Source organism: Macrosteles quadrilineatus, unplaced genomic scaffold (assembly GCF_028750875.1).
Source record: "Macrosteles quadrilineatus isolate MER2022 unplaced genomic scaffold, UCM_ALF_1.0 Scaffold_1__1_contigs__length_201487025, whole genome shotgun sequence".
NCBI classification, from domain to species: domain Eukaryota; kingdom Metazoa; phylum Arthropoda; class Insecta; order Hemiptera; family Cicadellidae; genus Macrosteles; species Macrosteles quadrilineatus.
Genome location: NW_026542594.1, coordinates 196127149 through 196199237, shown reverse-complemented (window position 1 = coordinate 196199237; position 72089 = coordinate 196127149). Strand labels below are relative to the sequence as shown.

Genomic DNA, 72089 nt, shown 5'->3' with positions numbered 1-72089 from the left:
AGTTGAAAATAAAAAGGTTTTTATTTTTTTCAAAAAATATATTACTTAGAGTTACATGCGAGACACAGTGTTCAGGCCGAGGATATTGAAACATTGCTTCATAACTCGAGCAGTGGCTTCCGTTAGCAGCAGCCTGTCCATGTGTACTTTCTTGACTTCACCTGTAACATAAATAAAATAAAAGATTCAATAAATTCAGTATAGGTATCAAATCGGTAAATCAGTAAAATTTTCAATGTGTGCACGGTTTACAATATGGCACCATTTTGTTTCTATATTTGTAAGGAAGCTGAAACTTATCCAAAATATTTTCAAAATATATTTAATAGCTATTTTCAAAATATATTTAATATATTTTATAGTTAAACATTTTCTTCACATAAACGGCCAAGAATATTAAATCAAACATCTAAACCTATTTAAGGGACACCCTGTAAGGTACATACCGTTACGGTTCAACAAATGAATATCTCTGCTGAACAACGTTGCTGGTGACAAAAGTGAATATTTCCAGAACCAACAGAAACGTTCTTACCATGCTAATACCAACCCAGCCTGTTTCCCGCACATCAAATCTCTTGTAAGAGCTACCAACCTATGTATGTTTAAAATCAAAATATCCCACGCAGTAAAGAATGTAATTTGCTCTTACATTGTTTATCAAAAATCTCAATTTCACAGAACATGTTGTTTCACAAATATGTTCGGCGGAGATGTTCTAACGTATTTTCCTATCTACGACACTCACCAGTATTAGTATCCTTCTCTATGCAGTAACAGCAGTCGTAGAATTCCGTAAACGTGCAGGCGATCTCGTAAAGATACTCGCACAGTGTGTGTACATACAATTCCCTCGTGATCTTGGTAAGTACCTCTGGGAACCTGAGTAAAACCTGATAACAGATAAACAAAGAAGTTTTTAAAAACTATTGCGTTAAACGTTTTTAATATGAACGCATAAATACATAGGACTGCTAGATATTATCAATGACATTACAATTGGGGATGGGTTGGTTGTCAATTGTAGATTTTACCAGTTTTTTTAGCAAAAGCAGCAGAACCAAGAATTGACATGTAAAGTCGGTTTCGGTTTATCATTTTTGCAATAACTTTGCGGTGATAGTGATCGGTATTTGGTTACGAGCACAAAAAAGGTTTATCAGATGTTTATTTACGACTTCCATAATTTATTACTAGAATAAAGAATAAACAATTACAATCCTATTAATATATTCTATCACATACCTTTGCCAATTTCCACTCTTTCTCGTGAGTGATGGCTACGGGGATCGTGTTGGCAGCCTGCTCCAGCTCACTCACTGTTATGTTGGCATTCCTGGCTATAGAACATATCCTGGTGTAAGCATACAACAGATAAACAGCTGTATTGCCCTTGTCTTCCAACATCTGAAACATAACCAGACTTTTACCAGGAGCCTTATCAATAAAAACAACTTATCAATAATTTCTTGTCAGACTGTGAGTTCCAGACCAACTATTTAAGAGACTGTGAACCACGGTTAGCAAGCAGTTTTCCCAGTACTGACTATATAATATTGGCAGTAGAATTGACACAACTTTACAAGCATTTAAAACAGTATATGTTTTAAAATATCCAACCCCATCTAATATTCTTGGGCATTCAAATGACACAATAAGGAATAATGTATTTATCAAACTATAGTATATTCAAAATAAGTTAAACTGTCTTTACAATACTACTAGGGATGGACCAGATTGGATTTTTAGTTCGAGACGAGACGAGACGAGATTTTTTATTCCTCATAAAATTTCGAGACGAGATCGAGACGGGATTTCACTTCTCATACACAACGGGAAATGCACGTTCAGAATTTTTACCTGATTTTGTAACATTGTTAGATGACTGTTTAAATACAAAAATAATGATAATAGGCAAGAATATTTACAATCTTTTATTAAAAAACATCAGCATACCATTTTTTTATTAATCACGCCTAAATTATTAAAAATGCCTGCGATTAGGAAACATAGTGATATCAGTTAGGATAGAGTTCAACTTATCCTAAAATAAAATAAATCATAAAATAAAATATTAATTTTTATAAAATAGTTACTTGTTTTGACTTTTTTATAGTAATAAAACATCCCTCACACTGCTAACACTTAACGAAACTTCTCAAATGTTATTAAAATAATTAAAGTAATATTTACATTTGAAGAATTAATTAAATAAGAACGCCTTCGCAAAGGAAACGCAACTACAACACGCTCCTGTATTGCGGGTATTGCATTGACTTTCTGCAGGCGTTTTTAATTTTTTTTTTTTTAATTCTTGTCTCGATAAAAATCTCGGCCAAAAAGAAATCTCGTCTCGTGTAACGAGATTTAAAATTTCCCGAAATTTCGAGACTTGACCATCCCTAAATACTACTTAGGTTCTGTAGGCTAGTTATTTAGACTAACCGCTGACGGCTGTATACTAACCTTATCAAAAGAGAAGACATAGTCGTTAACTCTATTGTGACTTAGGTCCGCATACTTGATGCAGCCGTAAGCCACAGCCTCCTGCGCCTCTTGTAGCTCAGTGGCTGACAACACCTGGTCCCTTCCCTTGGCCTTCAGTGTATCCAGGGCCTTCTTCAGACCTACAGTAATGAAAAGGTTAACAAACAAGAACAACTATTTTATCACTGCATAAAAGGTTAACGAAATGAAATGAAAATGCTTCTTTATTGAGGCAAACTTTGGACCTCATGAAAAGGAAAAGGAAACGGAAAAAAAGAGAAAGGAAGGTGAAAGGGTGGAAGGAAAAGGTTAACTTATATATAACAAATTCAACTTAATATATTTTTTAACTGATATAATTATAACATTGAAAATGCAATGCAACACCTCATAATAAAATGGAACACTAACAACAAAATAAAACGCTAATAAAATAATGCAAAACCAACCTTCATCCAACAGTTCGACCAGTCTCACAGATTCGCCAGAACGTGTCTTAAACTTCTTCTTGTCTTCTCCCAACACAACTCCAAAGCCTACAAAGTCCACTCGGACCTTGGACGGGTTGAGCCAGCCAGCCTTCTCAGCACAACTGTTGAGGACAACAAAATGGGTAGCCTGGACACATGAAAACACTTGCTTCAATACAGAATCCAGCTTTTAAATTCCCTTGTAAAATGAATACATATTAATCTAAGAGACAATATGACAATATGTGGGGAGCGAGCTGGCGTAGCGGGACTTCAGTCCCTGGTTCGATCCCCTCCAAGTCACCAATAGATTTTATCTAAGTGATAATGCCGCAACCCCTAGGTCTAGCCTGAAGTTTTGTGAAAAACAATTCCAGGCTCGTACCTAGCGTCCTAGGACAAAAAAAAGAGATAGTCAAAATCGCAATGTTTCCAAAGCTGCATCACAGTGGCAAGTTCGCGAAGTTCAGTTTTTTGAGTCATCTCTTGTGTTTTGTTATCTGTAATTTTTTGCAGTCTTCTAGCAATAAATGCTTGGCTTAAAATATTATTAATTTGTACTGTATATGTTCTTAGTTTGCTTGTACCATAGACAAAAAGAATTAAATATAGACCGTCAGCCATGCTGCGTTACCATAGGTTCTGGTGCACACCGCTGGGAGTGCCATGTAGTTACAGCGTACGCGCAGCAAGGCTGACGAATTCTTTTTGTCTATGCTTGTAGGCTGCAACAAGGCTTCTCGCTGCTTAGTATCGAAGTGTACACGTCAGTTACAGAGCTGCAAATGGCGCCGTTCTGTTCACAAACGTCTTGTTGCGGCGTACAAGCGAACAAAAAGCTATACACACAAACGGCCCTTACTTAAAAAATGACTCTTGTATATATTAACACTGTTTCATTACACCACAAACACATCCCTTAGAACAAGAGTATGTCATCTCTTGTGTTTTGAAATCACAGTCACCCTAGAAGGGTTAAACGTTTTAATCGTTGTTTTACTAAATTTGGATTAAATTTACAATTACCTGTCCCATGTCCACAACGTAGATAATCCAGTCGGCCTTACTCTCCTCTATCCTGTATCTGATGGTGGCCATGTCAGAAGTGTCGTAAGTGAAGCCTCCGTCAGACTTTACGATGGTGAAAGGGATCAAGTCCTTGTTCTTGCCCCACATTATGAACCTTTTGTCATCCTCTTCTAACAATCCTGGAGATTGACAATTAATACAGTTAGTATCATTGACTTTGCAAGAAGAAATGCAATGAGACGTTCATGGAGTGTTCTACTGTTCAAGATACTGTACTATTTTAATTTTCATTTATAGTCTTTTCCTACGCTACATGTTTTTACTACCGTACACTACATTATGGGAGGTAAAAAAACTCCCCTTTGTTTTCAAGTGACTATTAATTTACATTTACCTAACTACCCTATCCAACCCATCAATGTAGGCTATTTAGTCTTAACTGGATAACGCTCTGCTGGTAATTGAAAATGGCCTGCCACCTAGTGGTAGACGTTGTTTAACGTAATAGGATAAATAACACTATTACTGAATATTAACCTATTAAATTGGAAACAGGTTACTAAAAATACCCTGCTACTTTTGTTATCTTTTCTGAACCGCTAGTGAAATAACGCTGATTGTGTCGTCCTATCAATTAATAGCAAGCCCTAGGTAATAAGTTACCGTGTACTGACAATTGTATTTTTTTTAACGTCATCTGAACTGGTAGGTCGAACAAGTGAAATAAGGCTGACCGTGTTATCTTATTAATTAATAGTAAACGCTTGGTAATAGTTTAATAAGAAACTTATTATTTTTGTAACCTCATGGTAACAAGCGAAATAAAGCTGACCATATAATCCTATTAATTAATAGCAAGCGCTAGGTAAGTGTTTACTGAGAATCGTAATTTTTTTGTAGCGTCGTAGTGAACAAGTGAAATAATGCTGGAAGGGGAAATAATAGGTGACAAAAATAATAGTGTTATACAAAAAAACTAAGAACATTCCTGACTATTGCTGAAAAGTAATGTTATTTCCCACTTCTAAATTCCCCCCCCCCCCCCACAAACATTGGTGGGGCTTGGAGCGGCCCACAGCATTGAAGTAAACATTGGCACTATTTAAGGTAAATGCACCAGTAGCTGACAGTGCTCCAGAAGCTGACAGTTTGAGTTTCTTTACATTATAATGTGGTCTCTTAAAAATATTTACACATGATTGCATTGTTAGAAGAACATATGTTTATTCTTGATTTGTTTACAAAAAAATCAGTGAAATTTAGCCCATACTCGCTGAATGGTGGTGGTTTGAAAGCGACCCTGTCTGTACACATCACATTTAGTCGATTCCCTTAATGAAATTGTTAAGAAGGTAAGTTTGGTTTTTAGTCATTTCGCTAAATTTCTTAAATAGTATTAATGATTAGGCTCATTATTTTTATCAATTATACCTTTGTTGACAATTTCATGATAAAATTGGGGTGTTAGGGGTTTTGGATTAAAAATTATATCAATGTCAGGCTTTGGTACACAAAAACCATACAAGTTCCAATAGCTGACAGGGGATATTTGCTACTTGCACAATATTAAATTGGTTTTACCCATCGAAATTTGCATGCTATTTATAATTTATGTGATCTCACATTTTTATAAAATGATTTTAATTTTTTAATTAATCAGCCAAATTATCTTAAAAAATGTATATATGTTTTAAAATAAATAAAAAATATATATATTTTTTTAATGTAAATATTTTTTATTTTAAAATTTGTAAAATAAATTTTCTTAATAACGTTTTACATGATTTTATAATTTAATTATTAAGTTAGATTTTATTCGTCTTATAAATTATAAAACCCTTAGGTTTAGCTGCTAGTACATGTATAGTTCCAGTGTCAGCTACTGGGACAACTGACTGTCAGCTACTGGTACAAGCACTTTTTTCACTGTCAGCCACTGGAACACGTACAAAGGTTGAATTAAGTTTAAAAATGTTATAAAATATATTTAAAAAACCCTTTTTGTATGACAAATTTGAAAACTACACTAAATTTAGAATCACATAAAATCCGTAATATCTCTTTAGTTCCTATTTATTCAAAACCACGGATTATTAAGTGCGTATAGTTTCTTATACTGTCAGCTACTGGTGCGTTTACCTTATTGGGGGAAAAAATCAATATTAAAGTTTAAACAATAACTCATACCTCTTTCCTTCAGTTCCTTCACAAGAACCTCCATCCTGGATTGGTAGAAGGATTCGCCTCTCTCTGTTAACCTGACACCCAGCCTGTCATAGACCATCTGATTTTCTGAAATTAAGAAAACATTACTCTATTTTATATATCAATATTTCTAGGTTTAAATTTTCCCTACTTTCAGAAATGAAAAAAAGAGAAGTGCTTGGATTACTCTAACCTCATTTAAGTCAGATCCATTGGATTTTGTCATATAACTGACGGTGACAAAAGAAATAAAGGCATTAGTACCCTACGCTACAAAGCTGGGAAGCAGCTGGATGTATATGTGTATATGGTACGAGAGTACCGTTATTACATCACCGGATGAGTTGCGTGCGATACTTTTCACCACACTACCATGAACACTATAAGTAAAACATCATACAGACAATCACATCACTGTTTAATATACAAAACACTATTTGAAAACAAAATGATTAACTGTTTTTCAAAAAGATACGTTCTTACATATTTCCAACATTTATTTGCAAAAGCTCAATATGCCTGGCCAAATCTGACTATATTTATTGTGTAGCTTTGTAGCCTACCGAATCAACTTTTTGAAAATAGTGTTCCATAAGAGGGTTAAAGGATAGATTTAGCCTACCACACTTCAGCTGGTTTTACTGGTCCCTTTCTGTAAATGATGACTGTCTAGTCTATAAAGAGTATACAGAAAGCAACAACTTATTGTGTACTAACTATAATTGTGGGAAAAACAATCTTTAGGCCTACCTTTACGAGAAACGTCGCAAATAAGTTGCCACGCTTGTGTATACTCAGGGTCCCCGGCTTGCAGTTTGACGACGCTTTCGTAAGCTCGCTTTTTGAAAACCTCGTCAGTGTCAAACCTAACTTTCGCCTCTTTGTAGAAGTGCATCAACGTAGAGAGCGGGGGAGATTCTGTCTTATAGTTGGGGTACTTATCCTGTAAAAGAAATCAACTCAAAACACCACAGTAGAGTACGCCAATCAGAATTTATTGAGATTAAAGCCTGTTTGGATTAGGAGGATTTTTTTCATATACGGTCACATATTAGCTCAAATTCAGTTTAGAAAACATAATAAGGAAGGTTAAAGCGACAACTTGCATAAGTTGAGTTTGATAAAAGTCAAAATCAAAAAAATTGAAGGGTATGGTTTTCTTGCATGGTTACAAAGCACTTTCGATGCACAACATTAATTAAAGATTTCAACTGCAGGTGTTTATAAGGAAATGTCCCAGTGAGTGGTTTCATTGTTTTCTCGGGTTCAGCTTGGTATGGTTTTATACTATTCTTGTCGGAAATATCTGTTTTGGGTCCCCCTGAATCTAAAAAGTGGTTTTTCAAGTGATATGTGGATGTGTACAGAGCTAAGACCGCACCTGTGTTCTGAATTTTATGAAACTTTGCATGTGGGTTGTGGTTTACTTATCCATGGTCCATGGTTCCAGGCGATGTTATCAAACAAAACATTTCAAACAATTTTGTAAAAAAAAAAAAAAAATAGTATAATATAGTCATTTTAATTTAAAACCTATTTTGTGAGTCAGTGGCTCAGTCGGCAGCGTCGCGGACTTCGGGCCCAAGGCAGCGATGTCGTTGGTTCGGATCCTGGTCACTGCCACTAAAATTTATCAGTACAGTTCACCTTTGTACTGTACCGGCTCACTCCTTGCTTTGCTGTAAACGATCCACGCACGGGCGCTTAGTCTATGTGGACGGGCAAATGCAAGGTTAAAAGAGGCCGCCAACCTCTTTAAAAAAAAAAAATCTTATACCCCTCATTGGTGTAAAAATTATGGTTCAAAAGATAATTTCTCCATAAAATATCATCGTTTCTCCCACCACTTTTAAGGGTTATTGACCATGTGTCAAATGGCTAATACCGTTTATTTCAATTTTTACTAATTATGATTGAAAAAGTATAATTTGACTAAACATACCTGAAGATGAGCTATTAGCATTCCAAATTGAGTTCCCCAATCACCAATATGGTTTACTCTTTCTACATCATGTCCTAGATATTCCAGTAGCCTGGCTATGCTCTCCCCAATGATCGTTGACCTGAAAAAATAACTTTGTTAACCATCTCGAGTTTAAATTTAATTTTGATTTTAATATTTCCAGTATTTGTAATGATATCCTTGCCAAAAAATTAACAAATCCGGATGATTGGTGTTTGGATAGTTTTATTGAATTGGAAAACTTATAGAAACCCTAAATGAGAATATTGTAAAAAAAATCACTGAATAAAGATTTAACCCAGAACTCTCCATGAAATATGTTGTCTTTGAATCTGCTAGTGAACACCAGAATCTAGAAGCGCAGCTGCAGCTCTGGTAGATGAGAAACAACGTCACTACAATGTTGCTATCCGCTGATATTCAAGAAAATTTACATTTTCTACTACAGCACTTTTAGGTTCATATGTAGACTGTAACAGATTAAAGGTTGTAATTGGCTCAGTGAGACTCCTAGGTGAGGTTTAATTAAGTATAGTAAAATCAACTAAAAACATACAAGTTCCAACGAACCTTAAATGGCCTACGTGCATTTCCTTGGCGATGTTGGGTGACGAGAAATCAATGACGATTTTGAGTTTGCGAGGTTGAGGGGGAGGTAGAACACCTTTGGTGAGTATTTTCGTGAGTAAACTCTGACAGTGTTTTCGGCTGATCCATACGTTCAGGAACCCTGGGCCGGCGATCTCTATTTTTTCTATCAGTCCTGAATTGTCGAGATTCTCCTTGATCCGAGTGGCGACATCTCTCGGAGAGACTTTGATGCCTGAAAGAGTAGATTGAATTATTAACAGAACTAAATAATAATGTTTAGTATTTAACTAGGCCTAACATCTTTCAAAAATGTGGGCTAATCTTGTCGATTAAAATAATTTGTATTTAATTCATGTCTCTCAATCCTATAATTAAAAATATCAACTGTAACATTTTGATCTTGAAACATGAATAGGCCTACTTTGTAGATTAATTGTAGAGTAATATACACACAAAGTTGAATTTTCTCACTGATTGAAATAACTGTGTAAAATAAAATGATTTGCAATCACATTTTAAAATTAACTTGGAAATATCTGTAAGTTTCCTGCATTAAAATTACGTTTTGTGACTTTCCAGTGTGATTCATAACAGAAGTAGACCTGCACTCACACTGAAACCATCCAGTTTTTAAATTTAGGTCGAATAAACTGACCTTAATTTTTTTCTGTTCAAATAGAGGTGGTTAATTTATGCCAGTTCATACAGGGTTGGTTAAAAGTGGGTGTACTGTACAGCACAATGAAGTTACCTAACCTAACTTTAACAACATTTAGATTAGGCCTACTGAACCAATATCCTTTTTTTGTAGAGCCTATCCTAAAAAATAGAAATACCCACCCAAACCCAACTCTAACGGAGTAAAACATCTACAAACTTTGAGCTTCCACCACATCATCTCATCCTGAATGAAAAGTTAAGCTATCTTACAAAAACCCTTCCAAATCAGCCAGACCGCAATAAAAAGAAACTCAACAAGACTCTCAATACATCAATGACCTTCACGGACATCACTGGCTTTTTATCGACCGACTCTACTAATCAATTTTAACACAAACTTTGTAGTATTGCTCTTAAAGAGTATTAGATAAGAGCAATGTCTATTGTCTATTGTTTTTATTGTCTAGTGTCTATAGTCTTTATTATGGAGGGTTTATTGTCCTTACTGTCCAAAGTGTATTGTCTTTATTTGCTAGCGTCTATTGTCTAGTGTCTATTATCTAGTGTCTATTGTCTTTATTGTCTTTTGTATTAAATGTCTAGCGTCGATTGTCCTAATTGATTTTCTAATGTCTACGGTCTATTGTCTAGAGTCAAATGTCTACGGTCTATTGTCTAGTGTTTATTGTACCTTGAGCCTTAAGCAGCTGAGTTATCGGCATTGCCGCGTTACACTGGTAGTCCCCGAACTGTGGCGCGCTGGACGTTGTGAGAGGCACGGGAGGGTCTGGTATGTCGGGGTAGGCCCTCGCCACCGCACTGATAAACAGTTGAGACAGCGAGTCCAGGATATTCTCCATCGTATCCCCAGCACTCTTCTCCTTCTCTTCTAGAAGTGCCTAAAAATTAATTGTAGGTCAAGAAATAAAATACTTTCGTAAAGGTTAACAGTCAAAATTATTTTTTCGACTTACAAGCCTATATTCTTCCTATAAGGTTTCTTAAAAAGGTACTTAAAAACCAGACATAACAATTGAACTTGAACTACGCCTCTACCCTCTATGCGTTTTATTACACTTTGTTTAAACAATGTAACTGGAAACAACTAAAGTCTTCAGCTATAAGGTTTTTCAGTGTGATTCTCAAACAAAAATTATATCAATCATAAAAATAATCCAAACCAAAGGTGTAGTCTGTAGCTCTGTAGGCCTACATATCCACACATAAGGACATCACTTTGAAAACCACTCTTTTGGGTCCAGGAGAACCCAAAACGGATATATCCACTCAAAACTCAAACTCGAAAATTTTGACGAAAACAATACTTTCTCCATATATGGTATAGGGAGAGAAAGTAAAAACATAAGGTTTCTTCACAAGATATTGGATCAAAAACAAAATGTATGTAAATAATAAATATAAACCTAAATAAATAAAATTCACATTTTACCAGCCTATGCTAGTGTTTAAAATTATTATTTATATTTCATAAGAAATTGCTTGCCTTGACAAGGTACCTTATAATACTTTATAAAGTCGCATATAGGACCTGGAGATAATATTGTTCTAGATTTTTTGTGATCCGTAAATCCAGGTGTTTTTTGTTCAACCTCTTCAGATCCACTTTGTTTGGTTACACAAAAATGCACCAATAAAACAAAACACAAAAAACAACCAATTGTCATATCACTGTAAGAAGTGCCGTCAATAACTGTCGGACAATCTGATGAAAACTTAATGAACAACTGATTATAAGCCGTGTTATTATTAGAGTGAACAACATTTTATTGGTCTTTAATATTTCCTCTCATTAGTTTCATAGACATACAATGTTTACAATATAGAAGTTAGGTTATGTTGCTATTCACTTCTAAAATGTTTTAGGAATATTATGTATGGAATTTAAATAAATTTGATTTATTTATCAGCTCAGAGTTTTATCATAATTTTTTTACATTTTGTGTACTGTTCAATTTTGTTACTTCCTATATTTAAGTAGGTTTTTAGCTTAAAACTAGCTGTGTACCCGTTCTACGCACGGGGATCTTATAATATTCAGTTGAAACCTTCTTATATAAAGAACAGCAGTTGGTTTGCATATTTTAAGATATGCTGGCCAAACTATTATACATAGCTTCATTTTATGTTGTTTTTTGTTGTTCCGGATCGGTATGACAATCAATAAAAGGTTAAATTACCTCTGTGTCTGCCGGTCGATCCTATAACGGTAGGCTTACTTTTATTTTTACTATCTGATCTCGTTTGCATGGCTCAATCACGTCCTGGTTGAAGTTCGTTCGCTACGCTCACTCACCTGTATGTTGGAGCTCGTTCGCTGCGCTCACTTTCCTTCAGGTTAGCTCGTTCGCTACGCTCACTTGCCTTCAGGTTAGCTCGTTCGCTACGCTCACTCGCCTCCAGGTTGCAAATTAGCTGTTGTCATAAATGTAAAAGAAATAATAGTGCTAGTGCTGCACCCTGTTGGTAATCCTTGTAACTTTAATGCTATTGAACATCACAGAACAGAACCAACTTGTTTAATTGAAACAGCTGTTAAGATTCAATAATTTCATTTCTCATAAGGTTAACATGGGCTTCCAGAAATTCCACGTCAAAAATCGACAAAAACTTGATTTTCAAGGGTTTACTGTTAAATATCTAACTGTCTCATATTCGATGAAATACGTCTAAAACCATCTCATATATGTATAGTATTTGGAAAATAAGTTTCAGGCGGGACAGTGCTATAGTTATTGAGGAGTAGTTGTAATAAAGTGCGTATTTTAGCGTTACCAAGAGAATGACAGATAGACAGACAGACAGACAGACAGACAGACAGACAGAAATTGAGATAAGGTTTGATTCGGTTTCTCTGACCTATGAAATGTAAAAATAACCAAAAAGTTCATTATTCTAAGCAATGTACAGACAAAACTCTAATTTTATTTATATAGATAGGATTATATCCGACTATGGAAACAAGGTTTTACTAAGACAACATTTGTTTTTTCTTGTGTTGACTCCCAAAACATAAACCTTTGCAGTTTCTCTTCAAAAATATTTTGTAGAGCTTAAAAAACAAATAATTTAGTATGCGGGAACGTTGTTGTACAGCTAGTGGTTATGAAGAAAAGTCCAACAAACTATTTTGAAATTTCCATTTTTTTATGGAAAACTAATAAACTGTAATACTATTAAGTTTGCTTGTACAGTAGGCTAATGCAAATATTTTGATTAAATTTGGCAAATGCCTTTGTTTTATACAACAATATTGGCATAACAATAAAATACCTACATTATTACCTTCCCTGTAGCAGAAAACCTAAGAACACTGCAGTATTCATTAAAATTAATGTTTTAAAAAAATAAATCTCATGATTTTAACAGTAAATTTGAGTGAAAATCAAACCACGTAAATGGAAATTCACTTAGTCTGCAGGTTTGCTGCGGCGAGGGTATTTTATTTGTTTTTTTACATTAGCTGCAAATAACCTCCAGGTGCTCTTCTGTTAAATCAAAAAGGAAAACATTCAAATCATAAATAGTTTAACTACCGTATTTAAAATAAACCTCCCTAGGTTGGATATGGTTAATATTGAGGTTTCATAAATAAATGGAGGTTTTTATAAATGTTGAGGGCCTGCCATTTCTAATTTATGGATTGGAAAATGTTGTTTGTTTATTTCCACTCTGCTACCTATAAAAATAATCTTAAGAGAATATTACCTATACAAAATATTCTTACCCTTTTCAGAATAGCCAGACGATGTTTCAACTTTGTATTCAAGGTGATAAGATCCGTAAATTCATCAGATGCATTTTCCATACACACTTCTGCTCCATTGCCGTTCGAAACTGAAGACTTCAATTTGTTGAATAGCTCTGTAAGCAATTTTACTTCATCTTCCTACAAAATAAAATCTAAATCAATGTCATGAAATTTCTTTGGAGGTAGGCCTACTAATCTAATTTTTTTAACAACCCTGTTTGAAAGCCTGTCCTTTGTAGACTTCTTTTAACCTTATTCTAGACAGACTTTGTCCAGACTAACTAGTCAAGTCAGAATAGTGTAAAAATTATGCCTTACTGAAACAGAATTCATTCCAAAGATGATTGTCCTTGTTCTTTTAAAACTTATCCCTCAGAATCAGAAAGTAATTGGGATTAATTTAAACAGGGGTTTTGTGCAGGACTTATTCGAGTTAAGTAAAGTTACCGTTTTCTCTTCTATTTCAAACGGTTCAGAGATCTAGATACACCACTGTTTCCAACAATAATCTAAAAACCTTTTTTTTATTTTATTAGTTTAAGTTACCAGTTAAAAGTATTTATAACGATCCACACAAACAAAAGTCAAAGTCAAAGTATTTATTTGCACATAACATTTATGGGTTACAGCAGGTAACATCAAACTGGTGCATCGTCATTACATTTCTAAAAAGAAACAATACAACTAACTATGACACAAATAAACATCTAAATATTTAACAAATTCTTCAACACTATATACACTTAATTCTAGGAGGAGTCGCTTCAAATAAGACTTATATCTAATTAAATCTAGCTGCTTTACATGGTTCGTTAATTTATTGTACATTCTTTTACCCAGCTCAAAAGTTGAATTAATTGTCCTTTGATAGTTACATTGGTCAGTTCTTAAATAATTGTTTTGCCTAGTAAAGTAGTTATGAACAGAGCTATTCTTTCAGAGAAAGCGGCCCAAACTCTTTCAATTTGAATGGTTTTCATACCGGTATTCTTGAATTGTTTGCAGGGGTGTTAGAGAGAAAATAAAGTTATAGTTAAAATGTAACAACAAATTTAAGGTTTAGAACAAGCAAATGTTCTTATTAATATTTATAAAATTGGATCAATAAAACAGACAGCTTATAATAATAACGTAAACTTAAGCTCATACAGTAGGCCTATAATATAAACATACGTATATTATCTGTGATATGACTAAGTTTAGGCTTAAGTATAACAAATAACGGTTAATCAAAGGCAGGTATTTTCAATCAAGAATCAAACAACAGAAGTTGCTGAGGTAGGCCTAACACTGTTCTTAAACTAAAACCTCGTTCACACAAGGCCAATATAGAATGCGCTTTGCATGTTTTGTATTGATTGAGATCCTGCATGTTTTTTTCAGCTTTTAATTTAATTTTGTTAGTCAAGAATGCTAGAAGAAGCTTGGCATGTTATTTATTATTTATTGTATTGTTGACGTAGCCTATTGTCCTGTATGCACTGAATGGCCTAATAAATCATTTGAATCATTTGAATCATTTTATTTGAATGCAGGGCAGGTTACTTGCCTCTAATATGCTCTAATGTAGCCTACTTTAAGTTAGGCTACCTGGGGGAAAATTGCTAGCCTAATTGGGTGTGTTGCTAGCCTAGTGGTTAGCGTCTCGGACTTTGGTGCGGGAGGGACGGGTTCAATCCCCGGCACATCCACAAAACTTTAATGGGTTTGGGCTGCTTTCCCTTAAAAGTGTTTGACTTCATTAAAAAAAATGCCATTGGCGTTGATTAGAGCAAAAAAAAAAAATAATAATCTGCCCGCCGACTAGCCTCCTGTAAACATGGCTTAAGATAATGCTTTTTTTTTAAAATAAATTAGCTGCCATTAACAGATCAATACCTCTTGAAGTTAACACTTTACCTGACCAAAGACAGGATTTGAATAATTCATCTGAGGTAACTTAGGCCTAAGCCTATCTAAAAAAATAAATATAATTTGTTATATTTAAATAAATCCATTTTAAATAATATGCCTCTAAAAATAAATAAATAAACCTACAATAGCCTAGTAGGCCTAGGTAAGTTAACTCAACTGTGTCCTGGCTGGGGACAAGATCACTTTGATGACTAGGCTAATCATTGTACAAAAATGTGAACACTTTAGGCATTTTATGAAAGAATGAAACTAAAGCTTGGATTTATTCTAGCAATTCAAATTAGCTTAGCCTATATGTACATTAACTAAGTTATTAGTTGGCCTAGCATTATTCGGATGGAAACTCAACTCACAGCTTTGTCAGTTCTTCTTTTAATATTTTCAATGTCCATGATATTATTAACTTCTAAACACAAATCAATTATATAGTTCTGTTAACCACAGAGAAGTAAAGCTATAGCCCAGGCACTTTAGGTAAAAAAATAGAACAAATTAATAACTAGCTGATTTTTGGTGTGGTGTTAGTATGTCATTAGGTAAGTATTTTCTGAAAATTCCCCTCACTTCCTCCGCTTGCTTCACCCAGTAAAGGGCTAGAAAGGGTCTAAGTGACGTAAAAATACAAAAATATTTATTGAGTGACACCAGTGTCACCGATTTTAGTGGTTTTAGTCTTGAATCATCCAGAATGAAAGTGGTCATGCTAAAGAATTGCCGCAACAATAATTCGTAGCACTTTAAGGCCTTTTATTTGATACCTATATTTTATTTTTTGTAAAAAAAAAATATATACAAAAATAAATAAAACTCTTGCATCATTTGTAAGATATGTTATATTGGAATTTCTTTACCTTTTTTTTTATCTTATATACAACTAATACTCACATATCAACAAATAAAAAAAATAGCTAAGATAAGTTAATAATTTTTCCTGCACATTTCAGAAAAGTACGGATCAGTTTCTTGGGGTGGATTTCAATCCGTCCAAAATAAAGCATATTCTTTACCTACATTCAATATTTCTTGTAACTACAATCCCGCATCAACATCTTCATCATCCTACAGAGATGTGGGAGGTCCATTGGCGCAGCCTCCAAAACAGCGGCTACCCATTGCAGAACAAGTTGAGTTTAGATGCCTCATCTCTTCCCTAATAATCTGGGCAGACTCTTCAACTATTTTCTTCTATTTTTGGTATCCAAATCCGTCATTCTATCAGCGTTCCATGACGCCCGTAATAATTTGTGAGAAGTATCACTCAACGTTACAACTGTTACCGAAAATGTAATTTTCTCTCCAAAATGCTCGGACAGCTTCCTAACTAAGTATTATGAACTGTAAATTTCCTTTCCTGGTAAAAATTCTTCCATTTTTTCTAGGTAGCTCATCAGTGACGCTAAACTGGGATTCGTCGTTATTTTCAATGTAACCACATAATTTTAAAAATGCATCTCTTGTAGTGACGTTTTTCAGTCTACCTACACCTTTTTCTGATGGGTTTCAAAAAAATGTTGAATAACAGTCACGGCAATACTTTGCTTGGGCGGCTACTAAGTCTCCAACACCGGCTATTCGGGGTAAGACGGAGTTAAATATTGGTAGGGTAAAACCTTTCTATATTTTTGTGGGAGTTTTGTATTGGCACAGTTCAAGGCATATTTGCCACAAAACAAACAGTGAACTTTAATGTCAAACACCGAATCAATGCTTGAACGAGAGAGAGAGAGAGACGACTAGGGCCCTCCTCTAGGTCCAAACAGGACGAATCAGATGACTGACGCTGTGACGCAATTAGCTGCAGCAATGGACGATGGTCGTGTATACTAAGTTTGACACTTTTCATGGACCTTTAAGGATGTTTTACCTTCCTAAATATGTCGAACGTTGTCCCCACGCTCTTCACTGGCATGTAAAATAGCAGAAATACCTTGGGTGACGACATTTTGTCAGGTTCCCTGCTTCAGGAAGGCTCTCTCCACACTCCAGCTTTCCATGACACCAAGCGAAAAATGCGTAGCTTCAAAACTGTATTTTAATTCAAGTCCATTTATTATGAAGTTTGTGTGAAAAAATAGACTTAAGTGATGATTTACGCCATTTTCCACTTGTCAACAATCACAACACCTATATAAAACAAAATTGTTCTATTACTTATTCACATCACATATTGTAAATGAACAATTCTACCACGAGTCTTCTAAAACAACTTCAAACATAATTACGTTTTTAGCGAATTTCCCCTATAGGGAATAAGCTATTACCGTAGTACTCATGGTAAGCAACTCGGTTTTCCCATTTTGACCCTAAAAACTTAAAATTTAGCATTTTTCTTTCTAAAACATTTTGTAGAGCTTAAAATAACAAATAATTTAGTATATTGAAGCGTTATTATGCGCCTAATGGTTACGGAGAAAATTCTAAAAAACTATAAATTTAAAATTCCCATGTTATTCTTATGGAGAATAAGTAAACTGTGTTAGTTTGCTTGTTTATGAATATATTTGATCAAATTTAGAAAATGGATTCATTTCATACTAAACTATTAACTTTTTACAAAAAAACACCTTTTTACCCTCCCTGATGCAGCAAACCTAAGTACCATTTAATTTAAATAAGGAATAATTGTGATATTTTTAAGGACACATTTTAGTGTAAATCCAAATCAGGCAAATGGAAATTTGCTTAGTCTGCAGGTTTGCTTCGGCCGGGGTATTATACGTATAAAGCTGTGTACGTACATTATAACAGGTGTGAAAGCATTGTTGGGCAAACATTTTTTTTTTCAGAGCTGCCAACCTAAAATATCCAAACTTAAATTTCTCAACACCCTGTAGTTTTTATGATTTATTTTTTCGTATCCATGGATATGAGGGGTTTTAATATTATTATTTACTAGCATTCTTTATGTGAGTTTATTTATTAATTAGACCATTTTGAGTTAATAAATGAGAAATTAAATGGTAAAAAATGTGCGAAGGATTCATACGCTGCGGTTCGGTGCTCTTAACTTTATATCTATATTTCGGTCTAACTTTGCCAATCCAAAATCACGAATGATTTATATAATTGTTTCATTGATTTTAAAATTTTCTTGGATATATTTTTGGACAAAAATAACAAATAATAAGTTGGGGGTAGTAGCTGTCAAAAACTGAAATTCTCAGCAAAAACGCTTTAAATAACCTAAAATTTACTATAAAAATTTAAATATATAAAATAAAACGCCCTAAAGTGCTATGAAGTATTGTTGTGATGATTATTTAGCATGACTACTTTCATTCTGAATGATTTAAGACTAAAACCACTAAAATCGGTGACACTGGTGTCACTCAATAAGTATTTATGTATTTTTACATCACTTAGACCCTTTCTAGCCCTTTACTGGGTGAAGCAAGCGGAGGAAGTGAGGGGAACTTTCAGAAAATACTTACCTAATGACATACTAACACCACACCAAAAATCAGCTAGTTATTAATTTGTTCTATTTTAGGGCATTATTTTGTCTAAAATTCCTGGGCGAAAGCTAACCTAAATAAATGCTCAGATTTATTTATAGGTTAAGTCGTCCTTTCATCAAATCGAATTCAATTTTCAAGATCAACAAAAACATCAACATGCTGCTGACGCACGGGTACGTGTAAAATCCATAGAGTAAGGCGGGAACCGGGAAGGCATTAAACTATGATTGATTATAGGATCTATTGACTTTGGATGCATTTTTTCAGAACTTTGATGTCCGATTCAATCTTACCATAGACGACCATTATTAGACTAAGACTAACTAATGGATAAAGATAAAACATACTTACCTTGTGTTGGTTGTTGGTTGGTCTCTGCTTCAACTGGTCCATAAGGAAAACAAATCTTTAGGTACATAAAACCATCCTAGGTAACTTAGGTAGTTTGTTTTTAGCGAATTTCCCATATAGGGAATAAGCTATATTACCGTAGTATGGTAGTACCATAGATAAAACATATGGTAGTACTCATGAATCAGAATCAGAATCTTTACTGTCTTTAAACATATATACAGAGTGAATAAAAAGTCAAGACCCCCCCATCTAATATTTTTCCAAGTAAATATACAGAGATATCCTTTTGGTGGTCGAGCAATCTTAGCAGAAAGTTTCATTTTATCATTTTGAAATTTTTGAGTGTCCCCCCAAAAGGGGGGATTTGGGGGGCAACTCAAATATTTTAAATGTAAACCCCCTTCAAGTGACACCTCATTTTGAAGTGTTTACAAAAACTTAAAGAATTGTGAAAACCAGAGCTCGCTATCTCATCTCTATCCAAAATGGCAGCCAATATTAACAATTTTACCGTTGATTTTCCACAACATTTGACGGGCTACCATTTTGGATAGAGAAGAGATAGCGACCTCTAGTTTTCATCATTCTTTAAGTTTTTGTAAACACTTCAAAATGAGGTGTCATTTTAAGGGGGTTTGCATTTAAAATATTTGAGTTGCCCCCCAAATCCCCCCTTTTGGGGGGACACTCAAAAGTTTCAAAATGATAAAATGAAACTTCCTGCTAAGATTGCTCGACCACCAAAAGGATATCTCTGCATATTTACTCGGAAAAATATTAGATGGGGGGGGTCTTGACTTTTTATTCACCCTGTACAATGTAATGGACAACGTCAATGATCAATATGATCGCTACAAATGATCAATACAAAGTTAAAAACACAATACTATTTGTCAATCAGAACATCAAAAGTGTACAGACTTAATAGAAAAATATTCTGACAAGTCATAGAAAGTATTTAGGCTTAGCCAGTCAGTCATACAGTCTAAGTTTGAATAACTTAAATTCTAAAGATTTACTTTCAGTGTGCAACCTATTAAACTTTTTAAATAATCGCAAAACTGTTTTTACACTTACTTAGCCCACTGTGTATGGTATATCTAACATGGACTGGTTTCTGGTTTTACATTGCTGAATGTCTGATCTGTGTACATAAGCCTACATTTAAATTATTTTTTTACATACAACAAACACAAAAATAATACAGGTTTATCACAGTCAGGATCTTTCTTTCTAATGAATAAAGGTTTGCAGTGTGCTCTGAATCGAGCCTTTTTTTCGTAATCAAAGTAAATTCCCATATCAATGGCGTGGTGTTTATCATTGACTAAATTACTCGATTTTTTCCCAGGATAATAAAACATGTATGTTAAATGTGACCGACGTGTGATATGTGATGTGTGATCGTCGACGGTATGATTAAGTAAACACCAAGTAATAAAAATGTCCAGGGGGCGTCATTTGGGGGGGGGCAGGGGGGCATTTGCCCCCCCTGGTTGCTGGGCTAGAGAAAAAATGCTGTACTAGCTAATATACGAAGATTTTCTCCTGTCAAATCTACTTTTGTGTCAAATTATTTTATTGATAATAAAATTTGATTTGCGTTTAAGTATACTTGCGTTTTATTTAAAAACCAAAATAAACTGTTATAAAGTATAGGCTATGAACACAACCGTATTCATTGCTATAGGACTAAATGTTGTACAGGAGAAATTGATTCATTCCAGTATGTTTTTTTGGTTTGTTGGCTACTCATCACTAAAATGAATTAATCACAATTTACTAAAAAAATGTGGAGGCATATTTAGAGTTTTCATCAAAACCCATCTTCAGCCTCTGGTTACAACATAACTATTCCATATTTTGTTAGTAAATTGTGATTAATTTATTTTAGTGATGAGTAGCCAAGAAACCAAGAATAACAGGAGAAATTGGTCATGAATATAATAACAAACATAATGTTAATACACCATGGAAGTATTGATCACGTTTTTTAGATGACTAACTTACCAACATATTATTATGTTTCTGTCTGCTGTCAATAACGGTTCGTTTCATTAATTTTCTGCCTAAATTTGAATAAATTTTACTCATAATTTTGTTCTTATTCGAAGTGCTTTTGACAATTAAAATAAGCTTAAACCCTCTTTTTTGTTTCAAAACTGCTAAATTTTCCAGGGGAGGACCTCCGGACCCCCCCCCACCGTTTGATAATCTATATATATAAAAGGCAAAGCCCTCACTGACTGACTGACTGACTCACTCACTCACTCACTCACTCATCACTAATTATCCCACTTCCCATTTACCTAGGAGGCTAAAATTTGGTACACTGATTCTTTAGGCATTAAATAGGAAAACTAAGTTGTTTTTATTCTGATCGGACTCTCGGGCTCCGCCCCAGTGGCTCTGGAGTTTCCCATGTTAACCTTATGAGTACTCATATTTAAATGGAATTAATGAATCTTAACAGCTGTTTCAATTCAGTTAAACAAGTTGGTTCTGTTCTATGATGTGCAATAGCATTAAAGTTACAAGGATTACCAACAGGGTGCAGCACTATTTTTTTTTTTTTAACTTATGACAACAGCTAATTTGCAACCAAAAGGTGAGTGAGCGTAGCGAACGAACTTCAACCTGGATGCGAGTTAGCTTAGCAAACGAGCTAACTTGAAGGCAAGTGAGCGCAGCGAACGAGCTGCAACCTAAAGGTGAGTGAGCGTAGCGAACGAACTTCAAAAAGGACGTGATTGAGCCATGCGAACGAGCTCACTCATGAAGTAAAACGGGGCAAAGCCCGCGGGTACAGCTAGTAAGATAATATTTAAGTTTATGAATTACTGATTCATAAACTTAAATATTATCTTTGTTTATCGCTTTCGTCATAGTTTCTCATACAAAAGATTTATTTTTGTTACCATGGATATTGAAAATTACATTTATATTAATTCAATCAATGCACGCAGCAATTTAACCGAAATCTAGTTTAGTAAATATACTTTATATTAGGTAACTTCTTGGTATAAACAAGTGGATCTGTCATCTCCTAAGAAGATACTTCAACCCGGAAGACATGGAATCCAAAAAACGCCGACACTTAACCTCTCAAGGCTCAAAAGTAACAGATTGTAACGACACGTCAAATTAAACGGAACGGCTACGTTGTACTATGGTTGTACTGAGTAAGTACACGTCTATGGAGTGTTAATATAAGAGCAATAGCCTACATATAGAATGTTCAATTAATGTTAATAGAACTAAATCTAAAGCAATGTAAATCGCTTGAAATGTGTACAGTAATTTGTAGTTAAAAAAAAAAACACTTAGCACACAACATCTACAAAAGGAAGTAAAACGTTAGGAAGCAATACATTATTTTGAGACTTTGAAGCTGGACGACAAAGATATCAATTTGGTAAATTTGATGCGTAATAATAACGTAATCTATTTGATTAGTAATATCAATAAGGTCGTAATACTATGTGTTGGGCATCACCCTACACTAGATCCAAACATCTACAGTATCTAGAAAGAAAACAAAACAAGGATAGATATATTAGACGATAAATTATTCCTAGATATTGGATACTTAAGTCCCTCCATAATGATTATGTTGATTAAATTAAATCAAATATTTTGTTATCCAATTTGTAAACTCAAATCTCTCTAGATTTTGAAATTTGGATTACTTTACCACGTCGTATTGTCATCAGATTTCATGTTAAATATTATCTATTTTTTTATTGAGAGAAAATTTCCGGTTAAACGTTTGCATTATAAAAATAATTGTTGTAGTTCTAAGTTATTGTTAAAGGATATCTCATTGAGACATAAGAGGTCGACTAATGTGTGTGATATGTTTACTTCCGAATCTTTCAAATTACCTTCAGTTGTAATATGTTACGAGTTGGGAAAATTATGCTTTATAAATGTAAACTGTGACTTCTAAAGGAAATATTGTTGAAAAAGATTACTAAATTTAAATGCTGAAATAAACGTCAGAAATTAAAATAAAAGACGATTTGTCTCAGATTTAACGCAGGAGTGGGATTGGACTAGAGACTGGAGGAGACAGTATACACGTACGGTATATTATGTTATTTTCTCTAAATTATCATTATCATTATGAATTTTTAAGCCGCTCCTCGACCCGAAAGAGTCAAGTCACAGCTTGTCAGAGAATCAGAGAATGGAGATATGATACCACGATCACATCAATGGAATGGACACAGCAATGTAATCCATACTCTCATATGGATGTATTAATTCACTTACATCCCTGCGAGAGGCAAATGCAATTATTTACATTTTATGTATTTTAGTAAAAAAAACTTCTTATGAGTTTAATAAATATAGTAGTAAAAAGTTAAGTAGCTTTTAAAATTTATATATACGATAGCAGAAGTTTGTTTAAATTGTATAACTTGTATAAAACAGAGCTCTCGCAATGCAAAATATTGCTTTGTTTACATTGGGCCTGCAATAGTTCAGGGGTTTACCACCAGATGGCATTGGGGTATATCTCTGGCGGCCAGTTTAGGAATTAGCTGCCCTTAAAATTTACATTCTAAAGAGTGATGTGGTCAATAAAGGATTCAATTAACTAGTTTAAAACTGACAAATACGTAGATATATATGTGAAATATTTTTTTTTAAATTTAAGTAGCCTTTAAGTTATCCTAATATTTTTTTATTTATTTCATGTTTGTGTACGTCATGAGAGTTTATATGAATATTCACATCAAAACATTAGCATCGATGGAAGTGTTGAAAACTTGACTAATGATGCAAATTTGATGACACATTTATGAAAAAACCCATTAGGTGAGTTACAACTTCAATTCTCAGCTTTACTGCAGATAATACAAACTAACATAATTATTGTGTTAAATGAATTTACATTCACAAAACTTTCAAAATTCAAATTTACGCACTTCAATTTACTTTTAAAATTCATAACCATTCATGCGTAGCCTAAAGATGCAATGCTGAATGTTATCACAGACAATAGACCATTAGACTATGCCATAATAGTCTGTGATGATATATATTTACAGCATTTATATTAAGTTTACAAGACCTGCATTTCATCAGTTCAAACTGTAACAAAATTGTGTTACTTAATAGAATGACATTTCCAAACACCACCTTCCAGTGCATGTTAATAACACTTGAGTTTCTTTGTTTATGGTTTAATTACTCATTACAACACACATTGAACACGACAAATGCAACAACATGTTTAATAGTGGTGATATTATTGTCATTTCATGAAAAACAGAACAGACAAACAACCACAACCGGGTAGTTACGATTGGTTAGTTAGAACTACCAACAGGTACTGAATCCGTATAAGTTTAATTCTTAATATTTTAAAACGCAGTAGCATTGACATTATACTATCTCACATAGTGTGTCCCTAGACAAAAACTGTATTAAATTGGAAGACTAAACCGTAGTTAGCTAAACACTTTTGAGTACTTCTTACACTAAAGGCAGAGTAATTACACCAAGAAGTTTCGTAATCGGGCATTGCAATTCCATTGACTGATCCTCAATTTCAACAGAAACTCCAAAATGAACCAGAGAAGAAATATTTCTTGAGCCATCTCAGTTTAGTCTACTAGGTGGATCGACAACTGGGCCTGTACATACTTTCTTTGCCATACAACGGATTGTTGTGAATTAAGTTTGCCTAACTATACATTTATTGTGTGTATAGCGACTACAGAAAGCTTCAAGAACTTTGAAAATCCTGTAATCTTTTCAGAAAATTCAAGTTGAACCTTAATTTGTATTCGAGAAATGAAATATATGCTTTTCAATGTATTATCGAGGTATTGTTTTAGTCGACCACAATACAAATATCATACTCTTAAAATAAATTGAGATTATCAAATTAAATTGAATCAAACCGACAATTAATTCAGCCTGAGAGTGCGCTGCTGTCCATAGTTTGATATGTGACATTTAACTACATTACTTTTTAACCGTAAACTGTAAATTTAAAATTCCCACGTTATTCTTACGGAAATAAACTTAAACTGTTGTAGTTTGCTTGTTTATAGATAATATCTATAAACAAGCAAACTACAACAGTTTGAAGTAAATAAACCAAATTTACAAATTTAGTTAAAATATATATTTTAACTAAATTTGTAAATTTGGTTTATTTCATACTAAGTTATCAACATTGCAATAAATTAACCTCATCTCAATATCTTCCCTGTAGCAGCAAACCTTTAGCACTTACTAAAATTAATGTTATTTAAATAGGAAATAAATCTGACAATTTTTTAGGGAATGTATTTGGAGAAATCCAGCCAGGTAAATAGAAATTCGCTTAGTCTGCAGGTTTGCTGCGGTGGGGGTATTTTTATATCAAGTTTCAATTTATATGTAAATGGGGTGTTTACTTGAGTATCAAAAAACCAATACTAAAACTCTATCATTTATCTCCGGCCAAGGACAAAACCAGACGTCTGATTTTGTCCGTTTTTGTATTATAAATGTTTTCGTATGTGTTTATGTGTATATGTGAAGTAATTTTGACGATGGCTTGCAAGAGAATATATTTGACATATGACGACCGGAGAGAAGATTTGAAAATGGAGTTTTAACCCCGAAACTATAGTCATCAACGGGACTAATTGACGACAGGTTAGTAACCTCATTTTAAGAAAAATATAGGCTTTCCATTCTTCAGACAATGTTTGAATCAGAATTGTGTTCAGCATCGGAATCTGAGGCGGAGGCAAATACACCTGGAAAAGGACTGATAGACCTACAGTTGTTGTCATTCCCCATCAAAACATTTGTTGGGTGCCCATTAATAGAAACACAGAAGGAGGTTGGATAATTTAAAAAAATATATGTTATGACAAAACGAAACTTTTATCGCCTGTCTAAAATTATTGACAATGCAATTGTCTAAAATTTGGCTTGTTAAATTGGCAAGCAGTTACGATTATTGTTTTAAAAGTAATATTAGTAATAACAGGAAATCTGATAAAATTATTAAAAACATAAAAAGATGAGAGTATCCATGGTCTGGCTTGGAACTGCTGCAACTCACAATTCAGATCAGAGCCGCAGTGCGCACGACAGCAGCGTGATGTAGAAATTATCACAGGGAGTATATACAACACTCCGAGTGTTGTATATCGGAGGTTGCAACACCCTGCGTGATCGATCAAAGCAGAAAATACATCACGAGCTTGCGGCTCTTGAGCTGCGATTGAATAGTTACAACGAGCATGCCCAGGCAGACTAGGAACCAAACACCCGGCCTCCAAGTAGCTGGATTACAGGACTACGCCACGAGTCCCGCCGACAGTCTGATTAGTTAGGTTATCAGTTGAAGAGATAGTTGCAGTGATGGCCACACCAGAGCGTACTAATCGGCGAGGAACAGTTCCACTCGAGACTGTTCCATTATGATAATCGTCTCAGATACCTGTTCCATGGAACTGTTTGATACAACCTGGTGGTGTTCAGAGTTTCGAAAACTTAATTTGCATTTTAATTTTAAAGTGAAGTTGCATGGTTTATTAATATACAGTGTTAGGTTCGAGCGTTATGACATTGACTATATATTCAAAGGTTATGATCATAAACTCAATGTCAGTGTTGTTGTTTTGTTTCTGTTTGAAACATGCAGTTGCAGTCATCGATGTCATCATGATTGAAATCACCATACATCGATGGTTGGTTGCAGCATATGTTTAATCTATGGTTGCAGTATACCCATAATGTTATAGGCCTAGTATGGAACGAAACCTGTTTCTGACACTGCTATTTTACTCACAAGTCTGAGGATGTAGTTTCAGCTTTCGCCACCAGGAGAACAGAACGAGACAACAATGACTGTCATCACACAGTTCCAATGGTTACCACCAGGAGCGCATGGTATCTTAACTGTTCCGTCCGACAGAGGTTATCATGGATGAACTTTCGAGACATGCATTCTCCATTTTGTACTGGTTCTATCTTTTTTCGAATACAACTTTCAGATCGTATCAGTGGATCGCTGATCTTTCATGGTGAAAAATACTATTTTAGTGGGAGGTGAAATAGGTCGTTTTTTTTATTTGATCAAATATGTCTTATTTTTCCCGGCGTCATGGAGTAGATACTACAGTACACCTTTCATTACCTTTAATTTGAGCAATCTCCTTTCTACGACTTTTCGGACCCCCTCTTTGCGCCTCAGTTTTGGTGCAAAGAATCGCCTTACGTAATTAAATAGATTTACTGAACGGAAACTGTTGTGAACTCGTTCAAATATATTTTATTGTTATTTATATAAGTCCCTGCCTACAGTATAACAATGATAGCCAATCAACTCTTTGGGTCAACAAAAAGTGTTGTATTTGAGTGACTTTTTAGTAAATTGTAATCACAATTCATATAAATCCTATATAACAGAATTATAACAATATACAAATTAAAAATTAAACATCTCTACAATTTTCCGTTATTTACATAAGGTTTTAGTTTGTTATTGTTTCTCTAAAATAAAACTAAAGCAAATGAACTAACTAATAATAAAATGATTTGATAAATACAAATGTACCGTATTTTATTACCGCAAAGATATTTCTGTATCAACTAGGAAATACAAAAAGTAGGCTATTATAGCTTAATTATAATAATATCAAGTTATACTGTAATAGTAACGAGTATTTTACTGGTAATTGCAATAATATTTGATTAAGATGTATACAGAAAATCTTCCGTGTGTGTATTAGTGGAATCACTTTAGTGTTGAGCCCCAACAAAATTGCAACATGGAGTGATTATTTTTTTTAAACGATAGCTAAGAGTGACCTTTATAACCCCTCAAAAATCGCCACCAATCGTACCTGTGTAAAAAAATTCCTATGCCCAAAAATTCAAAATGGCGATTTTGTTGGGGCTAGATCATATTTTTAACCGTCTTCCCCACTACCAACAAAAGGAGGAGGTTCTAAATTTGTCTGTGGCAATGTTTTTATCATAAAATGATTCCACTATATGAGTAGAAATCCTCAAATTGCACAAAGCATTTGAATTGTGAGTTCTAAAAAATTGCATAGGAAATTGGCTTGACCCCCTGAAAAAATCCCAAAGGAAAAAATACTAAACCATAATGCATAAAACAACTTGCGCTCAAAATAATTCTGAATGATCAATTTTTGGTCATAGTTGAAGTACGTGTTACGAAATTGTGTAAATAAAAGGAACACATGAATCAATAAGTTAACATAGACTAAAATAATCAGTACTTTTAGAAAGATCACCTGATATTATCATTATCAATTTAAGATGATGATGCCACTTAGAAATATGTCAAAAGGGTAGACCGGGGTTGCGCCAGTTATGAGACAGTTAAAAGGGTGGCACGCACCCCATGCTACCACAGGTAGCCGAGTACAGTATTCGGGCGGAAGATGGAATGTAACCTAACCTAACCCAGTAATGAAGGGAGAAACAAAAGTTTAACTTGAAGTATTTGATGAACTAGAAATGCTGCATGGTGCAATGCAATGACGGTGTGTTTGGGGGTGGAGGGAATTTGGCTGTGGTGCTTTACCGTTGCTACCTGGCCCTAGGGGCGCAATCCCGGTGGACCGTGTCAAACGACCCTTTTACCAACTAATGCACGAGTACGAGTAACTAGTATACTGTATTGATTTTAAATACAATTATTTTTAATAAATAATTATTTCATGTAGATCAGACATTTTTACCCAAAAAATTTATTGGTGTGCTTTCTATTTTTACCCTAGAATCAATTTTCACGTTGTTTCAATAATTCAGAATTACAAATAATTTATTTAAGGAGACATTTAAGTGGAAATACTGTATGATCATGCAAATGGTATTCGCTTATTCTGAAGGTTCACTGTGGCGGGGGTATTTATGTATTACTTATAACTGTTCAACATATTTTTATCTGACATTTTGTGACTTAAAAATTTATAACTGCTGATGGTTTTGGGTATGTGACTTCATAATAATTAACATGCTTTATTATTTACTGTCAATTTTTAGGAAAGCATTTTCATCACTCCGTTCAGGAAATTGCTATTTTTGGAAACAGCTGATATAAAAACGATTGCCCTAAGTTCTAATTTAGAGCTAACAATCAGCTGATTTCCCTTTCTCTTAATTTACTTACCCTCTCGAGCAGTTCTCCATCTGTCCAATACGCTAGTCTTTGTTTACAAATTCTACAAATCAGCAGTTTAACAATACCAAATGTAATCAGAAATATGCTTAAAATAGTTTTGCTGTTTTTAGCTTGTAGTGCAAGTTTATTGCATAATGAACATAGCTCTGAACTTCTACGTTGTTATTTCGGTTTACTACAGCCCTGTAGCTTTTATTTTTATACTGAAATAATGTTAATTTATTAGGAAATAAAGGATTTAATTGCACTGAAGTCTGTTTTTCTGTATGTTAGTATTTTAGCGATGTAACAAAAATCACACTGATCGAAAGTGATTTTTTAGCACTTGCTCTAATATTATTAGTGTCCTCGGCTTCGCCTAGTATGCAAAATTTGTTGTTTCTGTGTTCAGTGTTGCCTTAGACTCGCACATGAAATGAGAGCGCCCCGGAAAATGCCACTTTTCCGCACTACTGTGGCAATGAAATAGAATATTACAATTATTGACAACATGTTTCACAGAAAAAAGAGAAAACAAGAAGGTTTATGCTTCTTTTATACAATTGTAGATGTTGGTAAAAATAACAGATTAAAAATACAGTTTAGTTCATATTCAACTTTATTTATCTTAAGGATACAAAACATACAACACTTATAATATTTAAATCTTATAGTCTAGTATAGTTACCTGATTACTTTTAGACTATTATTAAGTGTGGCAAAATATTTGCTTAAAATTCACAACTCAAAATGCAGTATGTAGGCTAGTTACTGTATTCATCTTCTTACAAAGGCCTTATTGATGTTTATAAACCTTTAAAACACAAATTTTGACTCATTCTGATAACATATTTCTATCACGAATGCAAACCTATTGTTTAGAGCTAATCCCTATGTTGGAGGATTATCCAGGGAACTCAACAAATTTAATAAGTGAGCAAGACTCTCTTCAGCATCAGTCTTCCATGAAGGGGGCTTAACTGGACGATTGTAGTAGACGATATATTCAATCAAAAACTCATTATCACAATACTTAACATACACCTTCCTATTGTTTGAGATTGTAGTGTCCACATTATTCGGAGGAATCTTTATAGAGGGATGTCCCCAGACTTCTCTTGATACCAGCACTTTTGCTATGATAAACGCTCTTTGTTCACCTATACAACATATTTGCTTGCTTCAGATTATGAAAATTGTTCATATTTTAAGATCTAATAAACTAGACATTAACTGATATAGTTAAAACCTATCAACTCGCCAGCGGCTCGTGCATAAGGTTTCTCGAGTGCAGCAGAGACTTTGTGTTACATATTATTTTTCCTATGGTTACAATAAAAAATAAAACATTATGGTAATAATAAATTCAGGCAAATTTTTACTATGTTTTTGAAGTGATGTCTGTGTGAATGTGGACAGAGCTACAGACCATACCTGTAGTCCGATTTTGATGAAAATTTGTTATGTAGGTACTAATCCATGTTATCTCCAGGCGATTTCTTTTTTTCAACATTTTGATTTTTTAATGGTGATCTTCCCGTAAATTCCCTTAAAATAACGGAAAAATAAAATTTTCTCAAAAATTGCCCAAACTATTTTGATAAATTAAGTATGTTACTGTCCTTTACATTCTTACAAAATGGTACCAATTCCATTTCCGTAAATATTACGGTTCAAAGGTTATTGTAATTTATGTTATTTTCCGCGTTAAAACCTCTCAAAACCATAAAAAAAATCATATTTTAGGAAAAAAGCCGATTTTGATTAAAGTTATGTTATGGTACTTTTAATTCTGAACAAAATGGTACAAAAACCATTTCCAAAAAAATTATGGTTCAAAAGTTATTTATAACTATAGTAGTTTATAACTTATGTTATTTTTCCATAATAACCCCACAAAAAAAAAAAAAAAAAAAAAATTGGATTTTAGGAAAAAATCCTGATTTGATTAAAATTATTGTGTTATGGTCCTCTTAGTAAAAAAAAAATAGTGCAACCCCCCATAGCTGAAAGTTGTTGCAACTTTTGACATTTTCCCAATAAAATATCATAGTTACTCTATAGTTACTCCCAGGGCCGGTTTAACCCATACGCCAACTACGCGACCGCATATGGCGCCACGAAAAAGTGGCGCCGTGGCACCAACGGAACAAATTTTTTTAAACGTGAACAACGTAATTTTGTTTATTTTTGCTCAGAGTTCAAGTATTCAAAGCACCATAATAAAGGCATTTATTCTGTTTGTACCAACAGCACTTGAAAAATGCGTATATTTGTACAGCACTACAACTCAAGGACTCAATTCCATTTGCAGTTTCGATTTGTAGTGAGCTGACGCTCGGTAGTCGGCAGCGTACAGCGCGGCACCTGTGGGTTTCATTTCACGACTCACTCACTAGCTCAAGATAAGCAAGCGCGCAACGCCACTTGTCACAACAATAAACTCTCCCCTCCCTTCTAACTCTGATCCTAGAGAAGAACATTACGTTGTAATGCACTCTTTTAGTGTCGTATACCGTATCGGTATCGTATTGGCTGTTTTGATGATTCATGATTGTTGATAAGTGAATGATTACGAGTGTTTTAAGTTTAATTTATAATTAGCGCATTAAATAAGAAGAACCCAGATAGCAAGGACCCTTGATTCAAGGTAAACTTTTCCCTACAATTTGCATTCACAATTCAAGGTTGCAAATATTAGGAACATTGTGGCTGGATTCAAGGACAACAAAATACTGCCCTTTTTGAGTTCATAGATTCCGCCCTGAAACAGAGTCAACAAAACAACAGCGCGAATTCCCATGATGCAGTTCGATCAAGCGACGCCAGACGCCAGGATCCAGTCCACCGATCCACCCCTAAACAATCCTAACCTCTTTGTCTTTGTCTTTGTGTGTCTTGTCAGTTTGTCTTTTTGCGACGTTTGTTTCTCGCGTTATTACTATATCAGAGTTTTTAGACATAAAGTATTCATATTGAAGTTAGTTTTTGTCAATTTTCAATTTCTTTGTTCATAGTTAATTCCATAGTGTTCGATTGTAGAAGACTAACTGCAACAAAAGTGCTTGTGAGCCAACGAAACATAAAGGTGAGTCAGCTAATCTTTTCATTGTATCCATAATATTTTTTCCATTCTTATGATAAGATATGTGTGTTAGAATGCTAATCATACTGACATTAGAACCTCAAGTTACAAATGCTCTGAAAATTATCTTACAACAATAAACTGCCAAATTTGGACTAGGATCCAGAATAATTCTAGGCCTGTGCTTGCCCTAGGCCTCATGACTGGTGAATTGTTTTATAGTTGGCCTAGAAAGTATTGTGATCCGTTGGAATATTGTATCTGGAATTGTTCAAGACCTAGTTACTTATTTTTGCCAAATCCGGTGGGCTACAATATTATGAACACACAAGCCAATATGTAACTTAATGATGCAGTTTTTTATCAGCGTAGATTGTCTTAAGTTATCATAGGCCGAAGTTATGAAGTTTCATTTAAGAATGAAGAAATGATTTTCGATGGATTGGATAAATAGACCTAGGCCTATAGAAAAATATTTTAATTTAGCTTAGGCCTATGTCTTAAGTTATAGACTTGGTACTGTAGCCTAGGTCTAAGGGCTTATCCTAGTCCTATGTCCTGATGCTAGGGTTTTTCGGCAAACGTTTAGATGGGTTAAGATTAGCATCTCTCAAAGATTTTAAGTTTTGTACGCCATACCCATTGATTAAACTAAGTAAAGGTACCGTAATGAACTAATTTAAAACAACCTACAAAATGTCACTTGACTGGAGACCTGCCATTTTGGTTTTATGTAGCTGGTAACTTAAAATCATATCCTGGTAACTTGTGCCTATTTAAGTTACTAAAGATGTATATTGCCCATGCTGTAAGTTGTAAAGTTATTGTAACAAGGTTACCTAGGCTGCTGTGTTATTTTTCAAATTAACTAATTAGCTTCAGCGAACACAGATTTAAAACAAGTGGCTTGCCGTTTGAACAAACGTTACAAGATGAGTTGCCATCTTGCTTTGCATCAAAATTTGCAGAATTTAGAACTGTAATTTAGACATTATTATGAATAACTTGGCCTGTGTGCTGCAATTTAACTTACGGTACCGGTATTAACAATTTTGGTAAAATTCTGAAATTTTCTGCTTTAAATAAACCTTACCATTTGTAGGCCTATAGTTTTTAAATTTTATTGATGATTTGTAATTTAAAACAAAAAATATTAATAGCCTAAATCATAACTTAATATTATTAAAACCTTAGAGTAAGAAAGTAAGTAGGTTAAACTTACTAAAACTTTCGTTTGTTGGTCAAACAAAAATTCACTTGGAAGAAAGTTGTTTAAAAAAAAATTAATGCCAGACTTATGGTTTACTTCTTTTTCCATCTTGCTTAATTTAGCCAGAATTTCAGGTTGAACAGAGAGGCAAGACCATTGAACGAGTCTAAACTAAATTTTTTGTACTTGATTCATTTGGTAAATCCCACTGTACACCCCTGAAAACACACACTGACCAATTATGTCTATTCTGTACTTTACTACAGAAGTGAGATTGTCAAAGCTAGTTTGTTAAATACAAATACATGGCATATTCTCTCTAAAAGCTGATTGTTTTGTATTTTTCTTCCAATACTAGCTGTAACCCGCGGGCTTTGCCCCGTTTAACTTCTTAATTTTCAAGATGATCTCGTTCGCATGGCTCAATCACGTCCTGGTTGAAGTTCGTTCGCTACGCTCACTCACCTTTAGATTGGAGCTCGTTCGCTACGCTCACTCACCTTTAGGTTAGAGCTTGTTCGCTGCGCTCACTTGCCTTCAGGTTAGCTCGTTCGCTACGCTAACTCGCCTCCAGGTTGAAGTTCGTTCGCTACGCTCACTCACCTTTTGGTTGCAAATTAGCTGTTTTCATAAATGTAAAAGAAATAATAGTGCTGCACCCTGTTGGTAATCCTTGTAACTTTAATGCTATTAAACATCATAGAACAGAACCAACTTGTTTAATTGAAACAGCTGTTAAGATTCATTAATTCCATTTCTCATAAGGTTAACATGGGAAACTCCAGAGCCACTGGGGCGGAGCCCAGAGGTCAGAGGGTAAAATCCTTTCTTAGTGATCGTCTACTACCCAAAAGGATGATGCCTGCCAAGTTTCAGGTTCCTAGGTCTTATGGTTTCTGAGATTTCGTGATGAGTGAGTGAATGAATGAGTCAGTGGTATTTGAGCTTTATATATATAGATTTGCATAACAAATTCTTTTGTTATTGTTATCTATTATGAGGCGTTTCACTTAAACTGTTTCAGTTGTAGCCAAGAGACTGTTGGCTGAAGCCACTGAATTGAAAGTAAAAAAAACTGCATCCGTGCATGGCTGTGACAAGCCAAATTTAGGGCCAGTACCTAAAAGGTTTGTAGAGCATATTAGTTATAGAACTGTTTATTTCATAAGGTTTACTTTTGTTGTTACAGTAGAACCTCGATAGTTCGACACTCCCTGTAGTTCGACACAGGCCGTGATGACAAGACATGGCATCAGTGGCCGATGACGGGTTCACCAAGGTTAAAAACTAGAGCATTCTTAGTGTTTTCGTGCATGCAAAAACTCAATAGGTAGCCTACTTAAAATATCCCATTAACTTACATTTTTTCTAAGATCCAAAGTGTAAAAAGCATGTGACGTAAATTATGAGGGGCGAATAAGATTGTATTTACTGAGCAGCCTACCCCTAGTACCAGCCACGCTCAAATTTCTTCCCCGGGGTGCTGAGAAGGATTCACGGTTTTGACTGATTAATTATTTTAATTTAATCTAAGGTTCAGAGCTCTAGAAGCGCTCAAAAGATCCTGCAGACGCCCAGGAGGAGAGCAATATCATCCTCGCCTTTGTTAAAATGTTATTGCAAATTTTGCCTAACTTTTAGAATAACTGTAGGACAGACGAGTACTCTACCCTGGCCAATTCGATAAAACTACCTACTTGTTTAAACTGTTGCAACAACAGGTTTTAGAATTCTAATAACAAGTCTCGGGTTTGTTAATTTGGTTTATTAGTATAAGGAACATACAAGGGTGGTTTTTCAAGTAAGAGCCAGTTTCTGCGTATAATTCCATAATTCGCTTAAGTACGCTGCAGCAAGGCTCCTCGCCACTTGCTGGTATCATTTGTGAACAGAATGACACAATTTGCAGCTCTGTAGCTGACATGTACCTACATTTCGCTGTGTGTTTCAACAATTTTTTAGACTTTTTGTCCCCGTACGCTAGGCTGGAGCCCGGAATTGTTTTTCACGTTACTTCAGGCTAGACCTAGGGGTTACGGCATTATCACTTAGTTAAAATCCATTGGTGATTTGGCGGGATTTGAACCCTGGACCCCAGGAACCGGAATGACCGCACTCTAACCACTAGACCTGCTCGCTCCCCAATTTTTTAGACTATTGATAATGTCAATGATAATCAGGGCCGGAGAGAGCCATCATGGGCCCCTGGGCTCAGCGATCCCGGGCCCCCTATTTACTTGATTTAGTGTCCAGCCGTCTCCGTGCCGTTTTGTCACACAAATAACTATATTAATAAATGTTTGCTCACATTTTCAGCTTTAATCACAGTCAAAACAATTCAAGTCAAAAATTACTTAGTGAACTGGAAAACCATGCTGAAATGTTTAACTCAAGCAGATTACATGTACAGAAAAAAATAAAAAAAATTAGATAAAACATACTCCCTTAGTCGATACTTTATGATTTTTTTTTGTTGCAGGAAAAGAGGAGTTATTGGTGCACAGAATAGGAACATCAGGCTGAGGTTATGCGACAGTAAATAATGTATAAGTAAAATGTCACTTAATTTAACTCATGTTCTAATTTTCAAGTTTGTTTTATACTTTATATTTTCATAAAATAAATTTACTATAACCAATGTCACTTGCTACATTTTATTTATACCCCCACAAATAGTGATATTTTGGCTATGTTTGAAGAACTGTTTTGAACTTTTAAACTTTTTGTTGATCACTGAGATGTCTTTTCTAAAGCAGGGTCTGGTGTAATTTGATGAGGCCTTATTAAAAATTAAATGCTCTCACCCTTCACTCACAAGCTTGGCAGAATAGGCTTATTATTTTTAACCTAACTCAGTTATCCTATACAACATTTAAATAAAGTGTTATAGCATCATTTATAGGTTTCTAGCTGCCCCTCCCCTTGGGCTTCACAACAGAATTGAAAAATTTTCTTTGCTACAAACAGTTGTTTTGCATTGGTTTTGCTTAGAATTTTCCTAACAGCGGTTTGGTAGCTAATACAATTAAACAAAAGTTCTGTCAAAAGAAAAATATGTTAACATTGTAATTTTAAAGCCAGTGAGCCAGAGCCCTGATGGAATCTCTCAAAGCTACTTCTTGTACATATTAAGTTAAACCTATTATGGAGGTTAAGTGAAACCTCCATGCCACCAAGTTCTGAGTACATATGCATGGTAGTTTTTGAGGAATAGTGATCAATGAGTGAGTGAGTGGTAACTGTACTATAATATAGATTATAAGGTCAAATTATGTATCCACCCAAAGTTTTCTGCGTAGATTAAAGCTTAAGGTAATGTACCTTGCGTTTAATATTTTAAGGCTTAACTTACTGCCATAAAGCAACCAATATTTTGATGTCCTAATAGATAGCTGTCCCCGCGCTTAGTAGGCATCATTAAAGTTCTTGAGTTCACAAAGACAAAACACCTAGGCTGCTAGGCTATCCACTAGGACATTAAAATATTGGACTACTTTAAGACCGTAAGAATGCCGTAAGTCAAGTAAAATTCCTTGTCAGTCAATCACTTGTTACTGTATGTACTGAGTTGATCATGATTATGCTTTTATTTAACCCGAATTCAACAATATATTTTGATTTCAGCCAAAAGTCTTTACCTTGAATTAACCTTAAATTTTCAGGTTATGAGTCCTGAATTGACCATGATTTTACCTTAATTTAAACATACTTATACCTTAATTCAACCTCAATTCAGCCTTGATTATGCATTACTGCCAGAAACGTTTACCTTGAATCAACCTAAAATTTTCAGGGTTGATTCAGGTTTCACAAGTGTTCAGTAGGACCCTTGAATTAGCCCTGAATTAGGCTTGATGGCTTGATATTTTAAGATTAATTCAGGCTTGCATCTTTGAAAGTTTAACCTTGATTTAATACTGAATCAGGAAAAAATTGCTATCTGGGAAAGTATAAACTGAATGAATGAGTAAAACATCTTGCAAGCGGATACTAAGAAAAAAAATGGCAGAAAAAAATTAACCGTCTGGCACTTATAGAAAGCTTAAGGCGAATTTGGAAGAGGAAGATAAAAAACAAACCAAATCAGTGAGTTGATTTTTGTTGAAATCATCTGGTGGCGAGTCCAGTCAGCCCAAAGAAGTCACGATAGAAGACGGCATTCTAAGTGGCACTGATTCGGGTGTTTGCTTAACTCTGAATAATTCCTAGAAACGGCCCTGGTTACTCCCACTGCTTACCCATGATAAAGGTTGTTCACAAGGTAATGGGAGAAGGATGTGTCAGATTGCTAATACCGTTTATCTGTTATTACCTTAACTGCTATAATCAACCTGATCTACTACGGTAAAAAGAAAAGCATATTATATGTACCAATGTGAAATCTTGGTCTTCTGGTGTTGAATTAGTTAAACTAGAGGCCGACGTAGCAGCTATCCATCTTTGGGGTGAACTACTATTCAACTGAACTACTATTCAGTTGAATTGCTTTTGGGGTCAGTTGAATAGAAGTTCGCCCCGAAGATGGATAGCTGCTACGCATCCGAAACGTCGGCCTCTAGTTTAACTAGTTTAACGACGTGGTCAACACCCGAAGACCAAGATTTGACAATCTGCAGTGACCGTGGAAGCATATCATCTAGATTATACGTACCATTGGAGCGCTTGGAATAGTGGTTGGCGTATTCAGCATTCCCAGAGAAGCTAACTCCTTTCCCAAATCTGTTTCTCTTAACACGTCGCCAGTCTAAGTTGTTTTTAATGATTGAAGGTACATTTAGAGCACTGGTTGAGTGGACAAGGGTCAACTCTTGAACAGAACCATATCTGGATTCGTACTCCATTTTTTTTAGCTCATACATTCCCTTGAGGCAATTGTTATGAACAGTTGTTACTCTGGTTATACAAACCTGAAAAATAATGTCGGATCAAATAACGTTTCAATCTGAAGGTAATTAACATCATAATATAAAATTTTGCTCAAATTAGTAATATTACAAAAATTAATTCACCATAGACCTATTGATAGATGATAGCTCACATAACTAGGTAATCAAATTGGTACAGCCCCATGCAATAAAAAAAACTACTACTAGATTTTATTTAGCCATCTGATAAACCAATATAATAACGAAAGCTGGGCGCAGTGATAGCATTGAAACAAGACCCCGCTGTTGTAATGGGGTCTGGATTGAAAGAGTCAATGCTAAAATGTAAATTATGAAGACCCAATTTTACTTACTTCTGGTAAAGTAGGTAAGATGCTCGATTTTGCAGTTTCTTCTTCATTTGAGCTAGCTTCCTCTTCATACTCGCCATTTGTGTTATTGTTCTTTTTAGATAAATATTCCATCAAAGGATGCATTATGCCTGAAAAGTGTGTAATTAAATACAAATATTTTGAAAAAAGCTTAATTTGTCTATTATTTCCTAACTGTGAGGGTATGGGAATCTAAATTAGTACCATTTTATCATCAATAAGTAGTTTAACACATACCATTTTTAATATTAACTTCGTTCCACTTCTATTTTACTTGATAAGGATTCTATTTTACTTGATTAAAAATTTGTTTTTTTTCTAAGGGTAACAATAATCAACTTTGTTGCAACTTTTTACAAGTTAATTCAATGGTACACTTAAGTGGTGTCCAGAACAAAGTGTCGTCCCTGTCCGCTCTTCTTTACCCCCTCAGCATTACGTACTAGGAAGACCCGTGGGCTGCTGCTGTGGTACTGCTGTACCAAAATGCTACCTGGGCATTCGACATTCAGGCTCTTCCTTGTTCGTTACAAGTACATTTCCGCCCCACCATTACCAGAGCTAAAAGTGCACGATTGTCCCATAAGCTTGTATCCTTTGTATAACTTATTACTTCTATGGTTCTATGTAAGGTACCAGTATGATAAAAAAATCTTGTGGAATCTTTATTTGCGAACATGATTACAATTTCAATTTTAATGATAAATTGGCAGATTTCTTGGGTCATATAAATAAAACCGCTGTGGGAATTGTCCAACGTACAGTATCCCACGATATGTGTCTTTAAGGTTTTTTGTGCATGAATGAATCTTAGAGAGATTTTAATAAAACAAGTAGTTGATTTGGATGTTAACTTATTTAAATAGACTAGCAGTTATTCAACCTGTTTTTGAATTTTTTGTATGAATTAACTTAATATTGAAATTTGGGCACTTCTGCACCCTTGCGGCAGTAAACCCTAGTATAAACTACAGCAATTTTTCTAATTTGACATAACAATTAATTACAAAATAATTAATTTTAGAATTACAAAATTTCAATTGCATGACATATTGATTAAATGGATTTCAAAAAGGCCAACTGGATGGGTTTTAGGGAGATCATTGACAGAAAAATCGCCAATATCCCTCCACAACCTGATATGTATGACTCCTTCGTCAAGCTTGTCTAGCAGGTTTAGAGAAAAATGATACCTAGAGGCTGTCGAACCCATTACATCGCAGGACTCTCTGAAGAGGTAAAGCCACTGCTACAACGATACCAAGGTCTCTTTGACAATGATCCCTTTGCTGAGGACACACTTCTAGCAGGTGAAGAGCTTATGTCAGTCATTGCCGAAAATCGCAAAACTAAGTGGTGTGATCTTGTGGAGAGTTTAGATATGCAGGTGAACAGCAGACGGGCCTGGAAGTTCCTCAAGAACATAAATGGAGATGTTACAAAACCAAAAGACAACTTTACAACAGTTACTGCCGATCAAGTCGCTACCAACCTTCTTTTAAATGGCAAAACTTATGGAAGGAATACCGGAGCCTGTTGTGCGTGATGTGGCAAGTGAGAATCACTTACTGGAAGAACCATTCACCATGTCCGAGCTAACTGCAGTCATTACCAGCCAGGTATGACTTGCTAACTTTCGACCTGTTTCTCTCTTATGCCACACATATAAAATCTTAGAACGTCTGATACTCAATCGATTCAATGTTCTGGAACAAAAGATCATTCCACAACATTCAAGTTTTCAATCAGGCAAGTCTTGTTGTGGCCAAGTTTTAAACCTGACCCAGCACATTGAGGATGGGTTTGAGAGAAAAAAGCTCACGGGTGTAGTTTTTTTTTATTTAACAGCTGCCTACGATACCGTTAACCATCAAAGACTCTTGAGAAAAGTGTACAGCATTACCAAAGACTATCAGCTGACTTCAATGATTGGCACTTTTCTTCATAACAGGCGGTTTTTTGTGTCTCTTCAAGGCAAGAAAAGTAGGTGGAGGTATCAAAGAAATGGATTGCCTCAGCGTAGCGTCTTAGCCCCAGCTCTTTATAAAATATACACTAACAACCAACCATTGCCAAATGTTACATGTCAGTATATATATGCCGATGATACGGCGGTGGCGGCACAAGGTAGGAGTTTTGAAGAGTTGGAACAGAAGCTGACTATTCGACTCTAAATGAGCTTTTCCAGTACTATGACGCAAATCACCTCAAGCCAAACCCTGCTAAGACCCAAGTTTGTGCCTTTCACCTAAACAATAGAGAAGCAGGCCGTGAGTTGAATGTGACGTGGCGGGGAGACCGTCTTGAGCATTTTGTCCTACACCCAAATATCTTGGTGTCATACTGGACCGCACACTGACATTTGTGAACTGTATTGCGACAAGGGGTAAAGTGTCAGTGAGGAATAATATCATCAGGAAGCTCACCAGCAGATGCTGGGGTGCTAACCCTAATGTCCTCAGAACCTCAGCTTTAGCGCTCAGTGTGTCGGCTGCGGAGTAGGCCTACGCTGCACAAGTATGCAATGCATCGTCACATGCAAAAAAGGTTGACATTGCAGTCAATGACATAACTCGGATTGTAACTGGGTGTTTGAAGCCAACCCCAGTGCACAAACTCTATTCTATCATAGGGATCGCCCCTCCATCAATCCGACGTGATGTCGCTGCTGACGTAGAAAGGACTAAGCAAGAGACTGACCCTCGTCACCCATTACACAGCCACCAACCTGCAGAGTGACGGCTTCGGTCCAGAAAGAGCTTTTTATCAAGGACACAAGTCATGGATGGATCACTCTCAAGCAATCGGGTGGCAAGATGGGAGGTCACGTTGACTAACCCTCCCATACCAGCCAGGGAGGAACTGGCTCCTGGTGGAGGCCTGCATTACACGGTGTGGAAGACCCTAAATCGAATCAGGGTCGAGGTACCAAAATGCAAGAGAAATGGAGTCTCTTACCAGATGAAGAAAACATCTTGTGTGCGTGTGGTGCTGTTCAAGATCCTGGCCATCTGCTGATCTGTACATGCCTAGACCAGTCTTGCACATTAGATGATCTTTTACAAGCGAATGACAAAGCCATATCGGTAGCTAATTTTTGGAAAAGCGAATAAGTCTGATTTGGACACGGAAAGTAAGTAAGTAATGGATTTAGCCTAAAGCAAGTCAAATAATAGGTGGAAAAAATTTACAAAACCCAAAACTTACCCTAAACACAATTTCTGAAGTGTTAATTAGGCCTAAAAAAACTAAATCCTTACTTATACCGCTAATGGCTATAAATTATCTTTAAATCTGAACACTTAAAATCATTGTGGTATTGTCACATAATGGCACTAACTTGTAGGCTACTTTATGGCCATATGCTAATGTCTATCTTAAGTTTAATATTAAAGGTGAAAAGTGTCCTAGCTAAAATACAAATAGGCCTAGGCCTAGCTGTAGAACTATGAAAATATCTCAAATAAAATGTTGAGATTTTGAAGTAATATTTTGGTGAAAACTGTGACTTCTCTGTTCTGTAATTTTAATATGCCTTATCAGGACCCCTTTGCCTGATATATGTCCAAGTTGAAAGTATGGAAAGTACTTAATAGAAGCTAATTCAATAGTGCTATGGTTAAGAATATTGATTAATAGATACCGGTAGTCTAAAAATTAACCCTTGACAAATAATAGAAACGTTTTGAGATTCCTGCAGCAGGTAACTATCAATAGGCTATACCTAGATCATAGACTGTAGAACCTACTTTAATTCTACAAATTAACAACCTAACTTACAAGTTACAACTAGGATTTACTTTATATTCAAGTAGAACAAATCAAACCAAAGGGAAGTCAGGCCAACAAACAGGAAACTATTATAATTTTATTCACGTAGGCCTAATGCACAAATGAGTGCTTCCGATTCCCCTTATCGTACGGTGTCAAAACCCTGTTTCACTTGTCAGTCGATCGTAGAAAATTTCAAACAATTAGGCACCGCAATCGCTATACCGGGGCGCCGTCTTCTCCCTCCCTCACCACGCTGACTAGCGATAGCGACTGAGTGAGAGTGAGTGAGACTGACTGAGAGAGAGAGACTGAGACTACGGACTGACTGACTAACTAAACACAAACACTACGCAGCAGAACGACAGAATTGTAAGCAGAAGAAGAGAAAAAGAACACTCTAGCATAGATTAAATAAACACCAAATAATTGGTGTTTTTTTATTCTATGATTCTACCTTCGTAGTGTCAACAGCTATAGACTCAATTCTCATAAAACAATAAATATTGTGCCAATGTGTAGTGATGCATTCCACTATCATTGACTACGGACTATGACTATTTGACTATGGATACTATATGTGGAATTTTCATCTGTTTTCAAACAAAAGCATAATATTGAGCATACTCACTCATAGCAATTAAGCTGTTGAGATGAACTAAAAACAATTCAATGATTTTATGTTCATTTTGTTTTATGTAGCGGCAAGCGGCAAAAATGGCTTATAGCACTGATTAGTGATTACAAACCAAATACATTTGGATACTAAAAAAACATAATCATGTAGAGTTCATAGATTAAACATACTGAGACATATGTAAACAAGTTGTGTCAAATGTTTTATCTAAATAGATAATAGATGGGCCACGCTGACTGACGCATAGTCCATTAATTGTTAAAAAAAACATTGTCTAAATATAAAAATATATAATTTATTTGGTCTCTGTGATAGTTTATGTGACATAATTATAATAGATGTTATAGAAAGTACATTTCAGTTTGGCCCGATTATAAGGCAGGAGTATTTGACTGAAATCAGTAATTAACCTCATCAAACTCTCTCGAAGACTCAATTCAACTGCTTGATAATTTTCATTATATAACTAGAGTACAAATAGCTACAACCATGACAGATTAGACATAGCCTACTCTCCCACTTCGCAGTCAATTCTTCATTGAACAGTGAAATTGAATGTCTATAGTTATATACTTTATAGTTAAAGGTACCGGTACTGGTACGCTACTACAACCTTTGGTTTTTTATTCAAATTTAAAACTATTTTTCATCCAAACATATAGTCATTCATTTATCCTTGTCCTCTTATTATCCGCGTTTACATCTAAGAGTAAAAGCACCTCATGTAAAAGTTGTAGTTAAAGATGTTAAGTGTAAAATGTTTGTCGATATCAGTGCACTCAAACTTAGCCAACACAAATACACGTTGAAATAGATTTCTGATTTACAATAGTATAAAAATTCAATTTGCTCAGTTCAAAGTCGGTTGATTGTATCTGTGCTTATCCAACCAAGTATTCATCGTTATGTAAGATAATTAAATGTTACGGAAGATATGTAATCAATTGTCATATTTGAAATAATGTTTCATGAGTTCATGACCATTGATAGACTTCCGTAATGGAAACATTTGAAGCCAAGAAAATACATGAAGTTCAGGACCATACTAGCATAGATAAAACATAGTTGCTAAGGGACTATGTTTTATCTATGATACTAGGTATATAATCAATGACTTACTCCAAAAAAAGGAGTTTGTTCACGACAATCCATCTTTAACGTTTTATAGTGTTGCATGGCAATCTGGAGCAGCCTTGTTTGTAAACAATCTCCTTCCAAGGGGGTTGATTGCCGATTGGACGAAAATTTAAAACTGGCTGGACCGCGAATCATGACGTTTTAAACCACTTTACGTCAAGCAACTACGACTTAAGTTTGAAGGTTATGAAACTATGAAAACAATATTATATTGCACTTACCTAAAACTGGAGGTAATTTGTGTACTTGTGTGGAAACCTGTGAACGGAAATATACTGTAACGGTATATGTGATAGGTGAGTGCGATGCAAATCGGTCCTTCTCTCACAAGGTTGACTAAAACGAATGAAAGTAAGCTAGGTTAGCCTAGGTTATTGTTTGCATGTCCCTCTTAAGAGTCTTAAATTCTTTGCCAGTTCAATTGAACTGGCTTTAAGGCCTGATAACAATATTTTATTTTTTCAGGTCGAGTAGATCTCAACAAGACACACAATGGCTGACGATGAGGTAAGATGAGTATCACGTATCACAAATTAAACTATAGGCTAGTTTATGTGAGGATTTGTTTCTAGAGGAAGATAGGTAAGTTCTTGTTCTCCTCGTCCTCTACTTTTTTGAGTAAATGCAAAAAATGTCCATGCTAATGCTTTACTCTCATTGTATTAATTTGTTGATGATGTATAAAGTTAAAATGTTGATTAGGCTAGATAATATTACCTATTCTTTTAAACATATCAGGTTTGGATAGCTACCTAGGAACGCTGCAATACTATCTATACCAGAAGATATCAATATTTTTATTTCGATACCTAACAGGCCTTAAACTTGAAACTTTATAATTTTAATATAACTTGAGCTGTAATTTTTGAAGAAAATATTGATTTCTTGAGTGGTGGATTTTGGATTGATTATGAGTTATCTGAAAGTAAGCTAGCCTAGGCTTAAGTTATCAGTAGGTCCACCATCATGTATAAAATTAAGTTATGTCGGTAGCCTATATACAAATCATTATGTTAGGTACCAAACCGACCATCTGATCCCCACAATTCTGTAGACATTGTTATATGTAGGCCTAAATGGGAAAGTCCCTGCTCTTCCCGTTTTCCAATAAAGTTACCTAGAGGCCCCAGGCTTTCAAGTCACTAAGCTTCGTTTCAATTTTTAATATTATTTTTTGCTTTACCGGTATATTATTACACGGGTGATTAACACAAATTAAGAAGAACTCATAAAACAGTGTGGATATGTATTCTATTTATTAACTTAATTTAATTCAGAAAAAATATGACAAATTCTACTACTGTACTAGGCCTATTGGTGATACAAGCCATTTTTGTGCCACTTTAAGGAGTTATTTTGGTGTAGTTTTAGGCTCATAATCCAAACATGGGTAGCCTAATTCTGCTGGCTCTTTTTTAGTGTTATCCCCATTAAATTGAAAAAGATGTTTTATTTGTATCAATAAATTCTTTTCTCTCTTTAACTAAGCCGTTTCACCAGCCATTAAGTTTTTGAACAATTTGTTAAGCCTATTATAAACTAATTTTTAATAGGCCCTACCTCTTAGTAACCTACATAAGTTCCAATAGGCTATATATTTTTAATTTTCTTCATATAATTTATCTACTTGCTTTCATTTTTCATAATTAGTCTATCTAAATATTTTTTCAATTACAAGAAACAAGATTATATTTGTTATACACTTACCTCTATTTGTACTGTGATAGAAGTCAAGCACTGTATAATGACTAATGAGTCAGTCGTATATTGAGTCTAGGTGGTTCTAGACCTTGCTAATCTGGTGAAGGTCACGAGTCACTTAAGTTGCAGGCACTCTTTATTAAATGATCATACGACACCTATCACCTATCTATTTAACACTTTTATCACCAAGTTTACTAAGCACTAAGTCTGGAATCTTAAATACAGTACGTTAAAAAAAGTTGTTTTTAATTTTATCTGATATAAGATTGGGCATGTTTCTACATGAAAAGTTGGTTACTGTTTTATGCATCACTCAATAGTATAAACAGTCTTTTTTAAGGAAACAAATCTGTTATTGCCTTTACTTTGAAACATTTGGGTTACTAATAGTGAAGAAGTGGGTGGGAGGGGGTACGCATGCTAGTGTTCCGGTAGGAACCGTACATTAAATTCAATGTCAACATTAAATCACAGACAATATAATACTTTAATGTTTCCATTGTACTTTTTTTAATGGTTTCCATTGTCTGTGATTAAATATTATCAGAGTAGGAACTCTGTGTTTAAAACAAGAGTACAGTACATTGATAAGAACTTTTTTTGCAAACCAATAATGAGCATTCTTGCACTGGGAAGCTGACAAACTTTGGCCACTAAATGATTTTACCTATAAAGAGTTAAAAAATATTAAATTTAAGCTTAGAATTTACCATTTTCTATACTTGGGAAGTTTGGTATAAGTGTACTACAAAATTGTACACAAAAATGTATAGCAAAGATTTATTGTCATTTCCATCGGTGTTTCACAAAAACCCTTCAAATAATAAAAGAAACCCCTGAAACTATGGTGAATAATAAATTTGAAAGCAAAATCATCTCTGTTATCGTCCTACAATGTGTCCAGATTGTCATAAAATTCATAAAATATTATGTTCTATGGTGTTGTAAACTATTTAAATCAGATAAACTTTTAGGCTTCAATTTGGATTCAAAATTAAATTGGTCATCAGATATACAATCTGTTTTTAAAACAGTACCGGTATTAAAAAAAAAAATAAACTGTATGACTGGATGGTTAAAAATCCTTTTTACAAAATTTATGATTTTATAGACCTAAGTTGTGAAATAAATATTTGATTTTGAAGAGTAAGTTAAAATAAAGCTTTGGTTTTCATGTAAGTGGCTATTTAAATTTTAGATATATATTGTACTGTAAACACTGAATCACCTTGTAACTATGTACCTATAACAAATGACGTACGTCCTATTTCTTTTATAAAGATCAATGAAAATAAATATTTTTTTACTCTTACTCTTTTCTCTGTTGAAATCCAATACCCTTACACACAAAAAACTTGCTAAAATTAAAATAATCCCAGACTGAATTTTCAACATGGGCATTTAGCTTCTTATCAGGTTTTTATTCATTGATGAAACCGATCACTCTATGATTGTTAGACGACCAGACTACAACCACTCAGAGATCCAGCTATGCCACTTTCTGCAACAAATATTTCAAATTACCAGTTTTTGTCACCTTAATACTGTACATATATAATTGCATTGTTTTTGTCAGCATGAGGGATGTGGGTAGGATTATTTCGTTCAAATTCTTCATCAGATTTTTGTCTGTACAGTTGCTGCTGAGAAAGAAAGTCGCTGAGGAATTGAAGAAGAACAGGAAAGCAAGGCTGCTGAGAGGAGAAGAATCATCGAGGAACCGAATAGTGGCAGACCGAAGAACTTGGACGACGCCAATGAAGGTATAAGACGAGAAATATAACTTTGGAATTCCCACTAGACTAGTCAAGTTGTGTTATGACTATTTGGTTTTACAGACATGATAGATAAAACTTAGTGGATTTAAATAATTCTACACGAGATTGACACACATAATTAAGGTTTGTTGATCGTAATGTTGGATCATCGTATGGACTGCAAAATTAGATTTGAACTATATTAATTTCATAATAAGCAAATTGTGGTAGGATTAATCTATATATTAATTTGAAACTGTTTTTCTTTGTGACAGCTAATTTGAGAGAACGGCTGGGCGTAGAAACTCGGTGGGGGTCTCTAACGAAAGGTCTTGGTCTGTAGATGAGCCATCAAAAGAGAAACGTGGTAAATTCCCTTGGGGCTCTGCCCCAGTGGCCTTTAAATTCCCATCCCATGTTATTCTTATGGAGGAAAAACGGGTTTTTGTCACAACTAATTTCAGAGAACGGCTGGGCGTAGAAACTTGGTAGGGGTCTCTAAAGAAAGGTCATGGTCTGTAGATGAGCCATCAAAAGATAAACGAGGTAAATTCCCTTGGGGCTCTGCCCTAGAGGCCTTTAAAGTCCCCTCAGCAGATTTGTTAATAATATGACCACGAGTATAATTTTACACTACTTTTAATGAACCAGCTGTTAATTTGAAAATTGTATTTCAAAAGTCAAGTGTTATGAGCATTTACTGAAACTGTCAAAATTACTGTAAATGTTTACATTATTATTTATGATTTTAAATTTGATTCTTCACTGCATCGCAAGCTTTTTATAGTTTGAACAAAATGATGAATTTATGATATGTTTTAAATTTTTTGTTCAAAAATCTATGCTTTAATGCACTTTAAAAAAATTATTATAAAATCATTTGGATTTAACAATTTCAAAGGAACAGATAACTATTCCTTCGGGTTAGCTTATATTTATTGTAGGGGTTTGCACTTGCCTTTTTGGTCTACTTTCAATAATCATTGGTAGATGAGTATATTGAGGATGTGACCTGTGTTCCAGTTTTGGAATAGATTAAGCAGGGAGTAGGTTTAATCTATGGTTTGGTGCAGTAGGTGAGTTAATTCATGTATTAAAAAAGGGGGGAAGGGTTTTTACTTTGATGTACATATAGCTAGGTCGAACAATGTAAACAATCTAAACCTCACTACATTCAAAACATTTGGAAATACAACAGTGCCATCACATCTCATCTCATTTGCATAATTTGTTGCCAACCAAGGCAGACTAGGTTATGGATGTGTTTCAGCAAATGTTCCAAGATTTGTGGTCAAATTCACTACAATTATGGTCTCATCCCATCCCATCCTTAAAATGCACAACTTTATATGATTGATACGGCCAAGGCAAAACTACGCCAGAAGTTAATCAATTAGCAAATAAGTACAGGATGATTAAATACATTGGTCGAGGTGGCAGGAGAAGGAAACAAAATTGCTTGGATCGAAGTAGGAATGTTTATGCCTTCTGGAGAATCAGATATTTTTATCAAATACAAAAAACTGATTTAATATGCTGATGAAATTCTGTATTTTATGACCAAAGATGGTGATTCACTTATGCAATCCAAATACGGTCTGAATGATTTTCCTAAAGCAGATGTAACCAGTTATTAGTAATATAGACTCTTTCCGTAAGATGACAGGCCAATTATTTGAAATCCTTTTCCCATATAGTAAAAGTGGCTTTAACATGAACAAAACTTATGAACAAGAAACAATTATAAGACTCCTAAAAAACCTTTTGGGCCTTTGGGCAACCTAAAGCCAACCATGTTTTTGAAGGTACTTACACAATCTCATATTCATTATTATGCTTATCCTATCTTAATTTAATTAACTAAGATTTTCACTCTATTATCGCAGATAGCTAAATTTACTTAAAACCTCAAGAGTAACCGTCGATTTCGACGGGTTTCCCCTAGTGTAGTTTATTTTGTATAAACTTACTTTAGGTTTCTTAAAATATATTTTAATTTAGTATGCCCAGAAAAGATTCATGTAGAAAACTTGGTGTAAAAAAGATTAACTGATGGGTATATAAAGCTACAGTCCCAATTAGCCTATTTATTTGATAAAAATTTTTATTAAAGGGAGAATAATCTCGTGTTTGAATGCTGGAGTAGAACTATAACCCAGTCAGTAGCAAGAGATTCTTTGATACCACAGTGACAACGTGGGAGGTTCACTTCCCTGTTGTACCATAAACTTTTCTCAGATATGTTCATTTTTTTCTTTACATAATTTGTTTAATAAGCTGTACATTGGCTCATAGCCGTGTGTGCAGGCAACTGCAAAGTTCAAAGGAGTCCTATTTCGGATAAAAGAAAACAAGTTTAAGACTGCATCTATTCATACACTTAAGTCATACAGATTTGATGTTACAAACCAATGTTACCAATATTACAAAAAACACTTATGACTGCTTGCTAATAGTGGGGCTGAAGACAATCTGCCAAGAGTACTACCTACAATACGATGGTCCTTCTGGAACCCACCAAAATATATATTGAGTTCAAGGTGAAGCGCCGAGACTTAGAGGTGCGGTTGTAGACGCTGGAGCACACTTGTACATAACTCGACAGCGTACGCTTGATTGAGAGCTTCTGTATTCTGTCGTAATAATGTAACTTCACTCAGATTTACAGGGAAATAATGTTGACGGTGAAGTAAACAGCACATTTATGGATCAGCTGTGGCCATTTTTTAAGAACATAGTTGAATAAAAAAGTGTGCTACATTTTGAAATTCCATTTTCTTTACTGAGTTAGTTGAAATTACTTAAAAGATACTTTAGTTTATCAAGCGGTCCTTTCAATTTGACTTGTATGAAAAGTTTACGTATTCTACAATCAGTAATTTGCAAGCAAACTCTGTCAGTGGCCCAATTTAACTACTGTACAGTAACAGTACAATAAATAAGTTTACAGAAACTCAATAAATTATAATGATCGGTCCTTTTAGAAATACCGTTTGAATAAGTGTGTCAAAACAATCCTTTTATTAACTTAAGTTCGAGTCACTAGTAGGCTATACTGTCTTTATTTTAAATAAAAAAATTAATTTTTTCCATATTACAGTAGAGTATCGACATTTGCACTTGAAAATTTCATTAATTAATATTTTACCGTATAAACATATTTACGAAGATTATAGAGACAAATAAATGCTAGCGTATTTTGTTGTATATTTCATCGATAAAGCGACTCTTTTCGACCCGAGCTCAAGTTTTATATGATCGAGGCGAAGCTGAGGTCGGAAAATGAGCGAGGGCTGAAAAGACACACTTTACCCGTGTGATGAACTATATTTTCGTAATTATTGCACCATTATTTTTATGTTATAAAGTAAAATAGGTTTCATTTAAAGAGGTGCTCTCTCAAATCCACTTCTAATCTTTTTTCTTTTTAATTTGCTAATGGAAACAAGCAGCAGTTGTAAGTGATTCAATCGTTTTGTCTATTACGATTGTGTTAGTGTAGCCTACATTATACCATAGACTAATTTTATCTATGATTATACATACTATCAATATGTCAAACAATTAACAATAAGGCAACAATAAGATATAATCAAATTAACAATCGATATATACTTTCGATACATGCGATTTTTTACAATCGAAATTCACAACTGAGTTAACAACAGCTGATTTTTTCTCCCTAGAAAGTAAAACTGTTGGATATTATTAAAAAATATATGTTATGACTAAACGAAAGGTTCGACTGTCTAAAATGATTGACAATGCAACTGTCTAAAATTTAGCTTGGTAAATTGGTAAGCAGTTACGATTATTGTTTTAAAAGGAATATTGGTAATACATTAACAAGAAAATATGATATAATTATTAAAAACATAAAAAGGTGAGAGTATCCAGGGTCTGGCTTGGAACTGCTGCGACTCACAATTCAGTCAAGAGCCACATGTGAACGAGCAGCGTGATGCTGCGGAATTATTACGGAGGGAGACCGGGCGCATCTCCCTGAGTAATCGCCTAAGCAGAAAATACATCACGAGCTTGCGGCTCTTAAGCTGTAATTGAATTCAGTTGTAATTGAACACAACGAGTATGCCCAGGCAGACTAGGAACCAAACACCCGGCCTCCAAGTAGCTGGATTACAGGACTACGCCACGAGTCCCGGCCGGCAGTCAGTTAAGTTGGGTTATCAGTTGAGTTGAGTAGTTGCAGCGATGGCTACCCAGAGCGTACTAGTCGGCGAGGAACAGTTCCACTCGAGACTGTTCCATATTATGATAATAGTCTCAGATACCTGTTCCATTGAACTGTTTGTTACAACCTGGTGGTGTTCAGGGTATCGAAAACTGAAAACTTCGTTTGCATTTTAATTTTAAAGTAAAGTTGCATGGTTTATTAACATACAGCGTTAGGTTCGAGCGTTATGACATTGACTATGGTATATTCAATGGTTATGATCATAAACTCAATGTCAGTGTTGTAGTCATCGATGTATACTATGACTATGAATGCATGAATCAACCTACGATGAATACATCGATGGTTGCAGTATAGACACAACACAATATGTTATAGTATGGAACTAAACCTTTTTCTGACACTGTTCTGTTATTTCTTTTTTATACTCACAACTCTGTAGTTTCAGCTTTCGCTACCAGGAGGACAGAGCGAGACAACAAATGACTGTCATCAGACAGTTCCAATTGTAACCACCAGGAGCGCATGGTATCAAAACAATTCCGGGATTAATTCATTTACGATACTTGCACTCTTCAGTACTGGTTCTATCTTATTTTAGAAACAAATTTCAAGTCGTATTTGTACAGTATCAGTGGATCGCCATCTTTGATGGTGAAAAATACATAAATTTTAAGTGGGAGGTAGATTAAATGAGTTTTTCTCATTTGAAAAAGTATATCTTATTTTCCCTCCGTCACGAATTCCTATCTCTCTAACGACTTTTCAGACGCCCTTAGTTTTGACGCAAAGAATCGCCTTACGTAATTAAATATACATGCTTGCCTATTAATATAGATAGATAGATATGGAAACTGCTGTTAATTCGTTCAAATATACTTTGTTATTTTTATAGGTCCCTACCTGCAATGCCACTCAATTACTTCTTGAGCCAACAAAGAAATGTATTTTTGTTACTTTTTACCAAATTGTACACAATTCATATAAATATGTCAGAATCACAATATACAAATTAAAAATTAAACTTCTTTACAATGTTTCATTATTTACATAAGGTTTTGAGTTTGTTATTGTATGCGACAATGTATCTCACATTGAAGGCGTTCAAATATCTGCCGTCTAATACAATAATAATATTAATACAATTTTTGTTTTAAACATGCCGACTTTCTATGTTTTAAACGTTAAAGACATGTTTTGTAGTATTCAAACCACTAAAGCGTACAAAAGGAGACTTAAAGTTCAATAGTGTATCATACGGTTGGAAATCTTATTAATTAACAGTTTTTATCGCATTTGGCAACCTTAATATACAGTGTGTATAGAAATTCAGTGGACCAACGTGTTTTAAATGTTTATCATACACCTTAATTTTTATTGTTGTACCTATTTACAATGGAGTGTTTACTATTGATCCTCCATCGTTGTCTATAATTCTTAATCAAAAGTTTAAAATAGAACATGAAAATTACATTAATTAGCCTTCTCATGTTGGGGCAAGGTCATATTTTATCATAAAATGATTCCACTATATTAATAGAAATCCTCAAATTGCACAAAGCATTTGAATTGTGAGTCCTAAAAAATTGCATAGGAAATTGGCTTGACCCCCTGAAAAAATCCTAAAGGAAAAATCACTAAACCATAATGCATAAATCAACTTGCCCTCAAAATAATTCTGAATGATTAATTTTTTATCATAGTTGAAGTACCTGTTACGAAATAGTGTAAATAAATTAATCAATAAGTCAACATGGACTAAAATAATCAGTACTTTAAGAAAGATTACCTGATATTATCGAGGACGCCACTTAGAAAGGTGTCAAAAGGGTAGACCGGGATTGCGCCAGATATGAGATGGTTAAAAAGGATGGCACGCACCGGGGTTGGCGTACGGTGGGGGGGGGGGGGTTATTCGGGCGTATACCATTATGTCAATAATTCAAAATTACAAAAAATTACAACGACTATAGAGACAACGATACAAATAAGCTTATTGCAAGTGCATTTTTAAAGAGATTTTTATCATTCAGGGGCGTCGCACGAAAAAAATATTGGGGGGGGGGGAAACACTTTATTTATTTTTCCATATTTTATACGGATTTCTCAATAATATTGCTTGAATTTCCCAGACATATTACTCAGATTTCCCAACTAATAAATATTCAGCTTTAACAATGAGAAGAATATTTTACCTTTACCATGGCTCAGAAACTTTTTTAAAATCCTTAAATTTACTGTTTACTACGGATACGTTACGTAACGTACCATAGTTATACAATTTATGAAAATTCCAACACTTTTTACATTAACTATTAGTTTATACATAAGGGTCGATGTCTGTTTAGTTTGAAAATAAACAGTTAATTAAAATAATCAGTTTATTTAATATTTGAAAATCGACGGTTTCAATCTTCTCAAAATCCCAACTCATGCCTTCCAATACCCTAATATCCCCAACGTTGACACTTTTCAAATATAATTGTGGAGGGAGGGTGGCTCCCCTCCTACCCACCCCCTTGGGCACAAGTGGAGACATGTTTGAATCAGAATTGAATTGTTAGGGGATGAGGTAAGAAAAATACACCTAGAAAAAGATACTGATCAATCCTCGAAGAAACTTTGTGGGGCAAAAACATTGAAGAAAATATGATATAATTAAAAGCATTTCATGAAAAAAGAAAGGTGAAAATATCGAATGTTTGGCTTGTGAACACTTTGTAAGTTACGGAGTGTTGTTCTCAAAGGATAAGTAAATAGGGTAAAATTAAAGAATATAAAAAGGTGAGAGTATCCAGGGTTTGGCTTGGAAACGTTGGAAATCGCAATTTCGCTTAAGCTCCTCACGCCACGAGATAAGCAGGACCACCTATCCGAGGTATGCGGTTCATAAGCTGTAATTGAAATGTTACAACGAGCATGCCCAGGCAGACCAGGAACCAAACACCCGGCCTCCAAGTAGCTGGATTACAGGACTACGCCACGAGTCCCGGCCGGTAGTCAAACGTTAGGTAAAAACTTTGAGTTGAAGAGAGAAGAGTTGCAGAAATGGCCACCCAGAGCGTACTAGTCAGTGAGGAACACTATGATCTCAGATAGTTTTAGTGTATACTATTTAGGTTCGAGCGTCATGACATTTACTATATAGTCAATAGTTATGATCACGAACTCTATGTTGTTTAGGAGGTTGTTTGTACAGAAGGCAGTATCGCTAGACTGTATTTAGTGTATTATTATGGAACGAAACCGGTTTCTGAGACTGTTCTGTTTCACATCTCCGACGATTTAGTTTCAGCTTTCGCTACCAGGAGAACAGAACGAGACAACAATGACTGTCATCACACAGTTCCAATGCTTACCACCAGGAGCGCATGGTATCACAACAGTTCGGACAAAGGTGATTATCATTATCGTAGATCAAACTACAGTCTTGTCATAGGTTTGCTGTGGCGGGGGTATCATCGTATTAGTTAGTTTAAACGGTTTTAAAATAAGTAAATAACCAAAAAGAAAATAAAAACGCCCTCTACATAGACTCTAGGTGGAACTTAAAATAGTAGTAGGCCCTGTAATTGTAGACCTGTACAACCGTATCGACAATAAATCTACAAGGAAATTTGTTTTACTTTCAGATTTTAAAATAAAATAAAAAATCTATTTTTACTTCCCAAATCCGTTACCTAGAACGGACGACTTGATTTCCGTTACTGATAGACAACCGATCATTTACTTTTCATTTTTGATTTTACTAAGACGTCACTTTTTTGCACCATTTCAAGAAATTTTAAGGGGGAACCGGAGTTTTGCCAACGGGTGTCAGGTAGATGGGGGGGATGCCTTCGGCCACCTCTTGGTGCGGAGATTTGCCAACGGTGGTGGTGGGAGAAAGAGTGTGACGGAGGGAGGGAGAGCGATTGTCACTTGTCAGGGTTGTCTACGCTTGGCAGTTAAGTTATGCGCTTGTCGCAGTGGGTTAGGTTAGGTTAGGTTAGGTTAGGTTAGGTTAAAAATTCAATACATTTCCTTTCACAGTCAGAGATGCATAACTCCATTACTTTGAATACAGTCAGCATCCTGCCTGGTTTGTCCACCCCTAGCGGAAGCCACTCTCACGGTCACGTGTAATCGCTCTCGCTCAACCCACAACCGTTGGCAAAACTCCGCAGTATGTGGAATTCATGGATGGGGACCCTTTCTACCTGATACCCGTTGGCAAAACTCCTACACTCATTTTAAGGCAATTAAAATAAAACACATACAAGTCCATTATTATTTAGTTTCCACAATCTTCAAAACAAATTGGTCCTTCGGGCCAACCCTAATTAGCTAATTCATGTTATACTTTATACTTTATACTTTCTTATGAAATGGCGACCATACTATGTAGGTATTTTAAGCCAAGTATGAATGGAGATGAGTGTAGGATGAGTGGCGCGATCTTGTAGTCTTGTTAGTGACTAAGGCCGACATTCCTTAGACACAGCTGTTAATTAATAGCCCAAACAGCTAATGGCAACTAAGGGACCTACAGTTTAAAGTGGAATCCGAACCACATTTTTTCCTTGGTATATACGAATTGGTCTAATTATCAGGATAGTACTGCGGATAGTAGTAGTACTCACTAGTGCGGACGTTAATCCACACCAGGGAGTATCCCATCCACAGTGCATGCCTATAAATATCCACAATCCGTGACCTCCAAGTAGCTGGATTACAGGACGACGCCACCCGTCCCAGTCAGTGTTTGAGTTTATTGGTGATCGAAATATCTGGCATACCTGTACTTATACTGAATTATTGTGGTATGTCGAGGAACATTGTTTTAGGTATGATTCGCTTTCTTTGCCCCGTGTTAAACCTATTTCTATGGTCAAAAGTTTGATTGCACCCATTGGAATTTAATCACGAATTATAAACTTAGTGACATGGACTTCCATCTAAGTGTTTAATAAGGGGCCCCCCCAGGTGGTGTTGTGTTGGGGGGGGCTGTCTTGGGGGTATGAAATAGCCCCCAGTGAGGAGGGGGCTGGATAATGTTAAACGCATTTTGTACCTTAACTTGCTTGGTAAATTTATTGATTTTTGCACTTTTTTAAATTTAAAAACAAGGAATCTCATAAAAAGTCTGGGTATGGCTAGGTTAAGATTTTCTGATTCAAATCATTTTACAAAAATGTTAGGCGAACTAATTCTAGTGCTTGCTAATGTAAGGGAATCTAACAAATAATTTGACGAACAATCTGGTTGACGAATGCCTTGTGATATACTCGATTTGATTTATGATGATCTTGAAGCGTTTATGAGATAGTTTTTACATCAGAGGAGTAAAATAAATTTTGTTATTATTTAACTTAACTTATTTGCATTCTTCTAGTAGCCTATGTTGCATGCATGTAGGAACTGTCAACAGCATTCGACTTAGGCCTACTGCTTTTTGCAGTTGTAACTTTTTGTGTTTTTGAAAACAAATGATAAATATATATTTTCAAAGTACCTATTAAATATTATTTCTTCTCACAATCTGAGACAAAAACTCAAATGTTTTTATTGAGATTCATGTCGAAAATTGATTGTTTGTGGAGATACAGTACTGCCGCTACGTTTACCTGAATGCTGAGATTTAATCAATGAACCAAAGCTGTAATGAATGGCCGTACTACAGGCCCCAATGAATGGTTCGCCCCCATCGCCTATATTGATCACCTGCGAGTGCGTGTGCGTGTGCTAGCGATCAGCCCGGCGGCTCTTGCCACTTCTGTTCCCCTGGTAGAAAACGAATCAAACGGAATCGGCTGTTCGGTTATCGACGGAATTACCTTTCAAACCGATTGGTTCTATCGGCTTCCCCACCTCCGATATCGGCTGTCTGTGAGGCATCGAACACCTCAATAAAGGAGGGGAACCCTCTTTAATCGGCTGCGTTCAATACTGAACGTTTTCAACAGTTTTTAACGCACTTTTGAGCACATTTCTTGCCGACATTTTCAAACTGAGCTTGCACCGCGAAAACAGTCTGCAAGGAAAGTCGAGTCGAGTCCAGTCAGCGAGAACTACTTATTATGAGGCGACGGAGTAATGAAAATGAAGTAATCAGGGTGGCAGTGATATGATATGTGTGTCAGTCACAATGTGGCGGAATAGAGGCGCCGAGTATCAGGGCAGCAGGAGAGGTTAGGTGCGACGACGCGGCAGACGACACACACGCCCGCCAATCGTTCCCGCGCTATTTGTACATTACGCGCAATTGAGTTGTGATGTGGCACAACCAACGTATCAGATATCATAACATAACCTATATTTGTACGAGTGTTATATGATCCATGCAAAAGACTACAAACAAAAATATTAGTTGTTAATATAACCCGATGAAATGTAAACAATACCCCCGCCGCAGCAAACCTGCAGACTATTCGAATTTCCATTTGCCTGATTTGATTTACAATAAAATGTCTACTTAAAAATATAACATTTATTCCCTATTTAAATAGAATTAGTTTAACAAACACTTAGGTTTGCTGCATCAGGGAGGCTAAAACAGTTTTTTTCTTGAAAAATGTTAATAGTTAGTAAGAAATAAAAACATTTTCCAAATTTGATCAAAATATGTTCATAAACAAGCAAACTACAACAGTTTACTTATTCTCCATAAGAATAACATGGGAATTTTAAATTTAAATTTTTTTGCAATTTTCTCCGTAACCATTAGGCGCATAACAACGCTTCAATATACTAAATTATTTGTTTTTTAGGCTCTACAAAATGGTTTGGAAAGAAATTGCTAAATTTTATGTTTTTTGGGTAAAAAATGGGAAAAACCTATTTTTACCCCATAAAACCCCCATTCCCATAGTCCGATCATGCTGGTTCGCAAACTCGTTCGAATAAATGTAGGTATACACGTTTATACCAAATTTCATCAAAATCGGATCATTTTTCCTTGAGTTATCGTGCTAACGGACACATATTTATATATATAGGCTATAGGCCTATTATCGTGCTAACTGCTAACGGACACATATTTATATATATAGGCTATAGGCCTATATATATAATTGCCGTAATATTTTTTATAGAGGACCAGTAAACTGTTGTAGTTTGCTTCTTAATAGCTAAGTATGAAATAAACAAAAATTATCCAACAGTTATCATAATATATCCATAAACAAGCAAGCTAAAAGTGTATTAATCTCCATTAGAATAACATGGGATTTAAATGTCCAGTTACCAGGTATTTGGAGTTTTCTATATAATCATTGAGCTTGAGCATACAATGATATATTAAATATATTAAATTCCCGGTTTTTTAAGCTCTACCAAATCGTTTAGAAAGAAATTGCTAAATTTTATGTTTTTTGGGTCCCTTATATTGTAACTTTTTATATTTGAACTTAAACTTTCCCAGCCTAGATTGAATAGGTAATTAGTGCTTGTATTGTAATATACCTATTCATTTTAATCATTAATTTTCAATTTTTAAATATCGGTTTTATGTGGCTACAGATCCTCTAATACCCGTAAACTTGTTCCAAAATGAAGATCTGAAAAAAAAATACAATTTAATGCCAAAAATTAAATACCCCCGCCGCAGCAATAGTGCAGACTAAGCTAATTTCCATTTTCCTGATTGGATTTCTATTAAAATAGTCCCTTAAAATTTTCAGACTTATTTCCTATTTAAATAACATTAATTTTTATGTGTACTTAGGTTTGCTGCTTCAGAGAAAGTATTGAGGGTTTTTTTAAATTGAAATGTTTATAGCTCAGTATGGAATAAACAAAATTGTCAAATTTGAATAAAATATATCCATAAACAAGCAAGCTACAACAGTTTATTTATTCTCTATAAGAATAAAATGGGAATTTTAAATTTACAATTTTCTCCGTAGCCATACAAAAACACTTCAATATACAAAATTATTTTTTAAGCTTTTCAAAATGGTCTAGAGAGAAATTGGGAAATTTGAGGGTCAAAAACGAGAAAACCCAATTTTCAACCCCATAAATCCACCCATAAAAACCCCGTTCCTATAGTCTGATCATGCTGATTTGCGAACTCGTTTGAATAAACGTAGCTTTACACGTGTGTACCAAATTTTATCAAAATCGGATAATTTTTTATCAAGTTAGGTATCACGCTAACGTCATATATAAATTTGAATGGAGGGCGTTTCTGACCTCTGTGGACCTCAAAATAAAAAAGTAAATCGGTCCCAGGTCTCAGGTCTTACCATGAAACCTACGGTAATAGCTTATTCCCTATGAAATTTTGCTAATATTCCCTATATGGGAAATTCGCATAAATGGTGTTTCAAGGTCCCAAAGAAGCGAAACAAAACCAATTGTTGACTTGGATCAATTACAGAACAATGTTTACTAAATCACAAACAATTAATCTCTTATAAGGTTAACATGATCAGTTGCCATCGGTGTAGGTTCGTAATTGTTTCAACGTAGCTCAGCTAGCGGATTGAGTAACTTTGCTGACGTAGCTCCTTATTGGGACATTGGTCAGAGGTTTATCATCAGTATACTTGCTGATATGACATGTGTATGTACGTATAGATCCACACGATAACTTCTGGACAGCTGGCATAGTGAGAAAAGGTAGGTGGAAAGACAAAATTGAACTATTACTTTTGCAAAATGTCAAATAAGATTCAATACGATTTTTTTTGTTCTTGTGTACACCTGTGGCATTTATTCAGAGGAGAAAATATTTTATCGACTAAACAAAACCTTTTCTAACAGGAATTATCATTGTTCTATTATCTTTCAAATCAGAACTTTAAAAAACTATTTGATCCTTTGGATTTTGAGGACTTAAAAGTTAACTCATCCCTTATTAAATCAGTTAATATTTTATCTTAATTTAAATCCAAGCATAGGTGTCACTATTTAGGAATCCATTTAGCGTACAGTGAAATCTTAGGAAATAGACCTTTGATAACAAGTGGGGAAGTATAACCCTTGATAACAATAAGAGTAATTTTTGATTGCCATTGATACTTAAGAAATTTGTATGTAACACTTGAAATGGCGACCATACGAATATTTAATTTATAATTTATTTATATTTATATTTATTTAATTTTTTCCGAATATTTATATTTGGGATATTTTAAGCCAAATATGAATGGAGCTGAGTGTAGGATGAGTGGCGCGATCTTGTAGTCTTGTTAGTAACTAAGGCTGACATGTTCCTTAGACAATCGATTTCATACACCCTTAATTCCATGTTATTGCCAACCTCGATAAGAAGTCAACCTTGATACAATTCTTGTTTTATCATCTCCATGAAAGACTTGTTGTCGAGGCTTTACTGTATAAATACATTTTGAAGGAAATACAATTGGCTGATTCGCTAATTAGGGATTTTTTTGTAAAGGGTAAAGTTCAGCTTTGTACCTGAGAATGTCAGAAGTCCATCGGCTGGATACACAGTAAAAAGCCACAACAGAATCATTAGATTAATTAAATATTTTTCTACAATCTACTCCCTGAATGTTCTACATTAGAACAGAATATCAGTTTTATATTTTTTGTGTATTTATTAGCGTGACTTTCTTAGGTAAACTACCTTGACTTAAAATACCTAATTTGTATGGTCAACATTTCAATGAAAAGTATTAAAGTATTAGGTAAGCTAAATTCGACCTTATACCCCTTAAAAATCTAGTGTATTAAATAAATAGTTTTTAAGAGGTTGTGAATTTTATTAGGATTATTTGGCAATTCTCTCAAGGCAAGGGGCAGTTTATTAAAAAAAAAAAAAAAAAAAAAAAAAAAAAAAAACACGTAGGTATTGCTACTGGATTCAAAAATACCCCCGCCAAAGCAAACCTACAGACTAAGTGAATTTCCAATTATTGCCTTATAGGATTTTCACTCACTAAATTAATATCTCCTTTATCATGTCAAATTTATTCCCTGTTTAGAAACACTAGATTTAATGACTACATAGGTTTGCTATTACTAAATTTACAAAATATGACCAAACTATCCATAAATAAGTAAACTACAACAGTTTACTATTCTAATCTCCATAAATAACACAGGAGTTTTAAATGTACAGTTTTTTGGAATTTTTCTTTAACCAATTCAAGAAAAGTTGAAATCTTGAAGTGTACAAACACACTTCAAGATGATAATTTTTTTAAGCTCTATAAAAAAAGGCTGTGATTACAATTGGCCATTTCCATGTTTTAAGGGTAAAAGTGAGAAAAAAATCAATTTTTGCAAACTTTAAAACCCCTTAACACTCTGTTTCTATGTCCGGATTTTGATCAAATTTGGGAAATTTAATATTTCATCCTATACATGTACTTCTATTGAAATTTCATAAAAAAAACACACTTTTCCATTCCCACGTAGCAATAAACTTAAATATTCAAAATAACAAACTGAGTAAAAAATTACAGCCGTTCAAAGATTCAAAATGGCAAATTCAAGAAATCTATGATCGGCTGCTATTTTCAGTTCAGCTATCCGTTTGAGTTCAAAATTTGAGGCATTGTATTCTACCTATAAAGGCCTTCAATTTGATGTGCATCCTATGCTTACCTTAAAGATTTTCTTCTGACTTCTAGCGGGCCGTCCTCCTGAGGAAGTAGTGAATCACTGAATTATGTTTTAAAACCATTTTAATGCCCACTAACTGTGTACTATGTTTTGTAGCTCTATTTTTTTTTTTTGAAATATTTAACCGTCCCGGGACTTTCTCCACCCTGTATAAGGTAGTACAAGTAAAGGTTAAAGGAAAAATTCCAAAAAAAACCTAATATTAAAATTTTGTATGTTATTCTTATGGAGGAAAAGAACACTGTCGTGATATGTTTATGGATGGATTTTGATCAACATTATTTATTTAATCTTTTACTCTTTTAGCATTTAATAAAAATAATACTTTTTATCTTCTCTGTAGCAGCAAACCTAGTCACTCATTAAATCTTATGATTTTAATGGGGAATAAAATAAGACTTGTTTATGGAAATACTTTACTTGAAATCCGATAAGACAAATTTAAATTGGCTTAGTCTGCAGGTTGACTGCAGCGTGGGTATTGTTACAAAATCTTTTACTGATTATTTGTTCAAACCAATGTTTAACAATCAATGTGCAAGTACAGTAGTAGAATCATAGACAAAAAGAATTAAATATAGAGCGTCAGCCGTGCTGCTGTTAACATAGGTTCTGGCGCATACTGCTGCGGGAGCGCCTTGTAGTTACGGCGTACGTGCTATGTAACTACACGGTACTCCCAGTGGTGTGTGCCAGAACCTATGGTATCCATGGTAACCGTAGCAAGTCTGACAGACTATATTTAATTTGTTTTGTCTGGTAGCATTGACTATTGGATACTACTGAAGAAGACATCCCATCTATATGGAACAACTGTCGCTAATTTTTATTAATATTAAAAAAGAACATATAGTTGTGTCCAATTACAAATGCACTAGGGTTCAAAGTTCCATTTTCTACCTTATTAATAGTTGCTGACCATTTCATGGGTCATAACAGTTGCCATAGCTCACCAAGTCATTCCATTAGTTTGACTTTGTTAAAAAGTCTGTGTATTCTACAGAAATTAGTGATTTTAGATCAGCGCTCAGCGCAATCTATAGGTGGCTCACATCATCTGCGACAATTTTGGTTAATAAACTGGTGAGAACTTTAACATGTGAATGGAATGTCTATAGTTGTATTAATAGTCAAAGGTAGTAGTAACTTAGAGAAAGAGAGAGGAAGAATGATGGAATGTCAACAATGAGGTCAGAGAACTGCCACGTGTACTGTTAGTGCTGAGCCTGCAATCCAGGCTGGATCAGCTGATCAGCGTTTAGCAAACAGCTGTTGATGAGGAATACATTAAATAAATCTATACTGGGTCAAGGCCATCAGAGTTGCAAATTGTTATGTGCATAATCAGTAAAGCAGATTGTGAGAAAATCTGAACTGGGATGTATCATAGATTTTATAAGATTAGATAATATTAGATTTGTATGACACCAACAAACTTTGGTACACATTTTAAGGAAAAGATGGCTGAATAATGAGTGTTAAAAATGGGTGATAAGTTTTGTTAATGACTATGATCAGCTGTTTCTTCAGCCAAAACCATTTATTAAAGTCAAAGTCACTGAGTTGAGATGTACAACTGGAGGTAACACTGAAAGAGAATTGCGAGACTTTGGCCACCAAGTACAAAGGGATACAGTATATTGTACTTAGTACATTTGAATTAAAATAGGGGAATAGGGGATTGTATACATACATAAGCCCAAAAGCTGATTCCCCTAGGTGGTACCAACATAACGAAATTTACAGTGTCATTATTTTCTAGCAGTCGCCTTGCCAGTGCCACCCTGTACCTCCAGTTGTACATATTTCTAACTCGGAGCTTAAAAGCCCAATTTTCAGCCATTCTGCTATGGTGCTGCAATTAGTCTTTTTTACAAAATATAGAACTCAATAAATAAATGAGGCGTTCAGAAGTCAATCCGACTAAGTCCTATCAATGAAAATGTTCAGTATAGAGAACTAAAGTTATCTTTGAATGGAAAATTCTGAGAAATTCTTAGCAAATTTTTATTAGGCTCAACATATGTCTCACAATAATGGCCAACTTTTTATCCTATATTTACATTATTATAAAATTCAAATTTCTTTAAATTTAAAAAAAATAGTCACTTTTAATGGAGTTAGTCGCATTGCCAACAGAAAAGATTCAACAAAACATTCTGAGTGATTTGTATAAAGATTACTTTATTTAACAAATACACAAAAAGTAAAGCTCAATCAAATAAAAAATAACAAAGTATTATTGCAAATCATTTAAATACATATTCTGGCATTTAATAAAACATAAATATGGGTTTCCATCCAATACAAGCATCTTAATTCTGCGTAGGTAATGCAATCGTCGTCACTCTCAACTTCGCCTTTGCAAGATATGAAAGAACTCATCATACAAAAGCACTATAAAGCTCTTAGCACAACAACTTAGCAAATCATAAACTTTTACAATGTCAGTTCAACATGAAACATCTGTTAGTTGACAGTTGTTATGGGAACATGGAGTTAATCAAACTGGCCTCCGAAACAGCTGGGGAAAGGTTCAGTTGGTAAAAAATGTAACTCATTTTAGCGGCACACTAATGAACTATGTAGTTAGTCGTCTTGGCCACTGAACATTCTTTATAAAAGCAATCTAACCATGTTATAAACTTGATTTGAAAAAAAATGAACTTAGATTGACTTCTGAACGCCTCAAATACAAAACATGTAAAAAACATTGAAATTAATTTTAATATTTCAAACAGATCCAAACATAGGCTTTTTCATATTAATGATAATTATTGAGATAAAAAAGGGTGTTTTGTTTTAGGGTCAAGATGCATGTTGGAAACTGCGGTGAGGTTTTATGTGTTCTTCTGCTTCTCTTTGCAGCTTCTAAACAGCAAACCGATGGTGGAAAACATAACAAGTAGGTTTTTGAAAAAGTTTTTCTTATGGATGTAAATTGATAACTAAACCATAAGATTGATTAAACTATAAGAAACAAGGTTTTCGTAGATGCTGTGATGATCAACCATTGACTTTTGCAGGGCCGGTTACAGTTTACTATTGTAAGTAAACAACATCCCCCCCCCCCCCCAACAACATTATATATATAGTCAAGTGCCTGATTTTGGTAAAATTACTTTGACCCCCTTTTCAATGTGGAGGGCCTAAAAAAAAAATGGAGCTGCAGCTTTTTGTACTAAAACAATTCTGGAACAAAAATTGAACTTTTATTTGCCAAGATTGTGGGCAAAGATCAAGATATCCCCATCCCGTGATTGCGGGAGACGTTCACAATCTCACAGCACACGCGGATAGTAATGATAATGATGTCCCCGTGATTGTAGGAGATTTTCAAGGTTTTACGCCGATCGCAGGTGGCAATGATAATGTTTCGTTATCACGGGAGGTGTTCACGATTTCTTGATGATTGCAGGAGGTGATGATGACATTCCCATGACTGCGCAAGATGTTCACGATTTTGCCGCGATCCATTGGCGGATATAGAATATTTTGTTGGGAGGGCCGAGATTTATTTAAGCTTAGGTTAAGTAATTTTAAGTAGACACGTCATGATACTTTATCTCTGTTTTGCTGTGGTAATTTGTGACCTTTACTTTACCTAGATCACGCTCTATCATTAAAGTATTGTTCCATTAAATCATACAAATGTATCCATTCATGCCAAGAATATGTCTCAATTACTAAATAAAAAAACCAAGGTCAAGATTTAACAGTGTGTCATCCCATCTGTAAACACTTATCCAAACCTAAAGAGTCAAATACGCGATTGTGATTATCATATTCGAAGGGGTTCTAACTATAAGTATTCTCTTGCGCGAACTGCAAAATATTAATATTTCAGTACAACATATGTTGAACCGATGTAAATAACAAACAATAACAATGGCTACCACTGAACTGACTAAACTCTTCATTACTCCCCTTCCCTGTCCTCGGTAGATATGTTGGTCTCTAGCGGTCACTGATGCAAGCGAAGATAGCCTGCTAGCAGGCGGGAGCCCGAGTCGGTCCGAATCAACCGGAACTCTCACAAACTATCACTGTCTGCTACGGCAATGATTTCGGGAACGATTCATGATCAATAATTTATATTATGGTATCTATTTTTTCTTCATATATCTATTATTTTGCCCCCCCCCCCTTATATTCGCCCCAGAATCTTCCCATCAGTTTGACTGGGTTGAAAAGTTTGAAAAAAAAATTGTAATTCCCATCAGCATTCCCTTCTGGTGGCTTAATTTAAACATCTCCAATTTGATTTAAAAACTGACAACAGCAACTTTAACATAGGGATGGAAAGTCTAGTTCAATCACTAGTCAAAGATTAAACTCAACCATTAATTAATTTATAGCTCCACCAGAGTCGAAGGAAGATAAAGATGAAGAAAATCTTAAGTACAATACATCCTCTTTTGAGCTTGGGAAGGCACAATGTTGAGTCTTTATAATTTTATACAATAATTCCCATAAGCACTAAATTGTGTAGCAACAATGCAACAATGCATTTCAGCTGATCCGCAATGAAGTAAAGGAAACAGGGATACCAACATATGAACCTTATTGTGACAGTGTTTCATATTACTTGTTATTATTTGCATTGCGTTTTTTTAAAAAACCAGGAAATACACTTTTATATTGTTTTTAATTATCAGTGACAAAATTAATTTAGTAAATCTTATTGATTTATCTAATTAGGAACCTGCTATACAAATTCCTTACTGTATTACATTAATAATTTTTATTATAAAAACTCAATCATCAACAATGATTGAAAGAAAAAACCTCTCTTTTTAATAATAAGTACATTTTTTCGTGATATAATTTAAAACAATTTTACCTAGCAATTTTGTTGCCATTATGAGTAAATATATTTATTTTGTCTGAAAGCACAAAAGATACGTCAAATAACAATTATTTGTGTTATTTGACACTAACAGTGTTATTTGACGTATCTTTTGTGCTTTCAGGTAAATTAATAACACGTACGATGCTGATCAAGAAGTTATTTATTCATTTTGCATCATAACCCATCTACAATCTTTTAAATTTCCGGAAATGGCAGTAGTGTGTAGTCAAAACTAACTTAACCTTTAAATGAATAAATCATATTTTTTGACAATGCATTGCATCTTAAATTTTTTAAATTCATACACATGAACATGAAACCCCATGAAGTTTTAAATATGTGATGAACTATTGTAAATACTATAGCTAACTGAATTCAATTTTTTTAGGTATGAACATCCCGCTGAGTTTGATGGCCCGCTTCCTAAATTTTCAAGCAATGAACATCCAAGAGGCACAGTTGGCGAGTCTGCAGATGATACTGTTTTCCCAACTTACATTGTAGAAGAAGAGAATCCTGAGAAGTTACTGCAAAACCCTAAACTGATGAAGCAAATAGAGGACCAACTAGAAGATCATGACGGCAATGAATTTAAAGATCAACAACACAACAGAAAAATTGATATTCTGGAAAAGTCTGTAGATGATACTGTCTTCCCAACACACATTGTAGAAGAAGAGAATCCTGAGAAGTTACTGCAACACCCTCAACTGATGAAGCAAATTGAGGACCAACTAGAAGATCATGATGGCAAGGAATATAAAAATCAACAACAGAACGAAAAAATTGATGATCTGGATGGAATAATACAGAAAGTGTTTAACTTAGACAATGAACAAAAGCATGATACAGAGTCACATAATTTGCATATCAAGACTCAATTGCCAGTGGCTCCTAAAGAAGTTTATAAACAGAACATCCAACGTAATAGTCCAGTTGAAATCGGACTTCCTCAGGGAAATATACTTGAACGACGGCGTATTATGAGAAAACTTAAATCACCACTAAGAAGTAGCAGTTCTGGTTACAAAAGTGAGCAAACCAGCGAAGAAATGCTTCACGACATTCTCGAATCTATTGACCAAGATAATTCTCAACATGGAGACCCGATCAAAAATGCATTCCTTAAGAAAACAACCACTTATAATATCTCAAAAATCCACAACCACGGTAGGAATAGAAGTTTTTTGATTGAGAAAATCGTAAATTATACTACCAACATCAAGATTTTACACCCTGAAAGTATTCCTACAAATTACTCGGACTCACGAAGTTCAGTTGTACAAACCGTTATGGATTTAGACAAAAGTAGGGATTCACCTAACGACAATAGAATTGGAAACCCGTATGATAGTTTACCTGAAGAGAATGGTGAGTCAAACGATATAGTACAGAGTCAGGGTAGATCTCATTTTAGTAATGGTGAGACTCAACCTTTGAAAACCCCAACTCAAAATCAATTCCCCACAGATTTTGTAGGTGGTGTATATTTAAAACCGCATAGCAACTTACCCATAGAAGATTCATTGTCTGACAAAAAACATACTAATCATGAGTTTTCAGACTTTGTTGGAGGACAATATGTTAATCCTTCCAAAAGAAAAAGTGATGAACCGCATAAATCCAAAGACTCAAAAAATAATCTAGATTTTGTCGGAGGGCAGTTCATAGAGCAACCATTGGGATCGAGAGAAAATGTTTTACAAACTTCAAGTCCTGATTTTGAAACAACTTTGGTTCAAGATTATGCCACTAATAGTCCTATAGTTGAATTTCCCAGTTTATCCCTTACTAATGAACAGAAAGTAAGTAAGGAGCACCCATCGAGTAATATTTTGAAAACTAAAGGAAAAACAGAGGAAAATCCAATTTTAGAGGAGGTTAGCAGTGAAAAAGCAAACAGTAAATCCAAAGATTCCTCACGTACAAATACAATCAGCACTAAGGAAAATGATAAAAACAGAGCTAAAAGCGACATTGATTCATCTGAAGAAAAGACTTTACCTTCATCTACTAACAATAACGATCATGACACCCTCGATGAAAGTTCAGATGTTGAGAATAAATCCAACAATAGTTATGAAAGTACAACAATTCCTGGAGAAATGCAAGACAAAGCAAAAAACACAATTTCTAAGACAGATTTAAAAAAAGTAAAGAAAACTCAAAATTCCCCTAAATATGTGCTGAATGAGGATCATCAAAATAGTATGAAAGCTAAAAGTGGTGAACAAAAAATAATTCATGCAAATATTCCTTCTGATGATTCAGTTTTGCGAGCAGCTAGTGAAGACGATTTAAACTCTGGTGAAGAAGAAGTTGAAGAAGAGTCAGAAGAGTACAGTAGTACTTTGCAAGATTTTGTTGGCCTCAAGCCTACAAAAACCTATGCCAGTATTATGAAGACCGATTCAACAGGACATTTTGTTACAGAAATACCTGATGACTTCTCGACCGATTCAACAACTCAACCTAGTAGCCTAGAAGATTTAGAACCATTAAGTACGTCAGGTTCAAACCTGAAAATGAGAAATATGTCACCAAATCCAAATACAGAATTTAATCCTATTCTCGGAGACGTATTAGATGTTCAGAAAAGTAAGGTAAGATCTATTTCTAGCGAAACTGAATTTTCTGATCCATTGAGTGAAACTGAATCTCAAGAACAAAATATCACAAATCTTGTTGATGAAGTTAAACTTTTCGCTGGAAAACCCAATGAAAGCGAATCAGTGCCCAAAGAGAAAACTACAATCAACCCTAAAAGTAATATTTTGAAGAAACTGTCCAAAGCCGTAGAAGGAAACTCAAGTGAAAAAAACACAACAGAGCTGTGCTTTCCAATAAGTGAGGATGAAATACCAACTCTCCTAGACCTTCTTTCTGGGAAACTGTATTTAGAGAAGAATGGGAAAAGGACTCACTTACGTTTGAGAGATAATCCGATGAAAAACTGTAATTCTAGAAGTGCAGTTTGTAAATTATTTTTTGATTTGGAGAAAAATACAGAGCCGTCAATGTCAGAAGAAATGTTTGAACCCTCTGATGAAAACCCAGACAAGGGTTTGCCTATGAAGTCTAAAAATGAAAAGAGACAAATTACTGAGGAATATAACGGGACAAATGAAACAAATGCTGAAAATAAAACTGATGAGATTACTACAAAACCTCCAGAGGGAGTGGAGATAAGTAAAGAATTAAATGAAAATAAAATCACGGACACACCGTTAGGAAATAAATCTGAAACAACTGTAAGCGATCTTATTGTTAACAAAACAGAAACGGAACTATCAGAATCCTCAGACAAAATCAAACAAAAACCAGAAAAAGCGTTGTTTATAAAACTACCGGTTTCCTTCAAAGGTTTTGAGGTTCCAGATCAGATTCCGATAAGAGATTCAAACAGCAATCAAAATAATGTAAACCAACCGATGAATGAAAAGAGAATTACATTGCACGATTTGGATTCCCCGTATCACAGTCATGGTGTTTTAGGTCCGAGCCCTTTTCTCCGTAAGATTCACCATAAACGTAACAGTCTTGCCAACATCGGAGGCGCTTGCGGATGCAACAACCCTCTTCTGCTAAGTCCTTCCCCAACTCCTGATTTTAGACATTTCGTAGGAAAACGTATGACTATTTTGAAAAATATTGTTCACACCATAAAAGATTGGGCTACACAGGATTCGCTTAGGGCTTAGATTAATCTTAGAAGTGTATATAAGATTGCACAATAGTTTTATTGTATATAAAGATTATTTTCATAACTTACTGTAAATATTAAAATATTTTGTACTTTTTTTATATGAAATTTCAAATCTTGTTTGATTAATAAAGCTTTTAAATTTAACTCTTGGATTTTATTTTTTTCTTTATTAACTGATTAAATGGTAAAAAACACAACCTAAGGATGGTGGTAGTTCTTCTAAAGTTTTGAGTAGGCTAGATTTTTTAAATTTCCTGATGGTTCCTGCGCAAGGCTAGCCAAGAGTGTGATATCATGTAAGTACCATTAACACCCTCCCAAATGAATCACATACGCGTACTTTTCCCCTCACTACCAGCAACAAATCTACAGGTTAAGAGTACACACAACCCATACATACAATCACAACACTGTTTAATAAACACTATTTTAACACAACTTTGAAACAGATATGTTTGTTTTGTTAATTTTTTTAAAAGAGTAACAATTTACTGTTTTTCCAATTTAATTTTAAAAGTTTAGTAAGCCTGTTCAAGCGTGTTAAGTATTTGTTGTTTTACTTCTTTTTAGAGCCTACTAAAAAAAACTCATGATGTGCTTTTTTGAAAAAGTGCCTTACAAAGTGCACTGTAAATATAGCAAACTCCAGCTGATTTTTCTGGGTCCTTTCTGAAAATAATAATCTTTGTCTTACTGCAGCAAAAACATCTGTTTTTGAAATATGAGTTGTGGGTCTAAAGCAGTTCTTTTTCTGTCAAATAATGTGTCCCATAAAAAAAAATTCTGCATAATTTGAGATGATCGAATTAAAAAAAGGCTTAAAATTTATATTTATAGGATGAGAGGTCTACTTAAGTACTAAAGTATCAATCATAATTTTGCAAAACGTTGCAATATTTGCTATCATCTGGTTGTAAGGAGAAGAAGGAAATTTTTTTCCTACGAAACAACAATATTTTTATTTTTATTTCAACATAGAATTGGTAAAACTACTTTCTATGATTACCTACCCTCTTATCTAAATACTAAGAATAGGCAGAAAACCAACAATGAGGAAGGTGAACTTTAGTCTATTATGGGAAAACTTGTTGTTTTTCCCAGGGAGGTACTAATTTTTTTTCAAAATCATCACTTAATAAGTTATTGT

At 34.7% G+C, this 72089-nt stretch overlaps 3 protein-coding genes and 1 long non-coding RNA gene across 10 annotated transcripts; 2 read left to right on the top strand and 2 right to left on the bottom strand.

Moving 5' to 3' along the window:
- Positions 1-17: 17 nt before the first annotated feature.
- Positions 18-18665, bottom strand: LOC128993421 (arginine--tRNA ligase, cytoplasmic-like). The gene is made up of 14 exons (XM_054417314.1): positions 18615-18665; positions 15442-15545; positions 13151-13312; positions 10097-10304; positions 8725-8977; positions 8134-8254; positions 6942-7134; positions 6174-6278; positions 3984-4165; positions 2937-3105; positions 2467-2627; positions 1246-1407; positions 749-893; positions 18-161 (listed from the first exon to the last, which is right to left on the bottom strand). Exons 2-14 carry the CDS (start codon positions 15478-15480, stop codon positions 52-54), a joined length of 2010 nt encoding a protein of 669 aa, XP_054273289.1. The 5' UTR covers positions 15481-15545; positions 18615-18665; the 3' UTR covers positions 18-51.
- Positions 18666-29654: 10989 nt separating this feature from the next.
- On the bottom strand, positions 29655-45943 carry LOC128993385 (uncharacterized). Of its 5 annotated transcripts, none has more exons than XM_054417264.1 (5): positions 45858-45943; positions 44372-44408; positions 38588-38715; positions 38000-38255; positions 29655-30213 (listed from the first exon to the last, which is right to left on the bottom strand). In XM_054417264.1, the coding sequence occupies exons 3-5, from the start codon at positions 38708-38710 to the stop codon at positions 29945-29947; spliced, it is 648 nt and encodes a 215-aa protein (XP_054273239.1). In that variant the 5' UTR covers positions 38711-38715; positions 44372-44408; positions 45858-45943; the 3' UTR covers positions 29655-29944. The 5 variants fall into 5 exon arrangements, with proteins under 5 accessions (XP_054273239.1, XP_054273247.1, XP_054273264.1 ...); XM_054417272.1 differs by having other exon boundaries at positions 44372-44486; positions 45858-45928; XM_054417289.1 differs by lacking the exon at positions 44372-44408 and having other exon boundaries at positions 45858-45882.
- Positions 32093-36383, top strand: LOC128993414 (uncharacterized). The gene is made up of 3 exons (XR_008490754.1): positions 32093-32141; positions 34538-34627; positions 35828-36383. It is a non-coding gene; the product is annotated as an uncharacterized LOC128993414 (long non-coding RNA).
- Positions 45944-47525: 1582 nt separating the features above from the next.
- LOC128993369 (putative uncharacterized protein DDB_G0277255) lies at positions 47526-71025 on the top strand. Of its 3 annotated transcripts, XM_054417233.1 has the most exons (4): positions 47526-47617; positions 55096-55203; positions 65191-65289; positions 67625-71025. In XM_054417233.1, the coding sequence occupies exons 2-4, from the start codon at positions 55178-55180 to the stop codon at positions 70935-70937; spliced, it is 3438 nt and encodes a 1145-aa protein (XP_054273208.1). In that variant the 5' UTR covers positions 47526-47617; positions 55096-55177; the 3' UTR covers positions 70938-71025. The 3 variants fall into 3 exon arrangements, with proteins under 3 accessions (XP_054273208.1, XP_054273226.1, XP_054273217.1); XM_054417251.1 differs by lacking the exon at positions 55096-55203 and having other exon boundaries at positions 47551-47617; XM_054417242.1 differs by lacking the exons at positions 47526-47617; positions 55096-55203 and adding an exon at positions 60305-60410.
- The last annotated feature ends 1064 nt before the right edge of the window (positions 71026-72089 follow it).

Excerpts from the sequence above, each read along its gene's own strand:
- LOC128993421 (XM_054417314.1), bottom strand. The coding sequence starts at position 15,480 with ATGGACATTGAAAATATTAAAAGAAGAACTGACAAAGCT. Across the intron at positions 8,978-10,096 it reads TCAGCTGCTTAAGGCTCAAG|GCATCAAAGTCTCTCCGAGA; the intron begins GTACAATAAACA and ends CTACTCTTTCAG. Across the intron at positions 162-748 it reads AGAGAAGGATACTAATACTG|GTGAAGTCAAGAAAGTACAC; the intron begins GTGAGTGTCGTA and ends TTTATGTTACAG.
- LOC128993385 (XM_054417264.1), bottom strand. The coding sequence starts at position 38,710 with ATGCATCCTTTGATGGAATATTTATCTAAAAAGAACAATAACACAAAT. Across the intron at positions 38,256-38,587 it reads TCTTACCTACTTTACCAGAA|GTTTGTATAACCAGAGTAAC; the intron begins GTAAGTAAAATT and ends ATTATTTTTCAG. Across the intron at positions 30,214-37,999 it reads CTATTCCAAGCGCTCCAATG|GTGAACAAAGAGCGTTTATC; the intron begins GTACGTATAATC and ends TATGTTGTATAG.
- LOC128993369 (XM_054417233.1), top strand. The coding sequence starts at position 55,178 with ATGGTATCACAACAGTTCGGACAAAG. Across the intron at positions 55,204-65,190 it reads TCACAACAGTTCGGACAAAG|GGTCAAGATGCATGTTGGAA; the intron begins GTGATTATCATT and ends GTTTTGTTTTAG. Across the intron at positions 65,290-67,624 it reads GATGGTGGAAAACATAACAA|GTATGAACATCCCGCTGAGT; the intron begins GTAGGTTTTTGA and ends CAATTTTTTTAG.